This window comes from Ipomoea nil, unplaced genomic scaffold (assembly GCF_001879475.1).
Source record: "Ipomoea nil cultivar Tokyo-kokei standard unplaced genomic scaffold, Asagao_1.1 scaffold3050, whole genome shotgun sequence".
Lineage (NCBI taxonomy): Eukaryota > Viridiplantae > Streptophyta > Magnoliopsida > Solanales > Convolvulaceae > Ipomoea > Ipomoea nil.
This window is the reverse complement of record NW_017619478.1, coordinates 666,639-738,727: the sequence shown is the minus strand read 5'-3', so window position 1 is coordinate 738,727 and position 72,089 is coordinate 666,639. Positions and strand designations below refer to the sequence as shown.

General features: G+C 39.2%; 3 protein-coding genes across 4 annotated transcripts; 1 reads left to right on the top strand and 2 right to left on the bottom strand.

The window, feature by feature from the left end:
* Positions 1–22,092: 22,092 nt before the first annotated feature.
* On the bottom strand, positions 22,093–24,621 carry LOC109163922 (lysine histidine transporter 1-like). Of its 2 annotated transcripts, none has more exons than XM_019312646.1 (8): positions 24,317–24,621; positions 24,038–24,198; positions 23,569–23,955; positions 23,066–23,459; positions 22,872–22,977; positions 22,662–22,753; positions 22,480–22,548; positions 22,093–22,387 (listed from the first exon to the last, which is right to left on the bottom strand). In XM_019312646.1, the coding sequence occupies exons 1-8, from the start codon at positions 24,317–24,319 to the stop codon at positions 22,289–22,291; spliced, it is 1,311 nt and encodes a 436-aa protein (XP_019168191.1). In that variant the 5' UTR covers positions 24,320–24,621; the 3' UTR covers positions 22,093–22,288. The 2 variants fall into 2 exon arrangements, with proteins under 2 accessions (XP_019168191.1, XP_019168192.1); XM_019312647.1 differs by having other exon boundaries at positions 24,038–24,195.
* Positions 24,622–42,670: 18,049 nt separating this feature from the next.
* LOC109163912 lies at positions 42,671–47,797 on the top strand. The gene is made up of 2 exons (XM_019312634.1): positions 42,671–43,055; positions 47,481–47,797. Exons 1-2 carry the CDS (start codon positions 42,671–42,673, stop codon positions 47,795–47,797), a joined length of 702 nt encoding a protein of 233 aa, XP_019168179.1.
* A 10,981-nt stretch (positions 47,798–58,778) lies between these two features.
* On the bottom strand, positions 58,779–60,694 carry LOC109163902 (glyceraldehyde-3-phosphate dehydrogenase, cytosolic). The gene is made up of 6 exons (XM_019312622.1): positions 60,581–60,694; positions 60,395–60,495; positions 60,074–60,189; positions 59,892–59,991; positions 59,121–59,814; positions 58,779–59,070 (listed from the first exon to the last, which is right to left on the bottom strand). Exons 1-5 carry the CDS (start codon positions 60,606–60,608, stop codon positions 59,146–59,148), a joined length of 1,014 nt encoding a protein of 337 aa, XP_019168167.1. The 5' UTR covers positions 60,609–60,694; the 3' UTR covers positions 58,779–59,070; positions 59,121–59,145.
* Between the last annotated feature and the right edge of the window lie 11,395 nt (positions 60,695–72,089).

Here is a 72,089-nt window from a genome sequence, read left to right as displayed (position 1 = left end):
GAAAAGTCTTCTTTACCCTTACTAAAGTGGAAAAGTGTAAGGAGACATGGGAACAATTCTTTAAGCCTAGAGTACAACCCATTGACTTGGATTGACTAGTCAATTTCTAGTCCTCCGACTATTGAATTTTCAGGATTTTAGGAATAGATTATCAATTAAGATAGGATTAATTATCTAATTAATCCTTAAATAGAATTTGGATTTACGAGGTGTCACACGAGGTGGTACTTATTATTTCAACCGTTTGAGATCACTTATGTACCACAGAAGTCCATTAAGGGGCAAGCCTTAGCGGATTTCCTAGCTGATCATCCAATTCCTGCCGAATGGAAGCTGTCCAATGACCTACCTGATAAGGATGTGCTTGTGGTTGAAGTTTTACCTCCATGGAAGATGTACTTTGATGGAGCGACACACAAAGAGGGGGCAGGCGCTGGAGTTGTCTTTGTTACGCCTGAAGGGGAAGTGCTTCCTTATTCATTTACCTTGACGGAACGCTGCTCGAACAATGTTGCCGAGTATCAAGCACTCATTTTGGGACTTGAAATTGCAGCTGATATGAAGCAACTAAGGGTTAATATATATGGGGACTCCAAACTGATTGTCAACCAAGTACTTGGGGTTTATGAAGTAAAAAAGCCAGTGTTGATTCCATACAACAGTTATGCAAAGATGCTCCTGCATTGGCTAGGAGATTCTACGATTGAACACATCCCGAGGAAACAGAATAAGCAAGCTGATGCCCTAGCTGCTTTAGCTCCAACTGTATCCCATCCTGTAGATGAGGCTCGGTTGCGCGTGTGCCAAAAATGGGTGATCCCTCCAACCTTCGAAGACGATGGCTCTCTTGACGACATTGTTGAACTCCCGACTGCTTCTGTCTATGAGGTAGATAAAGAGTATTAGAGGCAATCATTGATTGACTACCTTGTTGATAGGAAGTTACCTCAAGACCTTCGTAGGAGGGTAGATATAAGGCGTCGAGCTCCTCGCTTCATATATTTCAAAGATGCGCTATATCGGCGCTCGTTTGATGGTGTGTTTCTTCGATGTTTGGGCGAAGAAGAAGCTTTACAAGCGATGGAGGAGGCTCACCCTCTGGAGTGTGCGGTGCTCATCAATCTGGTCCTAAGTTACATTTTCACATCAAAAGGATGGGTTACTACTGGCCTACGATGGTGAAGGATTGCATAGACTATGCCCGTAGATGTCAAGCATGTCAATTCCATGCGAACTTTATCCATCAACCTCCTGAACCTCTACATCTGGAAGTAGCATCGTGGCCATTTGATGCATGGGGGCTCGATGTGGTTGGTCCTATTACACCCAAGTCAAGAGCAGGGGGCTCGATGTGGTTAGCAGCCACCGATTATTTCTCAAAGTGGGCTGAAGCAGTGGCTTTAAAGGAAGTGAAGAAGGAAAATGTTGAAGACTTCATCCGAGTTCACATTACCTATCGCTTTGGCATCCCTCGGTATATCCTAACTGACAACAGGAAACCATTCGATAATAAATTGATGGATAAAATCTGCAAACTTTTTGAGTTCGACCAAAGAAATTCATCAGCTTATTATGCAGCTGCAAATGGACTTGCCGAGGCTTTTAACAAAACTCTATGCAACCTACTAAAAAAGGTGGTGTCGAAGTCAAAACGTGATTGGCAAAAGAGGATGGAAGAAGCACTGTGGGCATACAAAACTACGTACCGTACACCAACACAAAGCACTCCATACTCATTGGTATATGGGGTTGAAGTAGTTTTGCCTCTTGAACGCTAAATACCTTCTCTAAGGTTAGCTATCCAAGAAGGCCTTACAGACGAGGACAATGTAAAGTTGTGATTGGCAGAGTTAGAAGCTCTCGACGAGAAGAGGTTACAGGCTCAACAAAGTTTAGAATGCTATCAAGCTCGAATTTCTAGAGCTTTCAACAAAAGGGGTGAGGATTCGCTCATTTCAGGTTGGTGACAAGGTATTGGCGGTTCGTAGACCTATCATCATCACAAGGAAAACTGGGCATAAGTTCACTCCAAAATGGGATGGACCCTATGTGGTACAAGAAGCATATTCAGGAGGAGCTTACAAGTTAATTGATGAAAATGGTGTGCGAGTTAGCCCTATTAATGGGAAATTCTTAAAGATCTATCACCCGTAAGCACACAGGACTACATGATGAATGATTTCCACCAAAAATGCAGCACGTGGTTAAACTGCTAATGCATCTCGCTTGTCTATGGGTGGGCCCAAGTCATAGACGTTCCTGACCCGCACGAGCTTAAACTGTGTACGGTAAACTCCTGGCTCGCATGAGTTTAAACTGTGAACGACCCTACCTATTCAATGGTCCTTTGAACTACATTTGACTTGATCTCCTTTGCAGGAGTACGTAGGCAGCTTAGAAACACTTCCTCTTCTAAGTCCAGTCATAACTAAAATAAACCCCTTTGTGTCCCCTTTGTGTCACGTTTGTTCAAAACAATATAGATGTATTGGAGTTTAATCCTATCTGTTCATGTTGTAATTAAGAGTAAATTCTTTGTTAGATTTCTATTTAAAGTGACTCATTTGGGTTTAGACTTAGTTGCTTTTGTTCATGTTCAAGTTCAATTACTTTCTTCCAAGTGCACTTTTTGCACTTGTAATCGAGAAAATTGTTTGCAAGTATTGTAGAAAGAAAAAAAAAAAGGAAGAAAAAAGAAGAGAATTTGAGTCATATTCAAGCCTTGTTTCCAAGTACACTCATACAAATTAGCCGAAATACAAAAAAAAAAAAAAAAAAAAAAAAAAAAAAGGTAAACAAATGGAAAATCGAAGAGCTAAGCAAAAAAAAAAAAAAAAAAAATCTAAAGTATTCTAAAGCTCATGAGATCTTCCTTGTACACTTCGAGCTCTCTTTTGATTAAAGTAGGCTTTTCTTCATGGGGCAGTCTTTAATACGTTCAACTTCCTCCTCGGTGGTGGTCACAGCCTTTTGCGATGCGTTATGTTGTTCTTGAGCCTTCATCACACGGTCTTGGAGTTCCGGGTTCTTGGCCTGAATCTCCTTCAACTCTTCCTGTGCATCCTTTATTGTTTTCTCCAAGAGGGTTTTTCGATCGACAGCATCTTTGAGGGCTTTCTATTTGTCAAGAAGAAGCGCTTCGGTTTGAGAATGCTTCTGTTGAGCTTCTTTAAGGACACCTTGCGTTAGATCTAGCTTCGCGACTTGGGTTTTAACGGGTAGTGCATTTGAGAGCTGGGACCGCGCCTGATCGTAATCTTTGGCTTTGTTAAAGAACTCGGCCACTCGTTGCTTCAATGTCGATAGGTCAACTCTGTGCCATCTCATTTCTTGGAGTTGTCTCTCAACGCTTCTTTGGAAAGAAGAAATTCTTTCAACTGGAATCTCATTAAGCTTCCTGCAGATATTACTCCAAAGTCCTGTAATAAAAGCCGTGTATTGTGATATAAACGACTCCTCGCTGGAAAAGATAGAGGCTTGGGACGGTTCTGGTTGCGCCTCTTGAGGAGTTGTGTTTAAGGGCGGCGTCGATTGGTGGGATACTACCTCGATGTCAAGGGTATTAGAGCATCCGCTACTTTGTCCCATCGAAGATTGGTGATTTGATGACTGGGCATCATTGCTAACATGTGGCTCGACAAGATCCTGTAAGAAGTGGTGCATGAACGTTAACAAAGGCCAAAGTTCAACGATATACGAAACGGGAAAAGTTTGGGGAGGTATCTTAACCTGGCTCAATGGTCTCCCTCTGGGCCGTTTCCAACAGCGATCTCGATCATCATCTCTAGAAACATCCTCGTCCGAGCTTCACTGCCTCGCTTGCTCGTCCCTCTTCCTTCGAACTGCATGTCCTGAGGCTCTATCCCAAGATGACATGTCCTCTTGTGCAGCTATGTCTTTGAAACGATTCTCAACAAGGTTTGCACTCACATCGATCAACCAGGCCTTGTACTCGTCCGAAAAATGCTTCTTTGGAGCAGCCGGGCTCATGGGAAATGTCGCCCTGGATTGGGAGTTGATATTATCATATTGGCGATGAAGTCGGAATCCTTCGGTGAGTGAAACATAGCGGACATCCTTCGCTAACAGGCCGGGGGCATATGCTTGATAGAATCCAAATTGACGGCTGAAGCGATGGCGCATATAAGGCTCAACTTGGCATCGAGATCCTCGGCGCAAAATGAGGAAGCTGGGGCGCAAACATATGAAGTACTCAAAGTCTTCCTTACTCCCTCTACGGTTGTCGTAAAAGATAAAATCTCTATCATTCTTGCGGGAGTTGCAGAGCCAAGAAACGTCCATTTTGAATATCTTCTTACGGGTATCCATCTCTTTGTAATGCCTTGCACCGCCTTCTCCAGAATTAGTGACCATCTTTGGGTTTGCTAACGTGAGGCTAGGGGTCTTAAAGTGGGTTTGGTAGCAAGCTGTTAGCCAACCGTACACATAATGGATTGGGAAAGGATCTCCTATTTGACCTGGAGAGTGGGATTCTGAGATTGAGTTTAAACCAGAATAGATACTTGCAAGTATTGAAGCCGCAAGACATATCTTATCTCCTCTAGCCATCGTGCATGCTATCTTGAAAGTCTCGGGGCGAATAGTTCTCGTTGGTGTGCCTGGTAGAACAAAAACGCAAAGCCAACAAGATAAGAACGCGGCTAAGTAAGCTTCCTTTTCGAAATGCCGGGAGATGCCTAGTTCAAGAAAGGGCGTCCTGCTCACATCTGACCACCTGATAGAGGTGTCAAGTACTTCGCTTGGGTTGTGGGTAGACTTTGGCCAAGATTTCCTGTCCTTTTAAGTTGGATGTGGAGGAGCTGGATGTGTTTGCGGTTTTCTGAACCAGAAGTCAATCCATCGCGATGCTTGAACGTAAGGGGTGTCACCCTCTTGCTGGTTTAAGCGATAAAAAGCCTCGAACAAGCTTGCGCAACACTTGTTTGAGCCTTTGTTTAAGTCCGAGACACTCGGGATGTGTTCGTCATAAACGCCGCCGAACAATGATATCCTCACGGTCCCCCAAGAGTGTACAATGATAGTCTCCCTAGAGTCCCCCAAGAGTGTTGGTTCCTGCGCACCATGCTTCGCAAAGGGCTTTGACGATGCTGATGTTACGGTCATATGTGAACAATGACGCGTACACAACATCATATATCACACCATCCTTTAAAGTCTCGCAGGAGAAGTTAAGTATGTCTTCAGCCCACTCCCAATATCCTTTTAGAAAAGTGAATTCACTCTCTAAATCTACGTCTTGGCCCCACGAGACCTCAGCATCAAGTATACGATGCCCCAGTGTGGGAAGGGCGTCTTTAGAGGGTTGGTGCTGCATTCTTGGAAGCAAGGTCCACACCTTGGATGGCGGATATTCGTACTCGGGGGTCCAGTTGCTCTCATGATACGACACCGTGAGCTTTGGCGGGTCACGTGTTACTATGGGTGGGTTAACCGCCAATGTGACTGTATGGTCGCTCCTTCTGCTCGATATCAACATGACCTCTTGCCCGTTAAGTCGTTGATCTTGAAAGTACACCATCTTGAACGTGTCAAAGTTGAGAAGTCGCTGCAAGGGAAAAAAAATTATAATAATGATATATATATATATATATATATATATATATATATATATATATACATATATATATATATAGGGTTGAGTTCAAATGAGGACAACAATATATAGACGACTGTGAGGATAAATAATGGGCACAGAACAAATTAATACCAGGCACACAACTTAATACATAATGGCACACAAGAATAAATGTAAACATCAGGTTTCGAACCCAGGCTCTATAAATTAACAAATCTAGCACGCAACATACAAACTGTGGCACACGACTACATTCGGCCATGCACACAACATACCGCATAATGGCACACACTACATCAGTCCTCACAGTCCTCTATAATATACTTGTCCTCATATATATATATATATATATATATATATATATATATATATATATATATATATATATATATATATATATGCCATTATGCGGTATGTCGTGTGCATGGCCGAATGTATTCGTGTGCCACAGTTTGTATGTCGCGTGCTAGATTTGTTAATTTATAGAGCCTGGGTTCGAAACCTGATGTTTACATTTATTCTTGTGTGCCATTATGTATTAAGTTGTGTGCCTGGTATTAATTTGTTCTGTGCCCATTATTTGTCCTCACAGTCCTCTATATATTGTTGTCCTCATTTGAACTCAACCCTATATATATATATATATATATATATATATATATATATATATATATATATATATATATATATATATATATATATATATATATATATATATATATATGGCATATGCATAACATATAACTAAATCATATACATATATTACATACATATGTACATATACACTCACATCACTAGACGTAGATTATATATATTATGTACAAAAAAAAAATGAAAAACAAAGAAAGAAAAAAAAAAGCAACAAAAAAAAATGAAATAGAAGGGAAAAGAAGCAACAATATGGTATACGTATATAATATATATAAATGTATGTGATAGGCAAAAGTAAAAATGCGCGGTTTCTCTCTCGGTCGTGTGCCGGGCGGTTATTCCCGTCGCAATGACGGGCGATTTCTCTACGCCACTCTTGTGGGGATGGGCGGTTTGTTTACTCGTGGGGTGGTGGTGGGCAGTTTCCTCTTTCTCGTAATAGGGTGGCAAGCCTTGCCTCCCCGTATAAAGATGACGGCCGGCGGTGCCCTCCATCATAACAGTTTCTGGAAATCTTTTGTGTATTGTTGCGGTGTTTGCACGATGTCGAGTACGTCCCAGTCGATCATGGAGAGATGTGCGACGCTAACCCTTGCTGAGGAGGAGGAGGAGGTGGAAGGGCTGGTGTTCGGGGCGCATGAGGTGGCAGAGGAGGTAGTAAGTCTGAAGTTTGCGGCGGTTGGTCGTCTCTTGACGGACAAGCCGATCAAATTTCTGATTGTTCGGGACACGATGGCGGGCGTATGACGGCCTGGCAAGGGGGTCACGATCAAGGATCTTCAACACAATTTATTCCTGTTCCAGTTTTACCACGAATTTGATCTGAAGCGAGTGGTGGAGGATGGCCCTTGGTCGTTTGAGCAGAACCTTCTTCTGGTGAAGCGGCTTGAAGAGTAACAGTCACCCCTCGACGTCGTCCTATCGCATGTTGAATTCTGGGTGCAGGTTCATAACCTCCAACCGGGGTTTATGGCAGTGCGGGTGGCAGAAGTGATTGGCAATTATGTTGGCCGATTTATTATGGCTGATTAGAAAAATTTTGAGGGTCCCTGGAAGAGCTTCATGAGAGTTCGGGTAGAGGTGGATGTGACGAAGCCGTTGAAGCGTAAAATGAAACTGAAAAAACAGGGCGGCGATTGGTTTTGGGTGGAATTCAAGTACGAGTGCCCACATTTTTCTTCCTGTGTGGAATGTTGGGTCATTCTGAACGTTTCTGTGCAAAGAATTTCGAGGAAGGTGGTGTGATGTAGAGCCGTCGAAACGGTCCGCGGGACGGGACGGGCCAAAACACACCAAAGCTCGTCCTCGTAGCGGGACGGGCGAAAAAGCCCGCCTCTTAGCGGGCTTGGAATGTGGCCGCCGCGCCCCGCCATGCCAAAGCCCGATGGCGGGGCGGGCTAGCCCGCCAATCAAATTTTTTTGTTGTGTTAATTTTTATTTTTTAAAAAAATAAATCACTATACAATATACTTTTAAAAAAAATCATTGTACAGACGTACAGTACACTAACACAGTAACACTACTTAGTATTGTATTCCTATAAATCTATAATCATATAAGTTATAACATACTAACACAATTATACAAACCAAAATAACATGTATTAAATACTAAATATATATACAAAATATATATGTATTAGCAGGTCGCGGGCTAAACCCGTGACCCGCATGACCCGCCCCGCCTGGACCCGTGACCCAGGCGGGACGGGCTAAAAAGCCCGCCTCCTGGCGGATCAAAATTTGAAGAACCCGTCCCCTACCTACGGCGGTACGGGACAGGTCGACCCGACGGGTAAAACCCATTTTTGACGGCTCTAGTGTGATGGAGGAGAAGCCGTATGGGGCGTGGCTCCGGGCGGCTGGTCGGAGGACGTTGGCGTCGGCAGGGCAGCGTTGGTTGGTGGCGGAGGCGGGGGCGCATGGGGAAAGAGGTGGTACGGGGAAAGCGGAGTGGGTGCAGAACGTGGGGCAAGTGGGCGCAAGTTGCGGGGGAGTGGTTATGCAAACATGCGAAAATAACGGAGACGTGTGTATGTCGACCGAGAAGGATGGCCACGTGCATGGTAGTGTTGACGTACGTATTCCGGATGTGGAGGGGGATAATGGAGTGACTATTGTGGAGCAAAAACGTCGTAGGGTGGAGGACGTGGCTAGTAGTGGGGTTCAGGTGGTGGGGGTGTCTGGTGGGGATCCAAAAAACGTGATTTTGGCGGGTACTTCTTTGCAGGCTCACTAGGAACAATGAGTTGCTTAGCATGGAATTGTCGGGGGCTTGGCAACCCAGCGACAATTCAGGTCTTGTTGGATATTATCCAACGTAAGAGGCCACAAATTGTGTTTCTTAGTGAAACGATGTGTGATGTACATAAACTGGAAAGCGTGAAGAGGCAACTGGGGTGTGTAGGGTGTCTGGGGGTAAGTTGTGAGGGGCGGAGTGGGAGGTTAGCGTTGTTGTGGAAGGACGGGGTGGAGGTAGACATTTTGGGTTACTCATTTTGGGGTACTATGGTCACCCAGATCGTAGCCGGCGGAGGGAGTCATTGGGTGTTGTTGAGGTACCTTGCTAATCTCTATGCTATGCCATGGGTGATTATGGGGGATTTTAACGACCTTTTGCGAGCGAAGGAGAAGAGAGGGAGAGCGCCACATCCACCTTGGCTGTTGAGGGGTTTTAAGGAGGCTGTGTATGATTGTGGACTGGAAGACCTGGGGTTTGACGGGTATCAATTCACGTGGGAGAGAGGGCGGGGACGTTGGCTTGGGTAGAGGAGAAGTTGGTTAGGATTTTGGTAAATGACGCTTGGTTGGAGTTGTACAAGGGAGCGAAGGCGTGTTCGATGGAAGGAGCGACCAGTGATCATCTTCCACTGCTCTTGACTCCGGTGAGGGCAGTTAGAAGGTGGGGGTGAGGTGGCTTTAAATTCGAGAATGCTTAGATAAGAGAGACTGAGTACAGAGAGGTGATAGGGAGAAGTTGGGATAGTGGGACAGGGAATGGAATTTTACCAAATATTGAGAAGGGTGGGAGGGATTTGATGAGGTGGGGTAAAGGGCGAGTGAGGGATTTTGGGAGGAGGCTTGAACAGTGTAGGCAGAGGATGGAATTATTACGTTCATGTCGGGATAGGCATAGTTAATGGGAATTGGGGGAGGTGCAAAAAGATTATCTCCGTATTCTGGAACAGCAGAATGCGTTCTGGAAACAGAGGGCTAAGGAGTTTTGGTACAAAGGTGGCGACATGAACACCAAATTCTTTCACAATTCCGTGAAGAGTCGTAGGCGACGTAATCAGGTGAAGAAGTTGCGTGATGACGACGAGAACTGGGTGACTGGTACATCAGAGTTGGGAGCAAACATGGTGGACTATTTCGAAAATCTGTTCACATCTAGTCAGGGGGATATGCAACCAATTCTGGACTGTGTAACCGGACATGTCACTGAGGTTCAGAACATGTTGTTGACGCGTCCAGTGCTGGCGAAGGAGGAATGGGAGGCGGTCAAGAGCATGCACCCGGACAAATCACCGGGGCCTGACGGGATGGGTCCAGGCTTCTACCAAAGCTTCTGGGACATCGTGGGTGGGGACGACGTTGCGCTATGTAGTCAGTTTATGGAGACAGGGTGCTGCCGCAAGGGAATAATCAAACCAGTATCGTTTTAATCCTGAAGAAGGAGAGGCCGGAGAGCATGAAGGACCTGCGACCAATATCGTTATGCAATGTACTCTTCAAAATCATTTCAAAGGTATTGGCAAATCGCTTAAAGCCTTTAGTGCATGAGTTAATTTCTACAAATCAGAGTGCACTTTTACCAGGTCGGTTGATCACGGACAACGTGATGGTGGCATTCGAGACCCATAATTTTATGAAGAGGAAGAGACGGTGGGGGGGGGGGGGGGGGGGGGGAGGGTTTTGCTGCGCTCAAACTCGATATGAGTAAGGCATACGATAGGGTAGAATGGGACTTTTTGGAACAGATGGTATGTGTATATATATATATATATATATATATATATATATATATATATATATATATGTGTGTGTGTGTGTGTGTGTGTGTGTGTGTGTGTGTGTGTGTGTGTGTGTGTGTGTGTGTGTGTGTGTGTGTGTGTGTGTGTGTGTGGGGCATATGCATAACATAAAACTAAATCATATACATATATTACATACATATGTACATATACACTCACATCAGTAGACGTAGATTATATATATTATGTACAAAAAAAAACGAAAAAAAAAGAAAATAAAAAAAGCAACAACAAAAAAAAAAAAAACGAAATAGAAGGGAAAAGAGGCAACAATATAGTATACGTATATAATATATATAAATGTATGTGATAGGCATAATAATGTTAAAGGCAAGTGAGATGGAGTGGTGGCACAATGTTGTAGAATGAAGATCTGAAAAGTGACAAGTGGGTCCCTTGAAGCAATGTATAATCCTATTCCCAATAAATGTTGTTGTGCTTCTGTACTATCACGTGAAGAAGCATAAATAAGTAGTCTCTATAGTTCTCAAAAAAAAAGTAGTCTCTGCAAAGCTCAAATCCTCTTCCATAATGTTCAGAGCACGGTTTTTTTTCTCTCTCTTCATTCCTTCTTCTTCGTCGGATATAGCAACCAGGCGACCTCTGGACTCCAAGCTTTCAGTGGCGGTTTCCAGCGAGGGGCTGAGTAGTGTCCGGCGGCGGCGGTCTGAATAGCGTCTATGAACGGAGCTTTCCCTAAGTCGCGGTGGTGACCCCAGCAGTGTTGGTAGCGAAGAACGTCGGCGGTTCCATTGACGAAAAAACGGATTCCAGTTCACCTGCGGCGACAAAAATGGGTAAACTTCGACACCAGAAATTTGTGACTTCCGGTGGCATCCACGGTGGGTTGAGAGATCCAACAGCGACCCCTGGACTCCGGCGATAGCCTCCGGCAGCTCTGTTCTCCGTCGAGAGGCTGAGCAGCGTCGTCCTTGAGCAGTATTCTCCAGAAACAGCAGCGGCCTCCAGCGAATATCTCCTGCACCAACAACAATACAGAAACAGAGCAGCAACGAACTTCCGGCGACTTTGACGAAGAACAGTCTCCGGAGCGATAATCTTCTAGCGGCGGCCTCCAGCGAGAGCAGCAACGAACTTCCGACGACTTTGACAAGAACGGTCTGCGGAGCGGTAATCTTCCAGCGGCGGCCTCGGGCGAGAGCAGCAACGAACCGCCAGCAGCATTCAAAAAAAAAACAAAAACCAAAAAAAAAAAAAAAACAATCTCCGGCGAGCATCCACAGTTCAGCGCCAATCTTCCGGGAGCAGCGACCTTGACGGTGAAAATCCGACGACCTTTGGTGAAGAGCTTTGTCATCACTGTGATTCGAGCACTAAGAGTAGAAACCCACGGTCTGGCGGTACCAGCGGTACCGCGCTCCGGTGGTTGTTCTACTCGCTTGGCAACTTTCACATTGCTAGTTGTTCCACGGGTTTGGCAAGAAGTTCAGCCTCATAGTGGCATCAGTGATATAGACTCCGGCGGGCAATTCCGGCGACCCTCAACAGATGAAAACTCCGGCAAACAGTCAAAAAAAATCAAAAGATGGTTGGTTGGGGCTTCTTTTCCACGTTGCCATATCGCTTCCGCTCTTCCTAAAGCTACTCCTGCAAATAAAAATGCATATAGGAGGATGAAAACAAAAGTTACCTTGTTGAAGGGAAACCCGTTGCTCTGATTTGCTCTTCTTTGTCCGTGGTTGAAAAGCTAATGGATTGAGGCATTATTTATAATGTACTGAGGGAAGCGTTAGAGTCGAATTACACTCCTAATTTTATCGTGATTGAACGAGGTTGTTAGATAGTTGATTTGAGAATCCCGCTGAAATTACGTATAAGATGAGTTTAAGTCCGAGTCGGCTGTATCCTTGCAGGGAGAATAGTTTGATTGTTGTTGGGCTTCGAATTGGCCTAATTTTAGTTGGAGTCGGTCTGACTTCAACACGCAACGCAACTTAGCGTTCATCATCTTAAAATGATTAGCCTTTGGGCTTTGAAATATCCAGTGTGCATGCGATAACATGCAGAGATGTCAAATGGGTTAACTTGAGTTAAATATTCAACATGGAAAACAAAAAACTTCATATGTTTAGGCCCATGTAATTGCACTACTCTAACTTCACCGTAAAATGATTTTGGGCTCATGATGTTAAGAGACACTTCAATGGATTTAAAGGACCGTTTGTTGAATTCCGAGACTTCTCCGCTCTGAGCGCATCAGAGGGCATGTCACGACAAGTTTCGAGGGGGCAATCTGTGGACACATAAAATTTGAACCCGACAAGTGACCAGGACTATGTGGTCCAATGGTACCCGGGTTGGACTTCCATTTGGAAGATTATGAGTTCAAGCCTCAGTGGAGGCGTTATAGGTTCTTTGTGTTTCAGTAGGTTGAGAAAGTATATGAACAAATACTACAATGTAATAGAGCCAGTAACTTTCAAAAAAAAAAAAAAAAAACCCGACAAGTGGACTTATAAAAATCAGAGTTTTTTCCCAAAATGGTCCCTCGACTATTGCTCATTCTCAATTTTGCATTTCGACTTTTAATTGCACCCAATATGGTCCCTTGACTTTTAAAAACTACCCCAAATTAGTCCTCCGTTAGGTTTTCTGTCAACTGAGTGTTAAGTGCGAGGGTATTTTCGTCCATTCACTGCCTATTACAAATGATCTTCGTTGTTCATCGTTCCTTTTGTCTTCCAATCAGAAATTAACCCCAAACGTAAAGTTATCGTCGTGCTTATCCAATCGGACTACCGGAGATTCTCTGAGTTCTTGACTCTAAACAGTATTCTTAGACGCGAATTCTCAACTCGGAAGCTCCGATTGACTGCAATTAAAGCTTCGTCGATCGATGCTCGGTCGGTTGCTGGCGGTTCGTTCAGAGACAGAGGGGGAGTGTGAGAGCCCAACTTCGTAGAGTTCATTACTTAGGAGAGAGTGGAAGTGTTGGCTATGTTAGCCTTGGCTTTGGCTTTATGTAACGCCGACCGTGTCGTAATGTCGGTGGTGATCGTTCCGTTATCGGCCTCTCATGGCTGGCGTCAATCGTTGGTTGGCCTTGTTCAGTACTTATCATTTTCACTTTGGGGACTTGATATATTATTTCCGTATTTGTAATTGGAGTTGTCACTACTGTTATAAAAATTTCTGACCATTAATTTAGGACCGAAATCAAATGCCTTACTTATGTCTGATTGCAGAGGTTGATTGCATGGGGAATCGGAGTCCACCGTTGGAGTCAGAGATGCTAGAGTTGACCCATCGACGATGGCAGGCGGAGACGTCACAAAACCAAGGCTCCATACTCTCGGGTTCAGACTGCTCTTGGCCAAGGTTCATCATCTGACTCTATGGTGCAAGGTTAGTCCTTTATTCCTCAACATTCTGGGATAGTTTATAGCAGATTGGAGACTCCACATACTGGTAATGCGAGATTGTCCTCTCATGGTGTTGCTAATCGGCCGGTTCATGCGAACTTGGCTGGTCATAGCTCCCATAATCCTCTTTGAGTACCTTTACCGATGTTTTCCAATGCCGGAGTCCCGGGTTTGATTTCTGCTCGTGTTCACGAAGGCTTGCCGCCTCTAATTGTTGGTAATGTGGCGGTTTCTCAGTGCAAACTTCTATTGTTCACCAAGGCTTACCGCCTCTAATTGTTGGTAATTTGGCGTTGGATGGAGGTGTTAGTAGTGTGAGTATAGTTGCTCCCCGTACCACTATCTCTCGGCCAAGGCCAAATCTTGATGTTTCAACCGTGGCTGATGTTAATGTTTTTGATTAAATGAGAAGGGATTTTAATTCTATTTCATCGAATGCTAACAGTGGGAGTAGAGGTGTTGTGAATCCATCTTTGCTCCCTACTGATAGCATTCGACTCCCTATCATTAGTGCCACTGAAGTTTCTGATTCGGCGGCCATGCTAAGTGTTGGGTCTCAAGTCCAAAATATTCAATCTCTTGATCTAACATTTGGTAACAATATGGGTTTGTATGTTCAAGAAACTAATTCTGATTCTAATATTGAGACTCTGAATGTGTCCACTGTCAATCCTAATGAAAGTGGACATACACTCAATAATAGAACTGGTTTTGGTTTACAAAATGATCTAATTGCTGCAAATGTTCCTAATCTTTTGGCCAATTCTGTGTTTAATTCTAGTGTTGGTGCAGCTCGTGAGAATGCCAATGTTTTAGGATGATTAACTACTGTGTTATTTCATCTAATGGTATTAGTCAGTCTTCTTTCTCGGCTATATCTGCTTTGCCTAACACTAGAATTAATCCCAGGTTACCTAATTTGTTTGCAAGTGTTGGCAGTGTGACACCTCTTGGTGGGGTCGTGGCTTCGTCTGGTGTTCCTGCATCGTCTGGAGAACAAAAACCCTCAAAACACAACGAAATGACCGAAATACCCCTAAATTTAACGCCTAGTTGACAGAAAACCTAACGGAGGACCAATTTGGGGTAGTTTTTAAAAGTCAAGGGACCACATTGGGTGCAATTGAAAGTTGAAATGCAAAATTGAGAATGAGTTATAGTCGAGGGACCATTTTGGGAAAAAACTCTAAAAATCATTATTGGGCCAATGGTGAAATTGTTATTGGGCCAATGTTGAAATTGTTATTGGGACAATTTAATTAATTGGATCATAGAAATTTGATTGATTTAATTAGTCTAATTAAATTTGGTTTGAGCTATTGAATCAATTAATTAATTGGTCCAAGCTCATTTCATATTTGAATTTGAATTATAGTTATAATTTAAATATAATATAATTTTATTATATTTGAATTAGATAATTATAATTTAATTTGAATTTGAATTAGATGATAGAATAATGAACCTAGACTTGATTTTGGCCAATGTTCATTTTCTTAAATAAATAAATAATTAATTAATTAATTAAAAAGGGGAGTTGGTTGAGAGATTTTGGTTAGGCCTATAGCTATAAATAGGGCCTTCATTTTCATCCCAAAACACAACTTGAAGACTTGAGGAGTTGAGAGCATTTGAAGAGCTTGAAGGCATTGAAGAACGCTTGAAGAGCTTGAAGGAATCTTTTGAATATTTTGCAGGCAATTTGAATCCATTACAGGTACTTTGGAGCTTTGCAGAAATTGATTGTCTCGAAAATCTTGAAGCTAAGTCTTTTGAAGGCATTTGAGGATCTTAAGGCGACATGAATTCATTGCATGTGTTTTGAAACTTTGCAGGGTTGATTGTTTCTAAATTCTTGACGTTCATTGCTGAAAGTCACGCCACTTGAATCTCGGAAGCTACGCCGTTTGAATCCCAGAGGCACGTGCCAATTGAATTCTAGAGGCATTTCAGTAGATAACGTTAGTGAAGAATCAGGGGACTATACAGAGATTTTGTACCGCACATTGAATTATACACACGCTGTACATGGAATTTTGTGAATATATACGAAGTTTTCTTTTTGTGTTTACGAGAAATATATATATATATATATATATATATATATATATATATATATATATATATATATATATATATATATATATATAGCGCTCAAATGCGGCAGTGGCTTTATGTGCGGCTATATAAGCATCGTCCATTTTGCTTAATCTAACGGCAGCGGCTAATTTCTGAAGATTTAAAGATTTAAGTGCGTCCTGATAAGTGGGGGGTGTTATGGTAATTGTAGTGGTCATTTATATCGGTCGCTTATCAGAATACACCAACAGTGTTAACAAAAGACACCAATAGTGTTAGGAAAAAGCACCACAATGAAATGCACAAATACACCAAAAACACACAACACACCCAAAAAAATGCATCACATAACTCACCACCCCAATGGTGTATTTCTGAACACTGTGTGATGCTTTTATTCATACCTAATGGTGCGTTCTGGTGATGCGTATCTAATTTGTGCATGTTTTTTTGGTGTGCATTTTCTAACATGGATGGTGTATATTTGTATAACTATTAGTGCACCCGCACTGACTTCATGGGAAGGCGCGGGCACACCTGAACTTGGCACCAACACGAAACCTCAAATACGCCACAGTAAGGTTAATAATGCACCAATAACGAACATAAAACACACAACACTATGATTTGATATATTCAGGTGCCCAATGACGACTTTAACCTTGCAATTCGCGTAGTGTGAGAACGTGCGCGAAAATATCGGAAAAGCCTGGATGAATGTGATTCGTTAGATTTATCTAATCTAATGGCATACAATTAACCGCACCGCCGCTGTAAACACAAAATAGTAAACTTTGTATATATTCACAAAATTCCGTGTACAGCGTGTGTATAATTCAATGCAGGTACAAAATCTCTGTCTAGTCCTCTGATTCTTCACTGACGTTATCTATGGAAGTGCCTCCGGGATTCAAATAGCGTAGCCTCCGGGATTTAAGTGGCGCGTGCCTCCGGGATTTAAGTGGCGTAGCTTCCGGGATCTAAGTGGCGTGACTTCCAACAACGAGCGTCAAGAATTTAGAAGTAATCAGCCCTGCAATGGATTCAAATTGCCTGCAAAATCAACAAAAATGCGTTCAAGTCTTCAAGCGTTCTTCAATGCCGTTATCTATTGAAGTGCCTCCAGGATTCAAATAGCGTAGCCTCCGGGATTTAAACGGCGTAGCTTCCAGGATTCAAACGGCGTGATCTTCAACAGCAAACGTCAAGCTTCGAAGCAATAAACTCTGCAAAACATCAAATTAAAGCTCCTGCAATGGCTTCAAGTTGCCTTCAAAAGGCTCCAAGATCTTCAAAGTACCTATAAAAAGGCTTCAAGTTGCTTCAAGATCTTTAAAACCTGCAAAAAATGCCTTCAATGCCTTTAATTCTTCCAGATCTTCAAATGCCTTCAAAAGAGCTCTCAAATCTTCAAGCCTTCAAGTTGTCAAGCGTTCTTCAATGTCTTCAAGCTCTCAAGTCTTCAAGTTGTTCTCAATGTATTTAAGGTGTGATTTGAAGAATGGAATTGAGGCTCTATTTATAGTGAAGTTTGTAACTAAAATCCCTCAACAAACTCCACTAATATTTATTTAATTAAATTAATTAATTATCTACTAAAATGAACCTTGCCAAAATCAAGTCTAGGTTCATTATTCTATCATCTAATTCAAATTCAAATTAAATTATAATTATCTAATTCAAATATAATAAAATTATATTATATTTAAATTATAATTATAATTATAATTCAATTATGAAATGGGCTTGGACCAATTAATTAATTAATTCAATAGCCCAAATCAAATTTACTTGGACTAATGATCAACCCTAAAATTGGGCTCGATAATGATTTAATCGGTCCACTTGTCGGCTTCAAATTTTCTGTGTCTACAAATTGCCCCCTCGAGACTTTCTTGGACATGCCACTTGAGAGCATACACTGCTTGAAAGTATGTAGTGCATGGAAGTCTCGAAACTATAAGGCCATTTCAACTCGTGCCAAGGAGCCTTGTGGGATATGAGGCAGTTTCAACTCGTGCCGGTGAGCCTTGAAGTAATATGAGGCAGTTTCAACTCGTGCCGGGGAGTCTTGAATATGATGCGTTTTCAATTCACATTGAGGAAGCTTGAAGAATATTTCCTCCATCACATATTGTGGTATAATGTGTTGAGGCACATTCTTCTCTAGCATATGGGCTGATTAGAGGAATTTTCATCTTCACTCCTTGGTTCGTTGGAGTAATATGGAACCACTTCGGCACGTAATCCGCCAATGTGACTGGAACTCGTGCTTTTATATGGTGGCTGCAAGTCCTCCCATCTATAGGGCCCTTTACCATTTTCTTCTTAACCCACCTTTTCATAGCTTGCTTAGGCGGTCGTGTTGCAGCACAAACGTGGTGTTGCTTAGCATGCTTAATACCAAGTCGAGTACCATACTCGGGTTTGGTATCATAAGACTTGATGTTAAGAGGAAATATACACTTGTGTTGTTTTCTATTTCCCTTCACATTGTTCTTCTCAATGAGTAGCGAAGTAGATTTACCGCATGAGATGGAAACTTGATTAGCGCTTGCTGTGGCATCTGCAAGTTCAATTCTCCCATCTCGAGCTAACTTCATTACTTTATCCTTAAAGACAAAGCAATTTTCAATTGGATGTCCGACAAGCCTATGAAACTTGCAATAACTCGGATGATCCACCATTGATGCCTCGTGTGGTCGCCTCATTTCTGGAAAATGAACGAGATTGTGTTTCAATAGCTCATCAAACATATGTGGGACATCAAAATCCAAGAATGGATACTTCTTGTTTTGTCTTTCCCTGAAAGAAAGCCTTCTACTACCCCGTAATGATCTAGAAGCACCCTTAGACTCATTAGTAGCTTCAGTGAATATCCTAGCTGGTTGAATATTCACATGCATAGCGTCCATGCTTTCATATTTCTTAAAGGCCTTGCCGCCATTTTCAACGTCATCATGACTCTTGCCCCCATTGTAGAAGCTTTGAATGGGTATGTTTTGTTCACCATTAGCTGTTATGCTTAACTCCATATCGTGGGCACGACTAGATAATTCCTCAAAAGTCTTAGGCTTGAGCCCTTGGAGGATGTAGGAGAGCTCGAAGTGCATGCCTTGGATGCACATTTCAATCGCGGAGCTCTGTGATATCTTTTCCTTGCAACTCAAGCATAACTCCCTCCATCTTTCAATGTAAGAAGTCGAGCTTTCACCATTCCTTTGGCGAGTGGTGGTGAGTTCTAAGAAGCTGACGGTTCTTCTTGTGCTGTAGAAGCGGGTAAAGAACTCGCGCTCCATGTCATGCCAGCTATCAATGCAGCTAGGCTCCAAGTCGGTGTACCAATTGAAGGCAGTACCCATCAAAGAGCGGACGAACTGCTTGACAAGAAGATCTCCATATGTCCCAGCGTCGTTGCATGTTTCCACGAAGTGGGCGATGTGTTGTCTTGGATTGCCTTTCCCATCGAATTGTTGAAATGCTGGAGGTTGATATCCAATGGACATCTTCAAATCCTCTATCCTTTGGGTGTAAGGCTTGGTGTAAGTGTATGAAGGTTTTTCCCCCTCGAGTTTTCCTTTGATAGCTCCCATGATGAACTCGTCAAGCCGATCTACTGGTACCATGCCCCCTGTGACTGGAATGCTCCTGTCCGAACTTGGTATGTGCGAAGTTGATTCCTCGTGCACTGTAGTTCGCCCAATGAAAGTTGGTGAGTGCGAGACATCTTCTCCTTGAACCTCAGGTTGTTTTCCAAGAGCCCCGCTAGTTTCACCATTCCTTGTGCTCTCGACCTTTTCAGCTAAGTCGTTGATTCTCTTTTCTTGGTTTTGAAGGAGGGTGGTGATCCCTTCAAGCGCCTTAGTGATGCTTGCAAGCTGGTCCTCTATAGTTGTCGCGCTTGTTGTCATAGCCGGCATACCTGTATAGATGCGTGACCATTCTGGCGCGACCTTCCACGTGTTAGACGACGGCGATGTCGGTGACGAGCCTCCGGTGTTAGCGTTTCCTTTTGGGGATGTTGGACTCCCGCTACCAGCAACTCCTTTCAGAGATGTTGGATTCCCGCTATCGGCTGCTTCTTTCAGAGATGTTGGACTCTCGCTACCAGTTGCTCCTTTTGGGGTAGTCGACTTCTCGCTATTAGCCGCTCCTTCTGAGGTAGATGACTTCTCGCTATTCGCCGCTTCTTTCGAAGATGTCAGCATCCTGCTGCTAGCTGCTCCTTTCGAAGAAGCCTGCCTCCGGCTATCTGTTGCTCCTTTCAAAGATGGTGGACCTGCAACATAAATAGACTTCCTCGGGACGGTAGGGGCCGTTTCGAGTCTTTGAATCATACGTCGAACAATTGACTCAGGCTCCGGCGGTCGCATTCCTAAGCTCCTTGCACGGCTCCTGGTTAATGGTGTTTCGGTCTCTCGGTTAGCTTCAAAACCAGTTATTGACGAAGACTTGGAACTAGCGGCTTGGGCATAAGACTTCTTGAACATTGAGCTTCTTGACGCCATTCCGGTTGCTAGTAAAGTTGTTTGCTAATGTAGATCGATAGTGAAGAGATGAGAGGCAGAGCGGTCCCATTGGGTGTGCCAAAATCTGTAAACACAAAATAGTAAACTTTGTATATATTCACAAAATTCCGTGTACAGTGTGTGTATAATTCAATGCAAGTACAAAATCTCTGTCTAGTCCTCTGATTCTTCACTGACGTTATCTATGGAAGTGCCTCCGGGATTCAAATAGCGTAGCCTCCGGGATTTAAGTGGCGCGTGCCTCCGGGATTTAAGTGGCGTAGCTTCCGGGATCTAAGTGGCGTGACTTCCAACAACGAGCGTCAAGAATTTAGAAGTAATCAGCCCTGCAATGGATTCAAATTGCCTGCAAAATCAACAAAAATGCGTTCAAGTCTTCAAGCGTTCTTCAATGCCGTTATCTATTGAAGTGCCTCCAGGATTCAAATAGCGTAGCCTCCGGGATTTAAACGGCGTAGCTTCCAGGATTCAAACGGCGTGATCTTCAACAGCAAACGTCAAGCTCCGAAGCAATAAACTCTGCAAAACATCAAATTAAAGCTCCTGCAATGGCTTCAAGTTGCCTTCAAAAGGCTCCAAGATCTTCAAAGTACCTATAAAAAGGCTTCAAGTTGCTTCAAGATCTTTAAAACCTGCAAAAAATGCCTTCAATGCCTTTAATTCTTCCAGATCTTCAAATGCCTTCAAAAGAGCTCTCAAATCTTCAAGCCTTCAAGTTGTCAAGCGTTCTTCAATGTCTTCAAGCTCTCAAGTCTTCAAGTTGTTCTCAATGTATTTAAGGTGTGATTTGAAGAATGGAATTGAGGCTCTATTTATAGTGAAGTTTGTAACTAAAATCCCTCAACAAACTCCACTAATATTTATTTAATTAAATTAATTAATTATCTACTAAAATGAACCTTGCCAAAATCAAGTCTAGGTTCATTATTCTATCATCTAATTCAAATTCAAATTAAATTATAATTATCTAATTCAAATATAATAAAATTATATTATATTTAAATTATAATTATAATTATAATTCAATTATGAAATGGGCTTGGACCAATTAATTAATTAATTCAATAGCCCAAATCAAATTTACTTGGACTAATGATCAACCCTAAAATTGGGCTCGATAATGATTTAATCGGTCCACTTGTCGACTTCAAATTTTCTGTGTCTACAGCCGCACCTAAGTACACTGCTGCACTTGAACCTTCCTCTCTCTCTCTCTTCTCTCTCTCTCTCTCTCTCTCTCTCTCTCTATATATATATATATATATATATATATATATATATATATATATATAGAGCAATATGAAACTAAATTTGGAATTGTCATCAAAGACAAGATACCTTTGGTGAAATTAACTTTTTTTCTTAATACTTTTTTTTTTTTTTTTTGAAAATTTTTTTCTTAATACTATTGTAACTAAGTTTTTATGATAAAAAAATCGACATTTGGAGGCACGCAACATGCATATGCCTAGATGGCTAGATGTGCTTGTTAGACGCTTCAAAGCGATTGCAGTTGGTGACACTGAACTACTTTTTGGACCATTGCTAGAGCAACTGTCTCTCAAAGAGATCGTTGGCATGGCAATAGCCTTTCATTTTTTTTAATTATTAATTAAATTAAAAATTGTAACAAAATTTATAACGATTTTTTTCTTTCTAATTTATTCTTCCAATGAAAAAAGATTGAACCCCAACCCTAACTTATTTATTTATTTATTTTTGTATATTTGATGGGCTTACTTAAATTATAAATGATAATAAATAAAAAGAATATAAAAAATAGTTGATGTGTAAGCCCATCAACAATTGAAGTTGCTCTAACATAATAATAAGTATATGGAAAACAAACAGATAAATATTCATAGGAATACACACACACATATATATATATATATGGGATTAAAACACCAATACTGAATGCAATAGTCCTTACAACATTAAAAGGAAAAAAAAAAAAAAAAACAGACAATGAAAATATAGTATGAAAACAATAGGAATTGAAGGTGTGAGGTTGTATTTAGGAGAAGAATTTGTAGGTCTTGGCTTGTAATACAATTGCTCTTAGTGCTCCAATAGGGGCTAAAATCATCAAAGCTACTCCAAGTATAATGCACACCTGAAACAACGTACAACTAACCATGTAAACAAACAAAAAGTAGATATGAGATGATGTAAACCAAAAACACATGATTTAATAAGCTGCCATACCCAGTTACAGCACCAAGAAAGACTAAATTTCTTCGGTTTGTAAATAGCAAGCCACATAATGCACGGGAGCTGCAAAACGGGACATCATCACACTCAATTCATCTGCAATTTCATCATATATATATATATATATATATATATATATATATATATATATATAGAGTGAGTATAGTGTTGCTTACAAAGTATGTAGTTGGGGCGAAAGCGAATCCTCCAAAGAATCCAAGAAGCCCTCCAAAGAAAGGGATGCAAATGGCAATAAACATGGTGAGAGCTGCAATTAATATAATAGTACTTAATTGTGATTCAAAGTTAAGTTGCAGATAGAACATCATAGTATGTATGTATGTCTGATGGATGGGATGGTATAGTTTAAGGTTTGAATTCCTTACCCACATAAGTGACCCTAACGATGGAGCGTAGGTACCAAGTAGGTTTGAACATGAGTTTTTTGACAAGAACAGTCTCCATCATGTCAAAAACAGGCATGGCAAAGATCTGCACAAACACAAACCATATATCGTCTTAGCTTCTTATTGTGCAAATTAAAAGTAGAGATCGAAAATGAAATTAGTATTTGGATGACCTGATAGCTGCCAATGACATGAACAACTACAAACATGTTAGCCATGACTACGAGCCAAGTTGGTTTTTCGAGGGATATGAGAATGTTGTCCTCCACCTTGTTCCCGAACATCCAGTACCCTATGAGAGCCACTGGAAAATAACACACAGCAACAACAATGTAAGCAACAATAACTCCCTTCCACATTGGCCCTTTCGATGGCTTCTCAGGCGTTGAAGGAATCGTTGCCTGGATCTCCAGCACTACATTGTGTCCGGCATACGCAAACGCCACGTCCCCCAATGCACTGAAGAAGTTGAAAACCATGCCTGTTCTGCTTGGATCTTTGGGGCCATAATCAACATCTGCTTGCACACCTTTGCTCAAAGTAGCCCCCCAAGCAATAGTGGAGTAACTACATATATATATATAGTCACATACATGATCTGAGAGGATTATATATATATATATATAATATAATATAATATAATATAATGTTTCTGATTGATTACATCCATACATACCTTAATGACATTATAGCTGCTGCCAAAGACACACCAGAAATGGAGTTGAAGTTGGGGAGATGGGCAAGCCCAAAATGGACAGATCCAAAGATGATAATGAAGTAAGTGAGTTTGATATCTTTGCAGCTGTGTTTACATACCAAATCATGCACTTTCTTCAGCGATTTTCCGCCTGTCACCATGTACACTATGTCCACCCCAACTTCCACCACCAGCTGCTGAGGCACCACAATCCACAGCCCCAGCTTCTCACCAAACGCGTGTTGCCCCAACTCATGATACCTGTCGAAACGCTTCCCGGGCACCATTTCGTGCATCTCAACCATTTGCCATAGAGTGTATAGTGTTATAATCCATGATATGATCAACACACTCACTCCTGGCCCCCTGAAACGATAGATCGATCATGTTCAAATTAATTAATTAATTAGCTAATAATCTAACTCAACTCCGATCCGATCAACTTTACCATCCAAGGTGTGACATGGCATAAGGGAGACTAAGGACACCAGCTCCAACCATGGCAGTCACATTGTGGAAAGAAGAATACCACCATTTTGCTTTCCTTGATGAAGTAATTGGAAGCCATTCATCAACATTCTTTGCCTTCTTTGATCTTTCATCAACCTGCTTAGCTTGCACAAATTAATATATAAATCAATCAATCATTACTAATTAAACATGCATAAACAAACATTATTAAACTGCAGAAGATGAGATCAGATCAGAACAAGTACTACATACGTACCATGATTGGAATTTGGAGGAGTTCTTCACAGACCTCACACACACAGGACTGCCTCCAAACCAACCTCCACTCTCAGATAAATAATGAAGAAGCAACCAACCTTTGGTACTAGCAGGATGGCCGGATGCAATGAATCTCATGAATCAATGTTGGAATCTTTGGATATCAATAAGAAGATCCCTTTTTTGGCAACTTCTTTTTGCTGTTATGATAATTGCTACAATTTTGCTATTATCATTAATATTTGCTATCATTTTGTTAATTGCTAATTTGCTATCATACTCAACAACAGCTGTTAGCAAATGTGATTGCTCAAAATATGGCCTAATTAAATAATGGCCCATTTGGTAGCACCGTATTTATTTTCTTTACTTTTTTTTTTTTTTGGGGGGGGGGGGGGGGCGGGGGGGGGGGGTTATGAAAGCATTACTTTTTATTGATTTGTTATATATGGGAAGGATAAATAATGAATTTGTTTTTTAATCCTAGTTTATCAATTCTCATCCTACCTCCATCGAAATGTGAAATGAGTTTTTTTTTTATTATTATTATTAGGATGAGGACCACCCTAAAAAAGAATACTCTAACTGTATTGACGGTAAAAAAAAATTAACAATGCACCAAAAACCTTATTCCCAAATCGAGTTTTGTCTGGCCATGTATCTAAATACATTCGTTTTTTTGAATAATGAAATGTAAAAATTTAAAATATTAATGATATTAGGATTTTATTAAACCCTATGCACCAAATATACACCACTAATAATTGAAAAAACAATAAATCTATACCATTACTAAGGGCTTAAAAGAGACTATAAAGCTGTCATTTCTCCAAAAATAATAATAAATAATTAAAACGTATAATCTTTTTGAATCTTTTTTCTTTCTTTTACTTTTAATGTATTTTATTGGCTAAAGTGTAGACTGTGTCTAACCATTTTATGGTTTGTATGTGCGGTGAATAGAGGTGTATTGCGTTCTTCTACCTAAAATGAAGGTTCACATGCTGCACATGCACTTTCATTAAAATTATTTCCCAAATAACCATTGTTGGTTCACTACTTAACAAAAAAGTCACCTCCTCTGTCTGAGTATATAAAATGTTGAACCTAAAAGGTACTGCTTAGAAGTTACCTCTTTTGATGGTGAAGCTCTCATGTGGTAAAGTAGCATAAGAAGGTAAATCAAACTATAAAGTTGTTATTTCTTCAAAAATAATATAGGGCAATAAATAATCAAAACGGATAATCTTTTTGAATCTTTTTTCTTTCCTTTTATTTTTTAATGCATTTTATTCGCCAAAATGAAGTTTTACAATCAATTACTCAAGAATATTATCTTGTCAAATCCTATAGGAGAATATGGAAGTACTAATATGGTCTTTCACAATAAAGTAATAGACAGAATTGCCATAAAACAACTTATTAGTAAAATAATAAATCACTTTGGATGGACCTTTAGAGTTGGGGTTCAGCCTTTTGGAAGAATAAATCACTTCGGATATCCTGGATCAAGTCAAGGGAGCTAGGACATGAGCACCATGTTAAAAAATTAAGTCACAACGAAACGTCGATGTTTTTAATTGGGTGAGAAAATGCAATTAATACAATTTTGTTGGGTCGCCGGGGAATGGGAACACCTAGGATGGATGATTCCACCGTAACTCACAATAATACAAAATACAATCCTACATAGTAAGTGTACTACCCTAATTATGCAATGAGAATCCTATGGCATTTTGGCGGTTACAGTAGCTTTCAAAGAATCAAAGTTGGTTTTACATTAAACTAGTATTTTCACCCGTGCAATATCCGGAATGAATTTGTTAAAATATTTTAAAAATATTTGGATCGATATATAATAATATAAATTATTATATCGAATATTATATAATGCAGTTGATGAATTGAGTTGATCGATTGTATTTTCTAATGTTATCATTGCTTGAATTTGATCAAATAATTGTGCAAAATTAATAGTTAATGTGTAGATGTGCGCATTAAGTGCTGAAACTTTAGATATTTTAAATATCAGTGTTCAGTGAATTATATATGGGGATCATATTTAATTTTTAGTGAATTATTAATATTCATTACCTTTTCCAATTGGTCTAATTTGTTTTTCATTCCTTAAGCAAAATCTTCCTTACACATTCTATACATAATTTTACATCTTTATATATGCGTATTGTAATGAGGTCCTATAATTTTGAATAAAGATGTGCTACAAAATCAGTCATAATTAATTTCTTTTGAATCATTCATACGTATTGCAAGAACATTTCCATGTTTAATTACACAATTTTCCTTATAAATTGTGGATACTACACGATTCTATTCAATTTTTCATTTGTAAATATATATCTTTACACAACTATATTTCCAGTAACATATATACACACATTTTTTTTTAATATTTCCACTGACTTTACATTTTATAAAATATATAACTGAAATTAATATTTTTTCCATCTCGGCTGAACTTTTTTTTTTTTTTTTGACATACTCGGCTAAACCTTATAATTAAACAATCCTTATATTCTTAGTATAAAATAACATTTGGTATAAAATTATTAATTTCCATATCGATAAATATTCTTTCCATCTCGGCTAAACCTTATATTTCCATCTCGTATTGCAAAACATTTTCCATCTTTAATTACAAAATTTTCCTTATAAATTTTGGATACTAAATGATTGTATTTCATTTTTCACTTTTTAAAATATATATCTTTACATAACTATATTTCAGTAACATATATATATAGATTTTTTTTTTTTTTATATTTCCAGTAACTTTATATTTTATAAAATATATAACCGAGATTAATATTCTTTCTATATACTATTATACTAAGTCAGTTTGGAAGTATTTTTCATTTTCAGTCAATTATTAATAGTCATTTCCTATTTCAAATGGCCTAAATTTCGTACCATTTTTATTCTCAGTCAATTATTCTTTTTAATACATATTAATTAATTAATTAATAATAACAGTTTTTTTTATATTTCCACTAACTTTACATTTTAGAAAATATATAACCGAGATTAATATTTCTTTACATTTTATTAATATTCATTTCATTTTGTGCATTTGAGTCAGTTTCAAAACATTTTTAATTTTCAATCGATTATTAATAGTCATTTCCTATTTCAATTGGCCTAAATTCTATGCCATTTTTATTCTCAGTCAATAATTATTTTCGTAATATTCTTTTAAATAATATAATTTCACCTTTAGACATGCAGGTGTGGGTAAATGAATAAAACAAATGAATATTCAAAGGAATGTGAACCAATTAAATCTTTCAATTTAAACAAAATACATAAATTTTAAATTTTAAATTTTAAATATAAAATCTATATGCTTATTCGTGCAGTTTACTGAATATGTTTATTACCAATTATATTATAAAATACCATACATATTGGTAGGGAATATCCCGACCGACATAGCTCCACCACGACCGAGATGCCTTTGTCCATTTGCCTATGTCTTTGCAGGTAACAGGTCGGGCTCCTTGAGGAGAACCCGGTCGGTGACCGACCGGGAGTTGCCCGAGCGATGCTATGAACCCCGAGCGGTGGTCCTTAGGCGAAAGAGCTGGCTAAAGACACGTGGCGGCTTTCTACGACGACAGGCAGGGCACCCGGGAGGTGGACGCGTGGAGGCTACGTGGAGAGCATGCCGAACGGCCGGAAGTTTGTCTCCGGCGTCGCGGCTATAAATACCCACAGTAGCTACAGTGAGGGGACTTTTGGACGATCGATAGGGTGTAACTAGAGACTCCCGACCGCAGTCAGTCGGTACTCAGTGCAACCAAGTAGATTGTACTTAGGAACTCTACCTCGATTAATAAATACTTACTCGCTTTACTTGGTCTTGTGTTACCTATATTGCTTACGTGTTATTAGCAGTATCATTTTGGCGCCGTCTGTGGGGACCCGTGCAACGAGCCAACGTCTTGACGAGCACCCGGTCTCTTTTCCAACATGTATCCGTGGGCACACAACAACTTCGCCGACGACCAGGCGGATGCGGCGAGCTCCTCCGACCACTATGCTACCCAACAGCAGGGTCAGACGATGGACCTCAACCTCAATCTCTCACCGCCACATCCGTCAAATACGTACCCGGCCGCCCAGCAGCCGGTGAATTATATACAACCGGGATACCCACCACCCGGTCTGCCATACCAGCAGCAGCCGATGATGTATCCCGCCCAGTACCCGTATCCGGTTCCACCTCCACCATACGGGTTTTGGCCAGGCCAACCGATGTGCTACACTTCCCCGGTTGGCTATCCACCATATACGCCTGGCTATACAGCTCCAGCCGCCGCCCCTCCAGTACAACCAATCGCACAGGTAGAGCCGCAGCGTCAGTCCACTTCCCGGGCTCGACGCTCGGCTCATTCGCGGTTGGGGTCGGGGGGTGCTGATGCGATGGGGGCACCAGTTCAGGCCGTTCAAGCGGAGGACCCCGAGGAGGTTGCCCGAGCGGTAGCTTTCGACCGTCTCCGACCAGAGATGCGCCAGCGTCTGGGACCCCAGGACCCGAACCCCAGGCAAGAGGACGAACAAATGCAGGAAGCTAGCCACGAGGCTTCATCCGGGTACAGCGGGTCGAGATCACATCGACGTCGACGCGCTCGGGATACAGCCCAAGCCGCCCAGAACGCCGAGCTCAACGAGACCCGAGGATTGCTCTACAATCTCCAGGCCGAAGTTGCGCAGCTCAGGAGTGCATATCCTACAGCACCCTCGGCCGACCGATCGACCCTCCACCAGACGCCTTTCACAGCAGCGGTAATGGCTCAGCCTTACCCGCTCGACTTAAAGGTCTCGGGAGAGAAGAGCTACGACGGTCGGGCAGATCCTGAGGCTCACGTGAACGATTTTTTCAGCAACATGATGTTGAAGGGCGTTTCAGACGCCGTGATGTGCAGGGCCTTCTACTCAACCCTCACCGGTCGGGCAGCAGAGTGGTTCCGCACCTTGCCCCCGGGGTCGATCGACAAATTTGAGACCCTGGCGATCAAGTTTGTACGGAAGTTCATTACTTCCAAAGTGGTGAGGAAGTCTTACATGTACCTCGAGAAGGCCAAGCAGCTCGAAGGGGAAAGCTTGACCGACTTCCTCATCAAGTGGAAAGCAGCGGTCGGGGAGGTCGAACCCATGGATGATGCGACCGCCACCCACATGCTCCATATCTCCCTTCGGGCGGGGTACCTGTACCAGGATTTTATCCTCCACCCCCCGACCACGTATGAGGAGGCCCTCCGAAGGGTCACGGATTACGCCAATGCTGGTGAGGCGAATGCCGTGAAACGTTCACAAGAGGTCGGTTCTTCGTCCCGTAAACCGGCCGGCCGGGCGGAACATCAATCGGGACACGATCGTCCCCGATCCCGCACCAGGCCTGGGGAGTTTACGGCCTTAAACCGATCTGCAGCGGAGGCCATGCAGTATGCTCAATCTTGCAACCTCATCAAACTCCCCCATCCCGATCGAGACGGCCCTGATAAGAGTAAGCACTGTGCTTACCACCGATGCGCCGGGCATGATACAGAGGAGTGCACCCACCTGCGCCAATTGTTGGAAGATTTGCTCAATTTGGGAAAATTGGACAAGTGCGTGGGGAAGAGAGAAGAAAGCAAGAGGAATACCGATCGGAGGGATCACAGGCGATCTCATCACCGCTCCGATCGGTCGGGTCAGGACCGAAGAGACGATCGAAGGGACGATCGTCATGAAGACCGACGGGACCCTGATCCCCCGACCAGCAGTCGCCCGGTCGGCAAGCCCACCATCCATGTCATATTTGGTGGCTTAGAAGACGCTTCCCAGCCGAGGACGAATTGCCCGGTTGCGATCGTGGATTCCCGAGAGACCGGGAAAAGACAAAAGACGGAGCCCATAACCTTCACCTTAGAGGACCAACCTAGCAGCAGTGACCACGGCATGGAGGCGCTCGTGGTCACAATCGACGTCAAGGGAACGGACGTCCAGAGGGTTATGGTGGACACGGGTAGCAGTGTGAACGTCCTGTACTTGGACGTGTTCGAGAAGCTTGGCCTTGACAGGAAGGAGCTGACTCCGGTCGGTGTACCACTGTCGGGATTTACCGGGGCCCTCATTTACCCCGAAGGCAAAGTCACTCTCCCGGTCGAGATCGGCACCCTCCCGAAGTCGATCAAGACAGAGCTTGAGTTCGTTGTGGTCAACCTCCATTGCGTCCACAACATCATCCTAGGCCGACCCGCCATCATGAAGATCGGTGGGATAATTTCCATGCCCCATCTCTGCATGAAATTCCCCACCCCAAGTGGGGTCGGTGTGGTCCGTGGCGATGTCCAGTCCGCCCGGAAGTGCTACACCCGAGCGGTCAACAGACGCGATTCCGGTCCGTCTTCCCGGGTGAACACTATAGCCAAAGAGGAGGCCAAAGAACGGAAGGAGCAACCCGAACCTTCCGAAGAGATAGAAGAAGTTCCCCTATCCGAGGACTGCCCGGATAGGAAGATTAAAATTGGCCGGGCCCTCACCCCCGAGCTCCGAGCGGAGGTTCTGAGCATACTCAGGGAGTATGCTGATATTTTTGCGTGGGGACCCGAGGACATGCCCGGGATCGATCGATCGGTCATTTGCCATAAGCTAGCCGTCGATCCCGCAGCGAGGCCGGTCGTGCAGAAGACACGACACCTATCTTCCGATCGCCGCGAGTTTGTCAGAGAGGAGGTCAAGAAAATGGCGGCGATCGAGCACATCCGCCCGGTTATCTACCCCGAGTGGGTGGCAAACATTGTTCTAGTTCCAAAGCCCCCAGCTTGGAGGATGTGCATAGACTTCACGGACCTCAACAAGGCCTGTCCGCTCGACCCTTATCCTCTACCGAGCATTCACCAAATGGTCGACGAGACGGCCGGGGCCGAGTTGATGAGCTTCATGGATGCCTTCAAGGGATATCACCAAATAATGATGCACCATGAAGACGAGAGCAAGACAGCCTTCGTAACCCCGGACGGGCTGTATTGTTACCGAGTGATGCCGTTTGGCCTCCGGAATGCAGGAGCGACCTATCAGAGAATGGTCAATATGCTCTTCGCCGATCTATTGGGCCGAACAATGGAGGCTTACATTGACGATATGCTGGTCAAGAGTCGGGACCGGTCCGACCATACTCGGGACCTCCGGGAGTGCTTCCAGATCATGAGGAAGTACCAGTTGCGGCTGAACCCGACCAAATGTACATTCGCGGTTCAGACCGGCAAGTTCCTCGGCTACATGATGACCAAGAGAGGAATTGAGCCCAACCCGGCCAAAGTTAAAGCGATTCTGGACATGCAACCACCTTCTACCGTTCGGGAGGTCCAGCAATTGACCGGTCGGTTGGCGGCCCTTAGCCGGTTCCTCTCCAAGTTAGCCGAGCGTGCTCTACCTTTCTTCAAGGTATTGCGAAAAGTTAATGGGTTCGTCTGGGACGAAGAGTGCCGAGCAGCTTTTGACGAGTTGAAGGAGTACCTCATGTCACCTATTGTGCTCTCAAAGCCCGAGCTCGGGGAAGAGCTAGACGTGTACCTCGCCGTCTCCGATCGTGCAGTAAGCGCAGTATTGTGCCGAACCGATCCGGAAGGGGTCCAGCGACCGGTGTACTATGTAAGCCACGCGCTACATGGTCCCGAGCTCCGGTACTCCCGGTTAGAGAAGGTCGTCTACGCCCTCTATACCGCCGCGAAGAAGTTGGCTCCCTACTTCCAGGGTCGAGCGATTCGCGTGTTGACCGATCAGCCGATCGGACCAGTCCTTCGCACCGCCTCTTCATCCGGTCGCCTAGTCAAATGGGCGTTAATGCTGACCCAGTACGCGATCGAATACCGACCGAGACCAGCAATCAAAGGTCAGGCTCTGGCAGATTTCTTGGTCGAGTGCACCGCCCGGGATACCCGACCCCCCGAGGTTGAGGATCCCGAGGCCGAGTGGTGGTCGCTAGCTACTGACGGGTCAAGTAGCAAAAAAGGAGCGGGCGGAGGAGTAGTGGTCACGAGCCCAGAAGGTTTCAAGGTGTATTTCGCTCTGATGTATCAGTTCCACCCGACCAACAACGAAGCCGAGTATGAAGCATTTGTGAATGGCTTGCAATGCGCTCGGGACTTGGGGGCTGAATACATCCGAGCCCAAACCGATTCTGCGCTCGTGGTCGGGCAAGTTCTCGGAGATTATGAGGTCAACGGAGAACGTCTACAACTATACCGAGACCTCGCCATGGAGAAGCTTGCACAGTTCCGGGGGTACATCGTCCGACATATACCCCGATTGGATAACGCCGATGCGGATATCTTGTCCAAATTGGCCCAAGATGCCCCGGAACACATGTCGAAGATAGCCCGGATCTTGGTGATCCCCAAACACAGTATCCATCGCTTGCCGGTCAATCCAATCCAACCGGTGGAAGATAGCTGGATCACCGATCTGAAGGAATATCTCGAGCACGGTCGACTCCCAGACGACCCGCAGCGTGCTCGAAAAGCTAAGCTGAGAGCCCCAAGGTTCCAAGTCGTGAACGATCGTCTGTATCGACGATCGTATGGAGGACCTCTCATGCGATGCCTAACCGCGTTCGAGGCGGATTTAGTAATGAAGGAGCTTCACTCGGGAATCTGCTCCTCACATCAGGGAGGTCGATCCCTGGCCCGTCGTATCATGCTGATCGGGTACTACTGGCCGTCCCTCCAGCTAGACTGTGAGAAGCTAGCTCGGGAATGTGAGACGTGCCAACTGTACGCCCGGATGCCTGGACGACCGGCAACCTTCTACCAGCCAGTCACGACCGCCATTCCTTTCGCTAGGTGGGGGGTAGACATCTTGGGCCCCTTTCCTCAGCTGTCCGGTAGGAGAAGGTTCGTGATCGTCGCCGTGGATTACTTCTCTAAATGGATAGAAGCCGAGCCCTTAGCCACGATCACATCTCAGCAGTGTGCTCGGTTCCTTTGGCGCAATGTCGTTTCCCGTTTTGGCGTGCCCGTACATCTCATCAGCGATAACGGTCGCCAATTTGTGAGCCAACATTTCCAGAATTTCCTGGCCACGATCGGGACGACTCATGTCCGGTCGTCTGTCGCTTACCCGCGGGGAAATGGACAGGTGGAAAATGCTAACCGGACGATACTGGAAGGTCTGAAGAAGAAGTTACACTCGGCCGGTCGTAGTTGGGCCGATGAGTTGCCATATGTCTTATGGACTTATCGGACGACCCCGAGAGAAGCTACTTTGGAGACCCCTTTCGCCCTGGTTTACGGTGCCGAAGCCCGACTACCGATCGAGGCTTGGATCCCGACCGATCGAGAGAGAACCTACAACGCGGAGGACAATGAACACGCCATGGCTGTGGACCTCGATGCGGTCGAAGAAAAAAGGGAGCTAGCCGCTCGGCGTATGGCCGAATACCAGAAGCGCGTCAAGAGCTCGAAGGACGTTCGGGTCAACCCTCGTTATTTTCAAGGGATGCCAGTCAACCTTTAGAAGGGGGAAAGCTAGCTCAGAACTGGGAAGGGCCGTACATCATCAACGCTGTCATCCGGCCGGGAACATACCGACTAGAGACAACGACGGGTCGGTTAATAGAGGGGACTTGGAATTCCGAGCACCTCGTTCTTTTTAGGCATTAGCCTATTTTTTGTATTTTTAGACGAAGTGGGGGCTGGACCTGCGAGTTAGTCCCGGTCGTCATTTCTATGTAAATTTTATGGTTGTAAAGTTAATTCAACCGCCTGCGAGCGGGAAAGTTCAATGTATATACGATCAATGATTGCTCGACCGTTTGTATGCGGCGGCACGATCGGTTATTTTAATTCATCAGCAGGTCAGTTCAACGTTCAATCGATCGGGCGAAGTCTGCCGACCGGTCAAAACGCGCTCCACATAGGCGGACACTCGAGTCACGCCACCGATCGGGGAAGCCAGGAGCTCTCAGCATTATTCCCCGATCCATCCAACTTCTGTCCACTATTGCACCCACTCGTGCCTTGTGCGCGCAATAGTGAGGGGCTGGGATAAGGAAGTATAGAAGGCCCGTCGCTCGGTTACATTCCGACCAAGTATAGAAGGCCCGTCGCTCGGTTACATTCCGACCGTAGAGGCTTGAAAATTTTTTCGGCAAAGGCCTGGAGATCGGGTAAACCTGATCGGCGGGCCAGTTTGGAAGTCGAAATATCGAACGCACGATCGGGCCACAAGGTCGTAAGGTCGGGCGTTGAGTGGATCGAGTATCGCGAGCCCGGGCCTAAAGGCCAAGTGGTCGAGTGATTGAGGTCAGTATGTGCGAGGTCGGGCCGCAAGGCCGCGAGGTCGAGAGTTAAGGGTCAACGCTTGCGCGGTTAAAAACAAAAGTGCGAAAAGAAAGAACGAGCGACGCAGGATGGAACCAAAAAATAAATTTCATTAACGACCAAAAGGTGCCCGGTACAAATCGGGACCGGGCTCCCGACTAAGGTCTCAAAAAGAAGGAAAGAAGCCTAAATCTACTTCTTCGCCTCCTGAGCACCGGAGGTCGCCTCTTTCCCGCTCGGGGCAACCGCCGACGAAGCCCCAGGCTCGGTTACCTTGGCTTTCGGGGTCGGAGTAAAGGGGGAGGGACCGGGATCTGCCACGTCCGGGGGTAAGGCCGACAAGACCAGTTGGAGATCATCGGCGTCGAGGGCCTCCTCCAACCGCTTGCGGATGCGTTCAAGCATTTTCTGCTTCCCGGCCGTAAAGGCCCACTTCCCGAACGAGACGATCAACTCGTTCCCGACCTCGTCTCCTCGGGCTGCTGTTAGGAAGGCCGTGCCCAGCTCCTTGTCCTTGAAGGCCGCCCGCACCAGCTCGCTCGGGTTCTCGAGCTGAGCCTTCAGCTCCCGTGCCTCCCCAATCGCCCGGCTGGCGACCTTCTCGGCCAGCACCCGCTCCTCATCGCCCTTCTTCAGGGCCTTCTGTGTCTTCTCTAGCTCGGCCTGGAGTTCCTTGATCTCCTTTAGACGACGAGCAGCCGTCTTCTTGTGGTGATCGGCCTCCTCGGCCAGCAAAGCTTGACCCTGAAGAAGTTGGGTCGCCCGGGAGATCTGCAACACAAAGAAGATAATCAAAGTTAGCCCGATCAACGATATTTGGGCAAAGAAAGATTAAAAGTTGGGACTTACCTCAGCAAGATCGTAGCCGATCCGCTCAGCAACCTGGGTCGGGGTCATCTTCCCCAGGTCCGTTCGGGCTGGCGCGGCATTGCCGATCCGTGCCAGCACGGATGAAGGCCCCCTCTCCCGCCCGGCCGAAGGGGTCGGGCTGTGCTGTTCGCGGCGGCGCTTCAGGCTGCCCGCCTCGGTCGCGCCCTGGTCGGCAACCTTTTCCTTTCCCCGGGCGACCTCCACCCGAGTGACCAGGACGTCCGGCTGCTCCACGATGAAGCCCTCGCCCGTCGTCACGGTCGAGGCGCTCAGAGGTCGGGCAGATGGGATCTCCTTCTCCCCGGCCGCCTTGGTCTTGGCCTTCTTCTTCCCGCCGAGCGAGATCTTGACGGGTGGGGGAAGGGCGGCGTCTTCGTCACCAAACTCGGCCATAGCTGCAAAACAAGAGCAGAGTTAGTTTGTTCAAAAATAAAGCTAGGTCGGGAAGAACAGCTCGAGCTAAACCTTTCTTCTTTCGTTTCAAAGGCTTGGCGACCGTCACGCCCATCGGAACGGGCAGATACTTCTCCGGCAGCTCGTACGTGGGGGGCGGGAGCATGGCAGCTGCGAGACTTTCAGCCGTCCGGTAGATTGTGTATTCGTGCACCTCGCTCGAGATCCGGCTGACCGCGTCCCTCAGCGCCTGCGTCTCGGCCGGTACCACTTGTTTCCGGAAATGTGTGCTCCAGACGCGATCGACCGGGAAGATCCAGGGCTCATACTTGAGGGAGAAAATCCTGTTTTTCCACCCCTTGTTGTTCCCGGGCAAGCCTCTGATCGAGCACATATCCGTTCGGGACTGCAGCATCGGGAACCCCCCCCCCCCGTAGCGGCCCGGGAGAACCTTGATCTGGTAGATGAAGTTAAACAACTCCATCGTGCACTCGGCCCCGTGCCGAGCGCATATCTGGGGGAAGCAGGCCAAGATCCGATGTGCGTTCGGGCAGATCTGGGCCGGGACGACTCGGTAATAGGCCAAGAAGGCGTTTAGGAGGGGGGGGGTGAAGGGAATGGCGATCGGGGCTGTCAGGGAGTCATAGTGCATCCCGATCCACTTGCCCCGATGCCTGTCAATTACATTTCCCAGCTGCCGGCTCGTGTCGAATTCTGCCCGACCCCTGAGTATTTCAGCAATCCGAGCCGCCTCGCCTTTGGACAGCAGGCTCATTTCTTGCTCGACGCTCTCGCTGTTCAGGAACTCGAGCTCGACGGCTGGTCTGGCCGGCCCGGCCGGGTCTTCTTCGGTCTGCTCGGGGGTATTTTCTCGATCGCCCCCTCGAGGAGCAGCTTCCGGGTGGTCCCCAACCACCCGGGTAGGCGTTTCCCTAACGCCCTCGGTTGGAGAACCCCGCCCGCTTGACGTGGCTCTCTCTTCTTCTTCCTCGCTGGAGCTCCCCGATCCGCTCGAACTCGAGCTTGACGATCCTGAGGAGCTCGATGCATTGTCTCGCTCGGCGGCTTGCTCGGGGGCTGGCGTCGCTCGGGGACTAGCGTCCGGGGTGTAGGACATTATGTCCACCTCCCCGTCGCTGATGCGCTCGACCTCCTCGTCGTAATCAGCAATCGAGGCGTTTTGTCTGTCGGAGTCCGTCATATCGATCTACCTAAAGGTCGGTCGGAGTTAGTAAGGACTTGAGACGTCCGGGACAGTTAGTTGCCCTAGCAGTTCTACCTATAAATAAGAGCCTAAAGTAAAGAGGGGGGTTGAGGGCTTACCGATTGAGAGAAGATTGAAGTTCGGAGCTTGAAAGTTGGAGTTTGCTTGCTCGATTGCTTTGCTAAGCCGCTCTGCTCGGGACTCTCTGAAGGTACCGACTGATGCGAAAGAGTGAGGAAAGTTCAAATGAGGGCCTCAAGGGCCTATTTATAGGAGGACATTTAGGCGGGAAATGGGCCAACTGGCCTGACACGACCCGCGCTGAATCCGAGACGACAGATGGGATCGCCAAGGCCGGCAGAGGCCGACACGTGGCGTAGAATGGAATGACAGCTGGCAGGTCGGCCTGGTGGCTGACGGTTGGGCTTCTTCATCCCGTCCCGTTTTTTCCCGACTGATCAAAAAGGCCCGGGCTGGGGGGCTCTTGGTAGGGAATATCCCGACCGACATAGCTCCACCACGACCGAGATGCCTTTGTCCATTTGCCTATGTCTTTGCAGGTAACAGGTCGGGCTCCTTGAGGAGAACCCGGTCGGTGACCGACCGGGAGTTGCCCGAGCGATGCTATGAACCCCGAGCGGTGGTCCTTAGGCGAAAGAGCTGGCTAAAGACACGTGGCGGCTTTCTACGACGACAGGCAGGGCACCCGGGAGGAGGACGCGTGGAGGCTACGTGGAGAGCATGCCGAACGGCCGGAAGTTTGTCTCCGGCGTCGCGGCTATAAATACCCACAGTAGCTACAGTGAGGGGACTTTTGGACGATCGATAGGGTGTAACTAGAGACTCCCGACCGCAGTCAGTCGGTACTCAGTGCAACCAAGTAGATTGTACTTAGGAACTCTACCTCGATTAATAAATACTTACTCGCTTTACTTGGTCTTGTGTTACCTATATTGCTTACGTGTTATTAGCAGTATCACATATTATTACCAATTATGCTATTATGTTATTACATAATTAATATTTTTTGTACATGGTATTACCAAATAGAATATTTAATTAATTGACTACAAAAATTTGACTATTTGAGCCGAAACATGATATAGGAAGATTTTGTTTATATATATATATATATATATATATATATATATATATATATATATATATATATATATATATATATATATATATATATAAAAGGTATTATTTTTATAATTAAGTTATATTAATATTATTAAATAGAAATTATTTAAAATATATAGATCCACATTAAGAAAAATCTTATTAATTTCGGATATTAAAACTATATATTTATATTAAAGGTGAAATTATAAATAATTAAGTTTCAATAAATTTAGTTATTTCCTAAATTATATATGCATGGTTAGTAATGAATATCTTCTATAATAGATTATGCTTATATAAGGTTTACCCGTATTAAGTATTAACCATCACCATATTAGATTAATATATAATTATTTTAATATAATATATAATTAAATCTAAACATATGGTTAATATTTATTCAATATTATTATGAAAGTATTACAATTATAAATTTACAATTATAGCTTTGTATATGAAAAACATAGAAACTTAAATAGTTTAAATCAAAATTATTAAAAAACAATGTGTCTACAGTACACAATAAATTATACTTGATTTAATAATTAATTATTAATATAATTGTCTAATATAAATTTACAATTATTAATAATTATTTGTGGTAATTATTAGGCATTAAAAAAAAAGAATAAGAAAAACAGAAGAGGAAATAATATATAGATTTCATACGATATCTTACATAAAGCAAATTGATATAAAATTTAATCTAGAATTATAGTAGGAATAGAAAAAGTAGGAAAGAATATATTATATTAGGAATTGTATTACCATATTTTAATGTACAATTGTTGTACACATAAGAATTTTATTTTTATTAATAGTATAGAAAAAATTAATTTCATTAGATAGATTTTAAATAAATGTTACCATAATTATATGTAGTAATTTGTCATATATAAATTTCTTACTTTAATAATATTAATCATATGATAATTTATTCTATTAATAAAAAAAAAATTCCCCCTGCATAACACAAAGAGAATAATAAAAAAAAACACCATCACATACTCAATACTTAAAACACAACCCTAGGAAATCAAGTTTAGGTCAATAAAAGCAAAAAACACTAACAGGGCGTTTGGTTGGAGGGATTTTAAATTCCCTTCCCACTTAATTCCCACCTAATTCCAAAGGCCATTAAATTCCGTAGTTTGGTTGGAGGGAATTGCAATTCCCCCATTTTCATGGAATTAAAATCCCATGTCCCCCCCGGTATTTTAATTCCTGGGAAAAAAAGATAGTGATGAGTCAAAATTACCTCTTCCTTTTTTAACCTAAAATTAATGTCTAACAACAATAATGGACATTTTTGACTTTATACTACTTATTCCCTTTAAATTTCCATGTATACCAAACATTGGAATTGAAATTTCCAGTAATTCTATTTCTGTCAACCAAACACTGGAATTTAAATTACCACTTTATTCCCAGTAATTCAACTCCCATGGAATTACAATTCCTTTCCCACATAATTCCCCCCCTCCAACCAAACGCCCTGTAAATGGTACTTTCAAGTTTGCACGTATAAAGATATTTTAATCTATTTGCCTTCAATTCTTTCTCAGAATAAGAAGAAGTATCTTCATTACATGAAGAGGAACCACTTTCCAACACCTTCTTCTGAATCTTGCCATCGGTTTTTTTTTTTTTTTTTTTTTTTTTTTGTTCTCTATAACTTGTTTTAAAGCCGAATCTTTTTTTAGTTTTTTTTTTTTTTTTTTTTTTTTTTTTTTTTTTTTTTTTTTTTTTTTTTTTTGCGCTAGCCTTCTCGACCGCAGCTTTTGCTTCTCACTTAACTACAAAGTCACCAAAAAATAGTGAACTCAGGTAGTATCCCCTACTAACTCCGTAACCATTGCATCGCACAAATAACAAAAACCATGCCTGGAAATAAAATATATAAACAATATTACAAAATTATTGTTTTAAAAAAAGCAATAATACAAAAAAAAAATACATATAATACAAAATTTTTAAAAAACAATAATTAAAAACAAAACAATAGTTAAAAACTATGGAAGAAGACAAAAATAATACGAAAAAAATACTTTTCTAAAAAAATTGAACCTTTTTGCATCGGCTTAGTCAGAGCAACTACAATTGGTCTGGAGTGGCATCGACCCGGACAAATCCATAATAAAGAATGTAAATGAAAAAATAATGTTAGGAACCTTGTATTAGGATTTTGATAATACCAATGTATTGTAGAAAAGTAGACCCCTACCTTTTAGCTTCTTCGATCGCTGCTTTCGTCCTAGACGAGAGTTGCCATAACTCCCATGTAATTCGTGTTAAGCTAGACAAACACACGAAAATGAGTTATGACTAGTGATAGGGTCTCCAAAACGAATGAAGACACAAGGCATGATGAACAACAACGAAAGTCAAGCAGGAGTTGTCAACTATCACGAAATGACAGTTTTGTTAAAGACGATTCTTACCAAGCATTACTTCTCCTCAACAACGAGAAGAATGTTTTGTCTATCTGATTTGACAACATCCTAGGACAATAAGGACCTCATCTTATGGGACACATTAATCAAGGAGCATTAAATGAAGGTGTACCATCTCCTGAAGCTAGAGGACAAAGCCCTAATGCTTTCCATACCTTCAACGGCTACATGGTACAACCTCATTAATGGAGCATTTAATGCATGAGGCTCCCCGGTCCTTGTCCACTGGTTAAAAGGTTTGAAAATCTCATCTCCCTCCAACGGATGAATTTTCATCACCTATATAAACCCACCTTCATCAACTAAGAAGGTGCTGGTTTTTTTCACTCGACTCATTCACTTGCAAAAGCTCTTGAACGCTCTCAAATCTCTAACAGCTTTTGTGAACCAGTATTAAGGTGTTAAGTTACTTGAAGAAAGTCAGTTATCATTTTCTTTATTTCTTACACCTTAAAGAAGTCTTGCCATTTGTTCGAAGCAATCATCTCTCACTGTCAAGACTTCATCACATTGGAGAAATCAAGAAACCATTTTCTACCAACCTCAACTCTGAAGAAGAAGTTGATTGAGGCGGAGTAAACTCGAGAAGTTGAAAAACCTACGAAGGCTATCCAGCTTAGTGATCAAGGAGGTCTTTGTGTAATTGTACTAAAGAGTGATAGTGCAATCCTTCCATCAGTTGTGGAAGAAGAGTGGAGTAGGCAACGTTAGCCGAACCACTATAAAATCTCTTGTCCCTTCTATCTCTTTACTTACACTTTTTATCTCTGCATTCATATCATCCTTATTATCACTCATACCAAAAGTTTTCCTCATATCGTAAACTCGTGCAAAGCAATTAAACGAATCTAAATTTTCCGCTGCGCCAAAACACCGAAAGGTGACTTTGAGGGCATTTCACGAAGAGAGTCTATTCACCCCCCCCCCCCCTCCCCAGACTCTCGCTACATTCTATCGGGACCAACAAGTGGTATCAGAGCCAATACCTTGATCGGTAAAGGCTTTGCATTTACTGCCTGGTAGATCCCTTATCAAAAATCTCTTGAAAATCTTGCATATTTTCTTTGCACGCTCTTTATCTTTAAAAATGGAAAAGGATCATGCACATCGCTCTAAGCAACTTTCCTTTAGTCTTGCTAAATTTGATGACTGGAAGTTAAGAATGCAGGCTCTCCTATGCTCTATTCATGATGAAATGTGGGACGTCATAACAACCGGACCAATCATGGTCATGATGGCGAATGCAAAAGCAGCCGCATAGGGAGCAGGAGCTGCACAAATGATACCAAAGCCGAAAGAGCAGTATACCACGGACGAAAGAACGAGGGCAAATCTGGACAATGTGGCAAGAAATATTCTCTACAACTCTCTGGATGATTCCTTGTTTCCCAGAGTCCGAAAGTGCCAAAATGCCATGGAAGTGTGGAATGTCCTAATGAATTTGGGAGAAGGAGACGAGCAAGAAAAGGACAATAAACTGACAATGGCTATGAAAAAATTTGAAGATTTCAAAATGCTGCCAAATGAAACAATCATGGAGATGGAACTCAGATTCACCAGATTTATGGGCGATTTGTCAGATCTCGGGAAAGAGCTAACTGAAAAGGAGATGAATCTGAAGATTCTTCGTGGGTTACCAAAATCATGGGAAATGAAGGTTATTGCAATGAGGGATAATTAAGACATGAAAACAACAAGCACGACCAAGATTTTTAGTGATCTCAAAGCATATGAGTTCGAACATGAACCGAAAGATCCCGAAGAATCAGAAACAAGAAACATTGCTCTTATGGCAAATCAATCAGCATCAACATCCAACAGGTCGAAATCTAACTCTTGTGATTTTTTTATCTGATGAACAATATGCACTATTTGTCTGGAAAATGGAAAGGTTCATGAGAAAGAACAACTTTCAAGACTCACAACGATCGAGCCACCGAAAGAAGCACAAGAATTTCCCTCAAACCTCAAAAACCGAAACCATGGACTCGCAGCTATTGTGCTATAATTGCCGAAAGCCAGGACACTTCAAGGGGAACTGTCCTCATCCTATAGTGAGCAAGCATCAAGATAACAACACTACCACAAGTCCCTCAAAAGAGACTGGAGAAAGATATAAAAGGAGCGACAAGCCCGAATCATCAAACTCCAGAAATGAAGGAAGAAGGAAGGCGATGGTAGTAAACGAAACTTCTGACACAATTGCAACCGAAAGTAGCTCCTCAAGTTCGAGCTCAGAAGACGAAAACACTGATGAGGAGAAAGGATTGCTGTGCCTATTCAGCCAGGTGTCAGACGAACTGTGCCTCATGGCAGATGAAGATGAGGTAAACTCTCACTCATTGTCTTGTTATTCAGCTGAGTCAAGTTCTATGGGAAGTCAAACCTCCAATCAATCTGTTACCGAAATGATGAGGAGGTTCAAGGTGATAAATAGCACTTACTCCAAACTTAAAGAGGAGAACTCTCGGCTCATGATTAGCTATAATGAACTAAAGCAAGTTTGAATTAAGAACGATATGCTAGTCATTGCTAAGGAGCAACTTGAGAAAAATGTTCTCGCTCTAAAGGAGCAATGCACAGCAAAAGAGAAGAGAGAGCAAGAACTACTTGAAGTCTTGGATAAATTCAATAACTCATCCAAATTAATGGATAGAATGATGAATGAATCTAGACTGCCCGGGGAAAGAACTGGAATTGGTTTTGACCCCAGCTCCTCTTCACAAGTCGAATTGAACAAATCCACGAATGCATATTCACACGAAAGCTTCGAGGCTGCATTTGTTCAAGGATCCACCCAGGTGTCTGAGCCTATGATGGTATTTAACAATGTCGAAACACCACAAACAACAAGCCAACCGAAAGGAAAGGCTGTACAACGTGTTGTGGAATCTGGAAAAGAGAAATTCGTTAATGGCAATCCTAGACAAATTTATGTCAGAAGGAATGGACCAAATGGCAATAGACAAGATCTACATCATAAAAGAGGTCAGCCTAACAGGAATACTCAATCCAAGAAAAAGACGAAAGTTAACCAGAGGTAATATCGTCCGAAACTCACACGAAAGAATCCTACTCAAGGAATTTCAAATAACGGACAAATCAGACAACCCGAAAGATCCTTCAAAAGATCTGGGTATGGCAATGGATGGACTGGGCCATCAGAAGAAGATTGGTTTGATTACCCAGAACCTCTCTCTAGAGCAGAGTTTGAAAAGACTCATCTGCGTAAACAAACTAATCATCTAAAGCATTATGAAAATCCTCCTCAGGAATATCTTCGTAAAAGATATAATGCTAAAGTCTTTGCCAGCATTCATTATGATTATCGTACATCTAATGGATATAAAGGACCAAGGATGAGTCGTGGACACTCTAGGTTGATGTGGGTTCCAAAGTTGACTGCTAACCCTCAAGGACCCGAAACTAAATGGGTACCTAAAAACACATAATCTTTGATGCAGGAAAAACAAGTCATATGGTATGTTGATAGTGGATGCCTAAGACATATGACTGGTGACAAAACAATGTTGAGCAATTTTATGGAAGTAGATGGACCCAAAGTTATCTTTGGAGGAGAAACAGTGGCAAAACTCGTGGAAAAGGGGACATCATCAAAAGGGGAATAACAATACAAGATGTCTCTTATGTTGAAGGACTGAAGTTCAATCTCCTAAGCACAAGTCAATTCTGTGACAAAGGATACAATGTAGAATTCTCCAAAGACGAATGTAAAATCGTGAACACGAAGGATGGCAAGACAGCCTTAACGGGTCAACGAAAGAAGAACATGTATGTAATTTCCTTAAATTCTTCTAACGCTAATGTCTGTCTTGTGGCCAAAAGTAATGCAGATCTCAATCAAGAATGGCATAACAAACTAAGTCATCTGAACTTGAAGACTATAAACAAGCTTGCCAAAAGAAATCTCGTGAGAGGACTACCCGAAGTGTCGTACACGAAAGATAAAATTTGTGAAGCATGTCAAAAAGGAAAGCAATTCAAGTCATCTTTTAAGTCAAAAGATGTGGATGCAAACTCTCGATCTCTAAGCCTTCTACATATGGATCTCTTTGGACCTGTAGATCCAGCAAGTCTAAGTGGGCGAAAGTATACTCTTGTTATAGTAGACGACTACACAAGATATACATGGGTGCTTTTCTTGAAAAAGAAGAATGAAACAAAAACAGTTCTTCCAAATCTTTTAAGACAACTTCAAACAGAAAAGGAGGTCAAAATAATTCGAATAAGATCTGATCAGGGAACTGAATTTGTCAACAAAGTTATAAAGGGATTCTATGCGCAAAATGGAATCTTCCATCAACTCTCGGTAGCACGAACTCCTCAGCAAAATGGAGTGGCCGAAAGGAGAAACAGAACCTTGAAAGAAGTTGCACGAACGATGATCTCACACTCAGGTCTACCAAAGAGATTTTGGGCCGAAGCCATAAACACGACATGCTATACACAAAATAGATCCTTGATCAACAAGACACCATATGAGCTATGGAAAGGTAAAACTCCTAGTATTGGTTATTTTCATGTCTTTGGTTGCAGGTGCTTCATACATAACAACGGAAAGAATCATCTAAGGCCTTTTGACGAAAGAGCTGATGAAGGACTATTCATGGGATATTCTTCAGTAAGTAAAGCATTCAGAGTTCTAAACAAACGAACAATGGTAATTGAGGAATCCATTCATGTCAAATTTGATGAACAATCTGAGAGAAATCCATCTGGATGTAAAACATCAATCAATTCTAGTCAAAGCCCTCAGCAACCTGTTGATGAAGACATCTCAGACGAAGAAGATATACTTTTGACTTACAAGAAATATCAGCTAAGATTTCAGAACCCGAACCTGTGTCTCAAGAAAAGGCTGGAACTCAACAGAATGATCCTACAAGCACTGCAACATCTGAACCAATGATATACATTGATCTACCATATATTCCTGAAATGGATGTTCAAAATCAACAAGATGCATTTGAACCAGACCTTCGGTGGTTAAGAGATCATCCATCAAATCAGGTTATTGGTAAGGTCCAAGAAGGTGTGAGAACAAGAGCCTCATTGCACGAAAGTATGATGGCATGCTTCTTGTCACAAATGGAACCGAAATCCATAGAAGAAGCCCTAAGTGACCCTGACTGGGTAATAGCCATGCAAGAAGAACTCCATCAGTTTGAACGAAATGAGGTATGGGAACTTGTACCGAGACTATCTCATCAGAACGTCATTGGAACAAAATGGGTGTTCAGAAACAAAATGAGTGAAGATGGGCTCATTGTTAGGAACAAAGCTCGTCTTATTGCTAAGGGGTATTGCCAAGAAGAAGGAATTGATTTTGATGAAACCTTCGCCCCTGTAGCTAGATTGGAGGCTATACGTATATTCCTGGCATTTGCAGCCTATAAGAATTTCAAAGTCTATCAAATGGATGTCAAGAGTGCCTTCTTAAATGGACTTCTTGAAGAAGAAGTGTATGTTGAACAACCACCTGGTTTTGCAATCAATAATGAGCTTGAAAAGGTCTATCATCTCAAAAAGGCTCTTTATGGTTTAAAGCAAGCTCCACGAGCTTGGTATGCCACTCTTTCATACTTTCTTATCAACTGTGGCTTCACGAAAGGAGTGGTTGACAAAACACTCTTTTGTATAAAAGATAATGATCATATTCTATTAGTCCAAATCTACGTTGATGACATTATCTTCGGAAGCACGAATCCAATTTTGTGTGAAAATTTCTCCAATCTTATGAAAGGTAAATTTGAGATGAGCATGATGGGAGAACTAAACTATTTTCTGGGATTACAAGTCAAACAATGCCCAGATGGAATATTCATCAATCAAGCCAAATATACCAAAGACCTAATCCAAAAATTTGGCATTGATGGAAAAAGTTCGGTCAAAATTCCTATGAGCACATCCTTGAGAATGGATGTTGATAAAGAAGGAAAAGATGTTGATCAGAAAAACTTTCGAGGCATAATTGGTTCTCTTTTATACCTAACGGCAAGCAGACTTGACATTTCGTTTGCTGTTGGGGTATGTGCTCGATTTCAAGCTAAGCCGAAAGAAAGTCATCTAAGTGCAACTAAAAAGATATTAAGATATCTTAAGGGAACGCAAAGTGTCAGACTCTGGTATCCGAAAGAAGGATCATTTGATCTAATTGGGTACTCAGATGCAGACTTCGCAGGATGTCAAATTGATCGAAAAAGTACCTTAGGAACCTGCCAGTTCCTAGGAGGAAGAATTGTATCATGGTTTAGCAAGAAGCAACACTCTATTGCTACAAGTACGGCTGGAGCCGAATACATAGCAGCCGGAAGCTGTTGTGCTCAAATTTTATGGATGAGACATCAATTGAAGGATTATGGTATAAATGCACGAGAAATGAGCATTAAATGCGACAACACGAGTGCAATCGCCATTACACATAATCCTGTCTTACACTCTTGGACTAAGCATATTGACATCAAATATCATTTCATTCGTGATCATGTCGAGAAGAAAGACATATCTCTTGAGTACGTTAATACGGATGATCAACTTGCAGATATACTCACAAAACCATTAAGTGAAGCAAGATTCTCCTCTCTAAGGAATGAAATCAAAATGATTGAAATGACATAAAGCCAAGAGAATCAAATCTGCAAAGATTCTTGCTATCGATATTCAAAAGATTTGATCCATCCTCACACGCAAGGATCTTTATAAATGAGGTACACGACGTGGTTAAGTTTTCATATCTAACAAAAACTCTAGTGTTTGTCTTTGAATGTGCAGATATGAGTACAGGAAGCGAAAGAACAATCACTGAGGCATTAGAAGGGAAAAGCGAAATTCTCAATGATCCACTTGTAACCGAGCAAGAGTTTAATCAATTTCTTGAACATTCTCAACACATACAGAGTCTTCTCCGTGACACAACTACAAATGAGTCAAGAGAGTCATTTCACTCTATTGGCAACCCTATAGGGTATGTCAAGGAAGATAGTGTACTGGAACGAAATGGCAGTCTTAACTCCTCATCCTCAAGCACTTCTACTAAGATGGCATCTCCTCTCAAATCCACCGCAAGCAGCAAGAAAAAGAAGGCCTAAATAACTTTGTTAGGCCACGGTGATAAGTTGTGATGTTATCATGATTATGATCTTTTAATATATGACTTTATCTTTCAATATCTTTTCGATATGGTGTCAGTATCTAAAAGATTTTATTAAGTTTCACACGATAACGTCTGCCTATAAATTGGTTTCCCTTTTTCATGAACCTTACTCATTCTCAACCCTTAGAAAAAGGAAAAAACTTGCAGGAATGGACAAAGGGAAAGGAAAGATCGATGAAGCTGAGAGAAGAGCTACTCGTCTAGCTCATCATCTGCGAGAAGCCAGCAAGCTACCAAATGCCACCATCATTAAGCTGGAAGAAGATGGGGAAAGGATCAACGTAACCTACTCCATGTCTAACTCCGCAACCCGAAAGGAGAAGGAAACTCTTGACAATCTGGTCAATGAATCCAGGGCTAAGAAAGCATACTGCCTAGAACAAGCCAAACGGCTTGCTAACGAGAGAATAATGATGATGAAAAGCTCTAACAAGCATTCAACATCTACACCTACTTCTCACTGACATCCTTTTCCTGAAGTTCCCCTACATAGTGATAAATCTTATGAAGATTTTACTATGGTTCACTCTCGGTCCTCAACTCTTTCACCCGAACCCACTCTCTCACTTGAAGAGCTGGATGAATATGCAAAGAAGGCAAATCTGTCTGATGTGACTGAAGAGATGACTCGTCTGGAACTTCACGTGCTCTATCGTTTTCTCTAATTTGTCGTGTGCTGTACTCTCGTGACTTGGAACTTCCTTTCTCTCTTCTTTATGATCTAATAAAAGTGTTATCTTTCGTACTCAGAATGAATGCAATTCTTGACTATGTTTAACTTTGTCAGCTTCTTGTCTAAAGTTACAGGAAAACTCTTCACTCAAACATAATCCGGTCAAAAAGGGGCCATAAATCATTATGAGTTATCTGACATTTAAGCTTATTGGAGTTGGAGCATGCTTAATAAAGAGTCGAATATTAACAGTCAAAGTCTTGCCTGGAATTGATAACTCCTTGAAGATTTTTATGAGCATTAATTGCTACGTTGAAAAATATGTGTAACAGACACATAAACATTATGGATCTCTTGCTATAAAAGGAGGTGAACTCTTCACTTCATCTTTATCTTTCTCTTCCTCACCATGGCTCCAAAGAAACCTTTCACTAGAGGTGACTCTCACAAACTAAGAGAGGTTGCTAGACGTATCCGGGAGGAACAAGGTGACCTTTATCCTGGTAACAGTCTACAAGCACCAGTAGACATCCTCTCTGATTCCGACTCATCTCTTCAATATGATGAGATGGCTGCCTATATTGTTGAAAGTGAAGAAAGGCTTTCAAAAGACCCTACTCAAGCCACCCCTGAGGATCCCAGCAAATTTTATGATCGAGATTATATGGCCTTTCTGAAACAAGAGGATGAAAAAGAGGTATATGCTAAGGGGGAAGAACCTGAATCCTCATCCGGTTCAAACTACCCACGAATCGGGAAGTGGTACAAGCAGATGTGGGGAAATCTGAAAAAGGCGAAAGCTGAGTCGCCTGAAGTCAAGAAAAACGAGAGAAAGAAAAATTGATCCCTGGGATTCTGTATCTTATCTTATGTATTTTCTTCTCTCGGTATTATGTATAATAAAACTTCGTTGGCTCTGCTTTTCTTTAAAGATATTGAGCGAGACTTTACTTGTCTCATTTGTCATATGTTTAAAATCTCGGATCAAGGACAATCTTCTTGGAAATGACTATATTCCCTAAGGCGTGCCTTGGTAAAGTCATTCGGACACATCTTTTGAGATGCCCAACCCTCTATTTAATGGACTTTCTCCCTTTACAATGAACTCATTCTTTACATTCCTCAAGCTCATGGATAAAGGGAAGGAAATGGCCCTCACATCCGAGAGCTTATCTGTGTCTGAAAAAATGTCTCACCATGATTTCGGAAACTCAGCTGAGAAAGGTTCACCTTCTGGGAAGGAACCAGACATCTCAGAGTTCTACTCTCTTGTTCAACTCACACCACTTCTGAAACACGAAGAAAGATATCGTGCATTGTACGCTGGTGCTAAAGCCAAAGTCTTGGCTGAACTGGATGACATGGAGAGACGAGGTCTCTCTAGAGAAACACTGGGAGCAGATCACGAGACACTCATCGCTGAAGTATTTGCTCATGAGATCCGAAAGAAGGAGTATTTTGAGTATGCACGAAAGAAGAAGGGTAGCATTGAGTAAAGGCAAGCTTGCCTACTAATGCATGAGAGATTATAATCGTTTCTGTTACGTTTGTTCTGTGTAATAAATCTCTTGGGAAAAGCACCTTTGTTGTTGTAAAAAGGATTTGTTTGACTTTATTTGTCTTACAAATCTTACGTTGTGATAATCTTATCTATCTTCAGGTTTGGAATCGTGCCTAAGACGCTTCATCCTTAACTTTTAATCCAAACAGTTTAGATAAATCATAATGGGGATCATGTGGCCGAGAAAAATGGTCCACTATCCCACTCTGTCTGGCACAGGACGTGACGTGCATTTAATGCACCCATAGGCACTCGAGTGCTTTTCTCTCACCTCGTTAAATGGTGGAATGATAAATTTTGATCTGCACACGATCTTATCACATCCCCACTATGATCAGTTACCATATTGGAGAAGAGGAACCGGTAGCACTTTTGAAATTCAAATAATCCATCTCTAAATGGGTTACCCATAACTGGTTACCCGGTGTCTGATAAAACCCTACTTAAACCTTCTTCTCATTATACCTTACCTTTTCACACAATCTCAACACTCATCCATCACTCTCCTCTGTCTCTCAATCCTTAACAATGGCGGAACACTCACAAACTTCACCTACTGATAAAGAACCAGAAACACCATCCATCCTGGAAATCCCAAGCTTTCCAACTGAAGACTTGAGGTTCATTGAATCCAGAGTACCTTTTATTGTCGGAGGTAGCATGTGGGATGCACATGGATTTCTTGAATACATTTTGGACAGAAGATTTGGCGAAAACATCATTCGACTCCTCACAGAAACTAGGCTATATAGATTCATCACTCATCTTTACACCATTTGGCACCCTATTGACGTAACTCAGATCTACATGAACGCAACCGTCTCTTCTGATTCTCTGACCATCACCTCCAGGGTTCACAATCATGAAGTGATCTTCACTTCGGAAGACATTAGAACCACATACGGTTTTCCACAGAGAGATACTCTTACGTGTCCAACCTTGCCCATTATTACCACGATCCATAAGACTTTTATGTCTCTATCAAGAACAACCAAGGTCCGGCGAAGTCAGAAATCTCATGGCCGCTAAAGAAGAAGTGGTTTCGACTAAATTATGAGTTCACAGTGGATATCTTCAACAAAGTGGTTGATCACAAAACCTCAGGAACTGATGACGTAACAAAGGAGAAATTAAAGATGCTGCATGCCTTTCTGAATGAAATCAAGGTGGATTGGTCAAAGATCATCTTCAATAATCTCGTCCATACCATCACCTACAACAGAAAGAGTCTGGGTGACGTCACCAAGAAACTAGGGTATGGATTTATGGTCAGCCATCTTCTCGTCACCAAAGGAATTTTAATGCGCCCAGGAATCCAGCCAAGACCGAAAGCATGCCATATGAAACAGAAACCTTCAGGTTATGACAAGCAGAAGGCATTGGAATTAGGGATTCCCATTGAGATGGTTAAATCCAAGAGGGAGTCAAGAACTCCTAAGGTTTCAGAGGATGATCAACCTAAACCTAAGCGACAAAGGCGAGAAAAACACTCCTCTCGGGTTAAGGCAACGAAGACAGATGTTGTTCTACCTCTTCCATCTCCTCCGAAATCTCCTCAAGAGAAGAAAGATCCTACACTCCACATTCTCCACCACCAGAAACAATCTTTGTAAAAGATTCATCCAAAGAAGACAATCTGACTCTTCCAAGACTCGGCAAAAAGGGTCACTTTCGGTCTCCTGTCAAGCCAAAGTTTTCCCCGAAGAAATTTTCTACATCGAAAGTGGTAGACACGAGAGAAGCACCTCAACAGGGGGAAGAAGTCACGAAAGAAGCACATCCTCAGGGGGAAGCTCAACCGAAAGTTGTTCTTCCTGAAAGACTTTCTGATGATCAAGACCCAGAAACTGATCTCGTTCCTTCTCAAGTCCCTCATCCACAAGAACCTGCTGATGTAGAAATGGAGGCCAGTCGCTTAAGTCTTCCACAAGAACCTGGTTCGCCAGAAAAGACGAAAGAAACTTCTGATGCATTGTTTCATTTGCCATCTCTGCCACAAGAACCTACCAATGCAGAGCTGGTTATTCTAACACAAGAACCTGCGTTGGTAGACGAGACAGCTGTTGTGCCAGTAGCAATTCCGGATATCCCGAATCTATCAGCACCTGTTCCTGAAATAATCCTTCCTCAACCTTCACCAGATAAATTGCTCAGAGAATCCATTGAAAGAGACTACCAACGAGTTTTGCAGTGGCAAAAGTGGCGCACTGCTCCCTTAAGCACGTTCATTGAAACCTTTGATGCTATGCAAGACGAAGAAGTCTTTGCACTGAAATGGATCGGCACAGATGACGTTTACAAAGCCCTTCGTCTTGAAGAGATTAGACGAGTGTTCTCTTACAAGATGACCAATCGCACTCTCGGGAAAGACAAAGCCCCAATCTGCATTGAACTTAACAAACCACCATTGGATCCAGCTTTGGAAGAAGAAATGAAGCAACTTCGTTATGCCATGCTGCTGTCAAAAATCAAAACCACATTAGAAAAGGAACACCAGAATGATCCGAACTGCAATGTTAGTGGCACGAAGGATGAGCATGGGCAAGAAATTGAAGAAGAAGAAGAAAGTGATATAAATGAAGATGAAGATGATAATGATTATGATGTTGACGATGCAGATGACGAACATGATGACAATGATGATGATGATGACAACGATGGTAATTTGGGTAATGCAGGTGTCCAAGGAGCTGATCCCGAAGACAGTGATCCAATTTTGATCGGCCCTGATTACGATACCTTTCCCCAAAGATCTCCCCTAAGAAAATTACCCTCTGACAGTGATGACCCGAAAGAAGCTTCCAATGAACATCCCGAAGATTTGTCTCGTGCCATAGTTCCACTTGTTCTACCTATGGACGAGACTCCAATCAAGCAAGAGAAAGAAAATATGCGTGAGGGCAAACTGGAAGCCTCACCAATCCTTCTCAGCTCAGCAAGTGGTGGCAAAAGGGAAGCACCACCTCAAGATGAACAAATGGACACAACGCCAACAAACATTGAAGAAGAGTCTACTGCAGAGTCCCCACGGACCATCATGAACCTCATGAGAGAAACTGTCCATTCAGCCGAAACCATCCATCTGCAATATCTTGTTCTACGGCAAAAGGACACGAAAGTATTAGATGATTTATGCAAGAAGGTAGATCTTCTGATGGCTGCCTAATCACAACCTCAGCCTCCACCTCAAGAACATCCTCAACCGACGCAGCACACTCAATCAGATCACAAGTTCTTTGAGCAAATTGCGAAGAAACTTCATGAACTTGACACCACCATGAACAAAGTTACACGGCAACAACATGAGCTCAAACATTCTCATTTCGGCCTTAAAGAGCGTGTTGACCTAGCCTGTACAAAGATCGATACCTATCAAGATAATTCATACCAACTGGGAGAATATGCACTTCAAATTCTCGGTTACGCCTAGGATATGCTGGTAGCCGTAAGCAAGCTTTCCACTGTTCCTCCTACCACTTGTGCCGATGATGCCAAAAAGGGGGAAAAGAAAGATGACGACAAGGATAAGGATGATGATCATCCAAGAAACAACACGAAAGATCAGTCTCCAGAAGCAAGACACTCGCCTTCTCGGACACCAAGAGACTCTGGCCGAAGAAACGCAAATCCATCCCATCCTCCATCAAGGTCTCGTGGTCACCATTCCTCAAAGCCAAAATACCATGGTCAATACCAATCCAGATCACTTAAGCCTCGCCAATCTTTCCGTTCTGAAGCCAAGTACATCTTCGCGGGTCTGTCCAATAGAGAACAGACGAATCTAAGGCAGAGACTTATGAAGAACAACAAAGTAACTATGAATGGTATAGGAAACTTTGTGGACTTTGTTCCCTATGAAGAAGGAAGTGGTAAACGTTTTGAGGGTTGCAATGTCCCCACCTGGCTTAAAACAAGGGATAATCATACAAGGCAAGATCACATTAGCACCCAAAACGAAAGGATCAAAAGAGAAAACAGAGAGTTGTGGAAGAAACATGATGAAGAAATCAAAAGAAGAGAGGATGAAGCAAAGGAAAGGGAAAGAATCAGGAATCTCATCGAAGATCTTTCAAGTGTAACCAAAGACTCTCCACAAAGTGTTATTCACAATGCAGCCTTCAAGGTGCACAAAGAGTCGAGAAAAAGTTATCAAGAAGGAATGAACTCGTTTGAGCTAATTTCGTGGTGGAAAGCTGGGATAGTCGAAGGAAGAAACATTTGTGAAGCCTATAACAACTACACAAGCTTAAATATCAAAGGAGAACATGAAGAGCTTGTCAAGACAAATCCAATTAAGATCTTCAGGAAAAAGATCAATGAGAAAATAGACTTCAAAAGAATGCTCAAGCAACAAAAGGAAAAAGATGACAAAGAACATGAGGAAGCTGCTCAACAGAAGTCTAAGCTCTTAGAAATGTAAGATATCTTTCGTTCTGTTTTCATCATAAAGTTTTTGTAACTTTCGCTATCTAATATGAAACTCTCATTGTCACACATCTCGTGTCACTTGTCTGAGTTATTTGTCCTTGTCTTATTTGTTAATGCTTTCATCCTAGAAAAAGGACGTGTACACTCTCACGTGAGGCTGTTTTTATAATAGAAAAATTATTTTATGAAATCATTTCCAGCCTTACAAGAAGGGTATAGGTTTTGGCATCATCAAAAAGGGGGAAATTGTTAGGAACCTTGTGTTAGGATTTTGATTATACCAATGTATTGTAGAAAAGTAGACCCCTAACTTTTAGCTTTTTCGATCGCTGCTTTCGTCCTAGACGAGAGTTGCCATAACTCCCATGTAATTCGTGTTAAGCTAGACAAACACACGAAAATGAGTTATGACTAGTGATAGGGCCTCCAAAACGAATGAAGACACAAGGCATGATGAACAACAACGAAAGTCAAGCAGGAGTTGTCAACTATCATGAAAGGACAGTTTTGTTAAAGACGATTCATACCAAGCATTACTTCTCCTCAACAACGAGAAGAATGTTTTGTCTGTCTGATTTGACAACATCCTAAGACAATAAGGACCTCATCTTATGGGACACATTAATCAAGGAGCATTAAATGAAGGTGTACCATCTCCTGGAGCTAAAGGACAAAACCCTAATGCTTTCCATACCTTCAACGGCTACATGGTACAACCTCATTAATGGAGCATTTAATGCATGAGGCTCCCCGGTCCTTGTCCACTGGTTAAAATGTTCGAAAATCTCATCTCCCTCCAACGGATGAATTTTCATCACCTATATAAACCCACCTTCATCAACTAAGAAGGTGTTGGTTCTTTTCACTTGACTCATTCACTTGCAAAAGCTCTTGAACGCTCTCAAATCTCTAACAGCTTTTGTGAACCAGTATTAAGGTGTTAAGTTACTTGAAGAAAGTCAGTTATCATTTTCTTACACCTTAAAGAAGTCTTGCCATTTGTTCGAAGCAATCATCTCTCACTGTCAAGACTTCATCACGTTGGAGAAATCAAGAAACCATTTTCTACCAACCTCAACTCTGAAGAAGAAGTTGATTGAGGCGGAGTAAACTCGAGAAGTTGAAAAATCTACGATGGCTGTCCGGCTTAGTGATCAAGGAGGTCTTTGTGTAATTGTACTAAAGAGTGATAGTGCAATCCTTCCATCAGTTGTGGAAGAAGAGTGGAGTAGGCAACGTTAGCCGAACCACTATAAAATCTCTTGTCCCTTCTATCTCTTTACTTACACTTTTTATCTCTGCATTCATATCATCCTTATTATCACACATACCGAAAGTTTTCCTCATATCGTAAACTCGTGCAAAGCAATTAAACGAATCTAACTTTTCCGTTGCGCCAAAACACCGAAAGGTGACTTTGAGGGCATTTCACGAAGAGAGTCTATTCACCCCCCCCCCCCCCCCCCCTCTAGACTCTCGCTACATTCTATCGGGACCAACAAATAATAACTTTTTTTCACAGAGATAGAAATAGCTAGAAGAGAAATTGTACCTTTAATGTATTGAAATATGCATATTAGTTTGAGCAGCTATTGAACCACAATGATTAAATCGGTGATGAGAGAGTCACCTGCAAGGGAAAAGAGTGATGCAATGTAAAATGAAGACTTTAATTTTTTTAGTCATCAACTCATTGTATTTATAGGTGAAAAATATGAGAATTATAAATTTGTAAGATTTTTTAAAAGGAAATTGTATTTATTTATTTAAGGTATTGCCATAATTAATTTATTATATTGATATTCCTAATCAAGTCAATATATTAATATTCCTAATTAATTAATAATATTGATATTACTAAATTATTCTAAGTTTGAGCGGGAAAATGAAATAGGAAGATTTTGTTTATATATATATATATATATATATATATATATATATATATATATATATATATATATATATATATATATATATTAACACTTGAATATTAATATAAATGAAATATATTGAGGCGTTTACTAACAGGAAATTTTCAAGAATTTTCGAAAATTGAAAATTGAAAACAAGCTGAGGTGTTTACTATGCTTTTTTCTCATTTTCAAAACTGAGAATTATTCTCTTTTTGCAAGAGTTTAGAGATACAATGAAAATGTGTTTTCAAAATTGAAAACTAACGGGTGAACAGTACCCAGTACTATCGAATCCTGGCAGACTCTTTTTCTTCTTTCTTCCTTTTGTTCTTTCTTCTAAATACATTATTATTGTAAATGCAATATGGCGTCTATTTAGCAAAAATACAGAAACAAATATGGTGTCTATTTTTGTAAATCCAAAACAAATTACTACATTTTCAAGATTTTAGATGGGCAAATTATTGTCCACACAATGTTATGTGAATCATAACAAAAAGTACATTTTTAATATATTAAATGTCATTACTTTTGTACTGAATGTACATTATACAATATAATGTACACTCAGAACAAAAATAATGTACATTTCCTTAATACAATGTACATTATTTTAATACTGAATGTACATTATGTTTGTACTGAATGTACATTATTTTACAGTAGACAAAATATGGTCCACACAACTTGTATGGATCATGGTCCACACAATAATGATTGGGTAACCTTCCAGTAAATATATGTTCTCACTTCTCTCATGCCAATGATCGTGGGAGGCCTATTAATTTCAATTATTTAACTTGGCGTAATTTAGTACTTCTTGAGTATATTCTTTTTCTCAATTGAATATGTTATTACTACGTTATTGAAGGTGATTACCTAAATGCACCCGATTTTTTGGCAAATGTACTATGAACAAATTATAATCATTGATGGTGTACTCAATTTTATTTGCAATGTTTTGTAATCACACTTCGTCACGAAACAACTTATTTTAAATTATTGCAATCAATGTTTTGTAATGACCTTTTAATTTGTCACGAAATAACTTATAAATATATGTATCTAGTACATATTTAATTTAGTAAGTGGAGAATGGATTTCGAAAATAAGTACAGGTAAACAAGTTTTCAATTTCAGTTTTCAAAAACAGAGAATTGAAAACAGAGAATTTTCAAAAACAGAGAATAGAAAACAGAGAACAATTGGGCCCTATATTTCCAGTAATTTATTAATATTCAAGTGTTAATATAGATTTCATTTGTATTTTTTAATCAAGTATTAATATTCATTTCATTTTTTGCATTTAAGTCAGTTTCGAAGCATTTTTAATTTTCAGTAAATTATTTGTATTCTTCAAAAAAAAATAGATTTCATTTGTATTTTTTAATCAAGTATTAATATTCATTTCATTTTTTGCATTTAAGTCAGTTTCGAAGCATTTTTAATTTTCAGTAAATTATTTATAGTCATTTTCTATTTCAATTAGCTTAAATTTCGTGCCGTTTTTATAGTAATAATTATTTTTGTAATATTCTTTTAAATACTATAATTTCACCTATGAACAGTGGATATAAACGAATAAAACAAATGAATAGTCAAAGTAATGTAAAACCATTAAATCTTTCGATTTAAACAAAAGACATTAATTTAAAATTTTAAATATAAAATCTATACTCTAACAAAAAAATTCATACTCTAAAAACAAAAAATATGGTTTTTAAAAGAATTTAATTACAGAAAATCAAGTTTAGGTCAATAAAAGCAAAAAACACTAAATGGTACTTTCAAGCATGCACATACAGAGATATTTTAATCTACTTACATTCAATTCTTTCTCAGAATCAGAAGAAGTATCTTCATTAGGTGACGAGAAACCGATTTCAACCACCTTCTTTGCACAAATACCAAAAACCATGCCTAGAAATAAAATGATTTTTATGCTAATTAAATGATTTGACAAATATAATAAGTTTTTATCATAATTAAATACTTAAGACCAATATAATAAGTTTTTACCAAAATTAAATAATTTGACTAATACAATAAATTTGGACAAGAAAATGATAAAAACAAAATCCTACTTTTAATTATATATAGATATAGATTAGTATGAAGTATCCATGCACTCCAAGCAATTCTTTAGCTCTAAATTCTGAATTTTGATTTGGTATATACATATGTATAATACATGGCAGGTTAATTGTGGATGATGATGGCTCATAACATTCATCTATGACCCATTGTTAGTTTGAAATTCAAAGTGAAAGTTGAGATCTGTAAGCTACCACTTCCCTAACTATTATTTGAAATATATAGTTGGGGATATGATGTTGCCATTCATCATCAATGAGATAAGATTAAAACTCAGAAGAAGCATAACATACATGATGAGATGAGTAAGAAAGACGCCTAGTTTGATTCAGCAATCAATTAAATCAAATAACATTAAAGTGAAGATGGAAACAATATATAGAATCCGTAAACAATACTAACTAAACTCAGCAGACACAACCAAAGCAAATTAAAGGTGGTTTCAACATGTCTGAAACCCACCGTAGTGTCTGTTATTGGCCCTAGATATATATCCTACTCACTCAACTCAAACTCAAGCTGATGAAGCTGAGATGATGATATATATATATATATATATATATATATATATATATATATATATATATATATATATAGTCAAGAGTCTGATGACTTCAGGCAGAAGATGCCATATGGCGAATCAAATCAACAACGCGGTTACTGTATCCCCATTCGTTGTCATACCAAGAGATAAACTTGATAAAGTTTCCATTCAAAGCAATACCAGCCTTGGCGTCAAAAATGCTTGAGCTGCTGTCACCCACGAAATCAGTTGACACTACATCATCCTCAGTGTACCCAAGAATGCCCTTCATACTACCCTCTGATTCCTCCTTGATAGCCTTTTTAATATCATCATAGGAGGCAGCTTTCTCAATCCTTGCAGTAAGGTCAACAACTGAGACATCAGCAGTTGGAACACGGAAAGCCATGCCGGTGAGCTTTCCATTTAGTGCAGGCAAAACTTTGCCAACAGCCTTAGCTGCACCAGTGCTGCTAGGAATGATGTTAAATGAAGCAGCTCTTCCGCCTCTCCAGTCCTTCATTGATGGACCATCAACAGTCTTTTGGGTTGCAGTCATAGCATGGACAGTGGTCATAAGACCCTCAACAATACCAAACTTATCATTAATAACCTTTGCCAAGGGAGCAAGGCAGTTGGTGGTGCAACTAGCATTTGAAACAATATCAACATCTTTCTTGTACTCTAGATGGTTCACTCCCATAACAAACATCGGAGCATCCTTACTCGGGGCAGAAATCACAACCTTCTTTGCACCTCCCTAGTAATATCATCAACATAAGATCATTTAATTTTTTCATACATATAATAATAGAAGATCACAAACCACCTACATACCTTCAAGTGGGCAGCAGCTTTATCTTGATCAGTGAACACTCCAGTAGATTCAACAACATACTCTGCTCCAGTCTCACCCCATGGAATCTCTTCTGGATTCCTATCCATTGCAACAAATAAATGTAATTAAGAAGAGAGAAGAAAATAAAGACGGGATTATTTGGTTTAATTTAGTAATGTACCTCTTGTCAAACACTGCAACATGGCGGTCACCAAAGAGAAGAGTTTTAGCATCTTTTACTTTGAGTTCATTTTTGGTCCATTGCCCATGAACAGTATCATACTTAAACATGTAGGTCTGCACGCACATTCACATACAACAACCAAACCAAAACGAAACTGATTATATATTCAAATCAAAATTCAATGTAATGTAATTATTCATGAGGAAATCAGATGAAATAAAGCAAATTACAATTTCATATATCTACCAAACAATCGAAATTCCAACAAAACACATCTGATCTATGCATGCATGCAGCGAATTCAAATAAAAACAATACCATGTAGTCGGTGGTGATGAAGGGATCATTGACGGCAACGAGCTCAATATCGTCACTGAGGAGTGCGACCCTGGCCACCAAGCGCCCGATCCTTCCAAAGCCTGTACATATATAATCATTATATTATATTCATCTTCAAAACAACAGATAGAATCAAAAACAAAACACAAAAAGAAGCAGAAATACCGTTGATTCCGATCTTGACCTTGGCCATGATTATGAATTCTCGCGAATGGAATGGAATGGAATCGAATTGAATTGAATCGAGTGAGAGTTTGTGATGAAGATGGAGGAGTAGTAGGGTTGGATATAAAAAGGGAGAGGCAGGTGCCAGGAGGTGGTGGGACTTGGAGAGATCCCTCCGAAAAGTGCGGTCTGTCAGTTGCGTCGATCAGCTTAAAAGCAGCGGGACCACAACTTCTACTCTAACTCTATCAATCAATGAATGCAAGAAATGGTCAAATACATCCAACTAAAATTATATACCCTATAATTATTTTATTGAATAAGTTATAATAATTGTTCTATGCTATCTATAAAATCCCCCATTTTAATTTCTTACACAAAACAGTGTTATACTATTAAGATTTAAAAATATTGTTCTATATTATTACCTATACTATCTATATCTAGCTATATTCTATATTCTATACTATATGTAAAACAAAATCCTCTATTTTAACTTCCTGCCCAACACTCCTATACTATTACTAGTTTTTTACGCGCGATTGAGATTATACCTAATGTTTTTTTTTTTTTTAAATAAGTACTTTAAAGTATATCAAGGCAAGATTATAATGGAATTGTTCATGCAGATAATTGAATGTTAAATTTGTGTATTTAAATATGCAATTCTAAGTTTACAAATGCAAAATAATATAGTCAAGATTGATTATAATTGTCAATAAAATAATTGTATAGGTATGGTTGAAACCAAATGCGGGACATAAAGGAGAGCAAATAAAAATTAGGGCATAAAATATTAAATATTAAATATATACTAATATTGAAGACCTAACTGGTGATTGTCAAACAAAGACATTGCGAGATATTTCCCACTTCAATTTGTTGTGTGATTTAAATACTCCTTTTGTCAATAAATCCCCCAAGTAGTTAATATGATTTTGGCTTAATTATATTTTTTAAAACAAATCCCCCAAGTAGTTAAAACAATAAATCCCCCAAGTAGTTATTATTATTATTATTATTATTATTATTATTATTATTATTATTATTATTATTATTATTATTATTATTATTATCTATACTATATATAATAACAAAATCCTAAAATTTTAATTCCCGCCCAATTCCTAAAAAATCTCTCTTCCTGATAAAATATATTGATTTCTACTTTCCCATTCGTACAATAATTCAGCGTTAAATTCTATTCTAATATTATAAAATAGTGTAATACAATTCTAATCTATATATATATATATATATATATATATATATATATATATATATATATATATATATTAACAAAATCCTAAAATTTGAACTTCCCGCCCAATTCCTAAAAAATCTCTCTTCCTGATAAAATATACTGATTTCTACTTTCCCATTCGTACAATAATTTTGCGTTAAAATTCTATTCTAATATTATAAAATAGTGTAATACAATTCCTATTCTAATCTATACTTCTATACTATATATAATAACAAAATCTTAAAAGTTTAATTCCCGTCCAATTCCTAAAAAATCTCTCTTCCTGATAAAATATATTGATTTCTACTTTCCCATTCGTACAATAATTCTGCGTTAAAAATTCTATTCTAATATTATAAAATAGTGTAATACAATCTAAATTATATATAAAAACAAAATCCTGAAATTTTAACTTCCTCCCAATTCATAAAAAATCTCTCTTCCTAATAAAATATATTGATTTCTACATTCCCATTCGTACAATAATTCTGAGTTAAAAATTCTATTCTTATATTATAAAATAGTGTAATACAATCTATCTATATCTATATCTATATCTATACTATATATAAAAACAAAATCCTTAAATTTTAACTTGCCGCCCAATTCCTAAAAAATCTCTCTTCCTAATAAAATATATTGATTTCTACTTTCCCATTCGTACAATAATTCTGCGTTAAAAATTCTATTCTAATATTATAAAATAGTGTAATACAATCTATACTATATATAAAAACAAAATCTTGAAATTTTGACTTCCCGCCCAATTCCTAAAAAATCTCTTTTCCTTATAAAATATATTGATTTCTACTTTCTCATTCGTACAATAATTCTGCGTTAAAAATTCTATTATAATATTATAAAATAGTGTAATACAATCTATCTATACTATATATATAAAAATAAAATCCTGAAATTTTAACTTCCCGCCTAATTCCTAAAAAATCTCTCTTCCTTATAAAATATATTGATTTCTACTTTCCCATTCGTACAATAATTCTGCGTTAAAAATTCTATTCTAATATTATAAAATAGTGTAATACAATCTATCTATCTATCTATACTTCTATACTATATATAAAAACAAAATCCTGAAATTTTAACTTGCCGCCCAATTCCTAGAAAATCCCTCTTCCTAATAAAATATATTGATTTCTACAATAATTCTGGGTTAAAATTTTATTGTAATATTATAAAATTGTGTAATACTATTTCTATTCTAATCTATATCTATTTTATATATCAGTGTTGCAAAAATCGTGTCGCTGGCCGCGCCGAGGTAGGCCGGAATCGGCCACCTCGCTGGCTGAACCGGCCTTTAATTTTTTTTTTTTTTTTTAAGTTGTAAAGTGTCAAAAGTTCGGCAAGGCATAACTTTTGACTCTGTTATCCGTTTTGGACAAATGTTTTTTTAAAATCGCGTATTGTTTCGAGATCTATCCACCGCAAACTGCCGTAGGTGGTTTGGCCCACCAATTTCTAAAAAAAATACTTTATTAAAGAGTTTTTAAGAAAAAACTATGAGAACCTTATGTTTTATTAATGAATTTTTAAAATTTTTAATTAAACAATTGTCCCGTGAATTATTTAATAATCTTTCTTTATAATTGGTCAACTTATTTAATTATTGTAAATTTGGGAATAATTAATGATGGTTATAGAAATCTTAGAAGTATATAGAATTGAACAATATTTAATTATTGTTATATTATTATTGTGACTCACGAAATACAAGAGTTAATGTCATTTTTGGTCCTAGACTTATTGCGGCATTGACACTTTTCATCCTCCATAATAAAAATTGACACTTAGTAGCCACTGTTATTGATCGTTTGACAGTTTTGATCCTCCGTCAATGACGCCGTTTGTTGACCGTGAATTAGAAGGGTTTTTCTGTCTTTTTATGTTCTAATCCTTGTATTTCTCCATCCATTGGTCACTGCTACATCCATTTCTTCAAACTGAGGTTATCCGCTTCAGTCCTTTCTAACATTAAGAAACCATCTTCACCCAACTAACAATCACGAATTTTACATTTGACATCAATCTCAAGATAATGGAAACAAGTGCAGTTGGAATAGAAAGGGCGTTAGTCCATGCCAGTGGAAATTTTGTCGAGCATACAACATAACTAGCAAAGTCAGGAATATCACCCAACCCCTCCCTTAACCTTTCTGCATCAACTATAATAGGTATGCCCATACTCTTTGCCTCCTGCACTACAATCAAAGCAGTCTCATGCAGCCTTCCATCTAAGTAGACAATATTTACTCCAAGCGCTAAAGACAATTTTGATTTGGGTATGTAAACCCTCAGATATCATGGGTGGATATCCTGGAGTGAAAATGCACGTGCGAGTTTTTGTTTTTTTGGTTGTCAACAATGACATATGTGAATGGTGAGTTTCCTCCTTTGGACACCACCATAAAAGATGTATCAACACCATCCCTTTCAAGCTCATCAAGTATTCTTTCGCCATGCGAGTCATCAGCAACCTTAGATATGATCATTGGATTAAGACCAAGACGAATTTTATCATCCGGGTTTTATCAAAGCATTGCCAGTGGTACCACCTCCTTGAACCTCAAAGCTGGTGCTCCGAATTTTATCATCCGGGTTGGGGAATGAAGCTACAGCAGCCAGGAAGTCAACACCGGCCATTCCAACACCTCAGATAATGCGATTTTTAGGGAGTGGCGGATTCCACATTTTCAGCTTGAAACTTCAATGAATTTCAGTTAGAATAACAGAGTTTTTGAGGTTGTGCACCAAGTAGTTGTGGTCAGAGAGAGAGAGAGAGAGAGAGAGAGAGAGATGGGAAGGATATTTGTGGTCAATATGGAAGGGAGGACTTACAGGTGCAAATTCTACATCACGCCATCTACCACTACAACTGCTATTTACCATAGGAGGGTTCGCCGACCTGCTGCCCTCTCTGCTTCGCCGGAACCAAAAACCACCGGTGAAGGCCCCAACCTCGCCGGATCTGTTGCTGCACCGCCAGATCTGCCTTACTGGTCCGTCGCCGGAAGGAGTTACTGCCTCGTATGCTCGCCGCCGTACCCACAACTGCCGGAGAAGAACCTCGCTGCTACTCACTACCGACGGTTACTACTTAGCAGCCAAGTCTCGCCATCTCGCCTCACAGGAGTCACAGCAGCGCTGGTCTAAACAAGATTAGAAGAATAAGACATAAAAAGACAGAAAAACCCTTCTAATTCACGGTCAGCAAACGGCTTCATTGACAGAGGATCAAAACTGTCCAACGACCAATAACAGTGTCTACTAAGTGGCAATTTTTATTATGGAGGATGAAAAGTGTCAATGCCTCAATAAGTCTAGGACCAAAAATGGCATTAACTCCGGAATACAATACAAGAATATTTAATTATGGTTATATTATTATTGTGCCTCACGACCATTATATACTAACAGTACTTGAAAAGAAACTAATAATAATAATAATAATAATAATAATAATAATAATAATAATAATAATAATAATAATAATAATAATATAATAATAATAATAATAATAATAATAATATAATAATAATCATATAAGTGGTAATAATAATATCTAAAAGTAATTAAGTGTTAATAATAATAGTAAGAATATTAATGTAAGAGTTGTAACATAGAATAAATTGTAATAATTAATAACTATAGTCTAGGATTAAATTTGGAATTGTCAGGAAAGATAAACGACCTCGGCTGAAATTAACTCTTAAATAATTATATATCGATTTAAATATTCTTAATATATTACAACAATTTCATTCCGTGCATCGCACGGATGAAAATACTAGTATTATAAAATAGTGTAATACAATTCATATTCTAATATATATCTATACTATATATAATAACAAAATCATAAAATTTTAATTCCCGCCCAATTCCTAAAAAATCTATCTCCCTGATAAAATATATTGATTTCTACTTTCCCATTCGTACAATAATTCTGCGTTAAAATTCTATTCTAATATTATTATAAAATAGTGTAATACAATACCTATTCTAATCTATACTATATATAATAACAAAATCCTAAAATTTTAATTCCCGCCCAATTCCTAAAAAAGCTCTCTTCCTGATAAAATATATTGATTTCTACTTTCCTATTCGTACAATAATTCTGCGTTAAAATTCTATTCTAATATTATAAAATAGTGTAATGCAATTCCTATTCTAATCTATACTATATATAATAACAAAATCCTAAAATTTTAGTTTCCGCCCAATTCCTAAAAAATCTCTCTTCCTGATAAAATATATTGATTTCTACTTTCCCATTCGTACAATAATTCAGCGTTAAATTCTATTCTAATATTATAAAATAGTGTAATACAATTCTAATCTATACTATATATAATAACAAAATTTTAAAATTTTAACTTCCCGCCCAATTTCTAAAAAATCTCTCTTCCTGATAAAATATATTGATTTCTACTTTCCCATTCATACAATAATTCTGCGTTAAAATTCAATTCTAATATTATAAAATAGTGTAATGCAATTCCTATTCTAATCTATATACTATATATAATAACAAAATCCTAAAATTTTAATTCCCGCCCAATTCCTAAAAAATCTCTCTTCCTGATAAAATATATTGATTTCTACTTTCCCATTCGTACAATAATTATGCGTTAAAATTCTATTCTAATATTATAAAATAGTGTAATACAATTCCTATTCTAATCTATATGTAATAACAAAATCTTAAAATTCTAACTTCCCGCCCAATTCCTAAAAAATCTCTCTTCCTGATAAAATATATTGATTTCTACTTTCTCATTCGTACAATAATTCTGCATTAAAATTCTATTCTAATATTATAAAATAGTGTAATACAATTCCTATTCTAATCTATACTATATATAATAACAAAATCCTAAAAGTTCGACAAGGCATAACTTTTGACTCGGTTATCCGTTTTAGACAAATGTTTTTTTAAAATTGCGTATTTTTTTGAGATCTTTCCACCGCAAACTACCGTAGGTGATTTGGCCCACCAATTTCTAAAAAAAAATGCTTTATTAAATAGTTTTTAAGAAATAACTATGACAACCGTATGTTTTATTAATGAATTTTTAAAATTTTTAATTAAAAAATTGTCCATTGCATTATTTAATAATCTTTCTTTATAATTGGTCTAATTATTTAATTATGATAAATTAGGGAACAATTAATGATGGTAATAGAAATCCTAGAAGAATATAGAATTGAAGAATATTTAATTATTCTTATATTATTATTGTGACTCACAGAATATAATACAAGAATATTTAATTATGGTTATATTATTATTGTGCATCACGCCCTCACAACCATTATATACTAACAGAACTTGAAAAGAAACTAAGAATAATAATAATATAATAATAATATAAGTTGTAATAATAATATCTAAAAGTAATTATGTGTTAATAATAATAGTAAGAATATTAACGTAAGAATTATAACATAGAATAAATCGTAATAATTAATAACTATAGTCTAGGATTAAATTTGGAATTGTCTGGAAAGATAAGCGACCTCTGGTGAAATTAACTTTTAAATAATTATATATCGATTTAAATATTTTTAATATATTACAACAATTCCATTCCGTGCATCGCACGGGTGAAAATACTAGTTATTATTAAAACAATTATTATTATTATAAATCCTTCCAGTAGTTAATATGATTGGCTTTATTAATTATATATATTTTTTTAATTTTTCATGGTATTAATAAAATACTTGGTAAATAAATATATAGCATTATTTTGTATTATAACTTTGATACTTAATTAAAAATAGTGCACAAAAATGATAATAGACAATGTAATGAATATAATCAATTGATGAATTTGAATGTAAAGAAATTTTACATTGGAGAAATATAAAGACAATATAACTAATAAAATTATTTCTCTTAATTAATTTATTGATAATGAATAATTTTTTTTTTAATAAAGACATTGTAGGGACAATGTAGTGAATATAATCAATTAATGAATTTAAATGTAAAGAATTTTTATATTGGAGAAAAATAAATACAATATAATTAATTAAATTATTTCTCTTATTTAATTTATTGATAATGAATAATTTTTTTTGAATAAAGACATTGTAGACAGATAATTCTAAATTAAAGAAATGCATATGTATTATTTTTTGTTGTAGCTACTATATTATTATTTAATTTAATAAGAGTAAAATAAAGTACTAATTATGTCAACTTTGATTGGGATGAGGTTCGAACCTAAGACCTTTCTTATTGAAATCAATGAGTAAGTTAACGGTGAACTAACAGAAATTAACGGAAAAGATAATATTTAACAGAAAAGTTAACGGATAATCATATTCATTAAGGATAAATTAGGAAATCTTAAAGAAAAATTAAAATTTGATCAATCTGAGCCATTCGTTTGATTAAAAAATTTGACCGCCATTTTTTCTACCCATTATAGACCTAACTTTCCTGCTCAAACTAATATGAATATTAATTTTTTTTTTTTGAAAATAATATGAATATTAATTAGTTGGTAAAAAAATTAATAAAGCTTAATTGATAACAACATTTTATATGAAAATTAATTAATATTTAATGAATTGTTACTAAAAATTAAAGTCAATATATATACTTAAAAATGGAAAATGGTTACCAAATTCTAAGAATAATTAAACCATTATACTTGTGAGAATAATGGAAACAAATTATGCATAATAAATGAAAAATTTCCTTGAAAATTCTGTGTAATTATTATTATTATTATTATTATTATTATTATTATTATTATTATTATTATTATTATGTAATAATAAAATAAAATTTATAATAATACTAATAATAATAACAATAACAATAATAATAAATGAATAATAATAATAATAATAATATAATAATAATAATAATAATAAAATTTATAATAATACTAATAATAATAACAATAACAATAATAATAATAAATGAACAATAATAATAATAATAATAATAATAATAATAATAATAATAATAATAATAATAATAATACAAAGCAAAATAATATATAAAATAAAATTAAAAAAATAAATGAAACTGATGTGGAATCAACTTTGATCCCACATCGTTACTGAATGAAGAGGAGCTCAAAGAGCTCCTCTATATAAGAGGAGCATTGCTCCCTTAATGATTTGCTTGTCCATCACTACTGGGCAAGCATTGATAGCCTAAAAGGCTCCTTAATTTAAAGAGCCTTTAATGGCTTTAGTTATAAGTTTTTTTTTTAATAAATATATATATATATATATATATATATATATATATATATATATATATATATAATACAAGGGTATTTTGGGAAAATGTTATTCTTTTACCAAAATGACAAATTGAAATGTTGCAAAATGTAGTATTTCAGCGGCTTGAAACAAATCGTTGCTCCAAACTGTTGAGAACCAAACGACTTTTTTTGACATTTTATCTCTGATAAAATGTTTGGTAAAATTAGATTTTACTATTAGCGGTTAGTGTAAAAAGACATATAAGGAGATTAATAATAATAATAATAATAATAATAATAATAATAATAATAATAATAATAATAATAATAATAATAATAATTATTATTATTATTATTATTATTATTATTATTATTATTATTGTTATTATTGTGCCATAATAACAACAAAACAAAATAATAATAAGAATAAGAATAATAATAATGAGATCTTGTTAATATATAAAATAATTTTTTTTAAAAAAAAAAAAAACAAAAAAAAAAACGTAATTGATGTGGAATCAACTTTGATCCCAATTTCCTAGTTATTGAATAAAGAGGAGCTTAAAGAGCTCCTTTATATAAGAGAATATTGCCCCCTTAATGATTTACGAAATGATTTGCTTGCCCATCAATGCTCGACAAGCATTGATAGCCTAAAAGGCTCTTTCAAAAGAGCCTTTAATGATTTCAGTTATACATTTTTTTATTTTTCTAAAATGTAATACAATGGAATTTTGGGAAAAAGGTTATTCTTTTCCCAAAACGCCAAATTGAAATGCTGCAAAATGTAGCATTTCAGTTTTCAGCGGTTTGGAACAAACCGTTGCTCCAAACTGCTGAAGAACCAAACGACTTTTTTGGCATTTTGTCTCCGGTGACAATGTTTAGTAAAATTAACTTTTTACTATTAGTGGTTAAATGTAAAAGGACATATAAGGACATTTATAATAATAATAATAATAATAATAATAATAATAATAATAATAATAATAATAATAATAATAATAATAATAATAATAATAATAATAATATTAATAATAATAATAATAATATTATTATTATTATTATTATTATTATTATTATGCGATAATAAAATAAAATTTATAATAATATTGATAATAACAATAATAAAAAAAGAATAATAATAATACAAAGAAAAATAATATAAAAACAAAAAAAAAAAAAAAAAAAACATTTTTTTTTAATGCTACTGGCTCCACTGAGGCTCGAACTTACAACCTTCTAAATGGAAGTCTAACCGTATCATTGGACCACATAGTACAAAACATAATTAATGTGGAATCAACTTTGATCCTACATCGTTACTGAATGAAGAGGAGCATTGCTCCCTTAATGATTTACGAAACGATTTTCCTAGGCATATTTGTGACAAAGCAGATGATGATTTATTTGATGAGGTGCAGTATTGTTTACAATTTTGATTACTTATTTGTCACTAACATTTTTTTTTTCTTTTTGTGTAATTTTATTTAGTTATTTGACATTTTCTGCCTTTTAGGACTTTCTAGATGTAGAGGTGGAAGTCTTATAGGAACTTTGGAGTGAAACAAGCAATGTGATGCAAATGATGGTGAACTTTAAGAGTTGTGAATGTTTTGAAGCTAGATTGAAATTATTAATAAAATGTTTTCATGTTGAGAGCCTAGCCATTTATGCCTTTGGGCATTAAACATTGTTCCTATGATTGCTGGTTGACATTTTACACGCATTTGTCCTAACATAATATATTGTTTCCTACTTTCATATTCGTACTACAATTCTATATTAAATTCCTATTCGTATACAATACAACAATATTAAAATTCTATTCATATTCAACAATATTATTATGTCACTACTCCAATCAATATCAATACTATTATTAAAAACAAAATCATCATTTTTAACTTCCCGCCCAAACACATCATAATAATAAGGTTAGTAGTAAAAAAAGGAAAAATAGAAAAGAATCCGTAATTTGAGAAGTCATAATGTTCTAAAATTATTTACGTATTATTTTACTATTAATTTAATGAATATGAATATAAGGAATATTTTGCAAAAAAAAAAAAAAAAAAAAAAGGAACAGAATCAGTTATTTATAATTTAGATTAAAATTACAGGTTATTATTTTAATATTAATCTAATCAACATAATGAATTTTTTGCGAAAAAATGAAAAAGAATCGGTTATTAATAATCTATATCTATACTATTATTAAAAACAAAATTAACCATCATTTTTAACTTCCCACCGGAACACTCAATAATAATAATAATAAGGTTAGCATTTAAAAAGAAAAAAATGGAAAAGAATTTGTAATTCGAGAAGTCATAATGTTTTAAAATTATTTTTACGAGTTATTTTACTGATAATCTAATGAATATGAATATATGGAAGATTTTTCAAAAAAAAAAAAAATCGGTTATTAGTAATTTAAATTAAAATTACAGGGCATAATTTTACAATTAATCTAATTAATATAAGAAAGATTTTGCAATAAAATGGAAAAGAATCTGTTATTAATAATCTATACTTCTATACTATTATTAAACAAATCATCCTTTTTAACTGCGCGCCTAAACACTTAATAATAATAAGGTTAGCAGTAAAAAAGAATAAATAGAAAAAAATATGTAATTTGAGAAGTCATAATGTTCTAAAATTATATATACGCGTCATTTTACTATTAATCTATTGAATATGAATATAAAGAAGATTTTGTAAAAAAAAAAAGGAAAAGAATCGGTTATTAATAATTTTAATTAAAATTAAAGGTTGTTATTTTACTAGTAATCCTTTTTTTTTTGAAAGTAAGGATGACCATATATTACTGAATCAAATTAGAAATAGAGTGTGGGACAGAGTCCCAATACATCGTGCTAGCATGATCAAAGGTCGCATAAGCTAGTGTGTGAGCAAGCAAATTAGATGTTCTAGGCACATAACTGACTAAACAAGTGGTAAAAGTAGATAATAAAATCTTGCAATCTGAGATAATGAAACTAGC

What these genes read in the sequence shown, in the direction of transcription:
- LOC109163902 (XM_019312622.1), bottom strand. Translation starts at nt 60,608, where the DNA reads ATGGCCAAGGTCAAGATCGGAATCAACG. An exon ending in TCATCACCACCGACTACATG is followed by an intron (nt 60,190 to 60,394) that starts GTATTGTTTTTA and finishes ATGTGCGTGCAG; the next exon opens with ACCTACATGTTTAAGTATGA. An exon ending in AAGCTGCTGCCCACTTGAAG is followed by an intron (nt 59,815 to 59,891) that starts GTATGTAGGTGG and finishes TGATATTACTAG; the next exon opens with GGAGGTGCAAAGAAGGTTGT.
- LOC109163922 (XM_019312646.1), bottom strand. An exon ending in CGTTAGGGTCACTTATGTGG is followed by an intron (nt 22,754 to 22,871) that starts GTAAGGAATTCA and finishes TATTAATTGCAG; the next exon opens with CTCTCACCATGTTTATTGCC. An exon ending in TTTCTTGGTGCTGTAACTGG is followed by an intron (nt 22,388 to 22,479) that starts GTATGGCAGCTT and finishes ACGTTGTTTCAG; the next exon opens with GTGTGCATTATACTTGGAGT.
- LOC109163912 (XM_019312634.1), top strand. Translation starts at nt 42,671, where the DNA reads ATGGACTCGCAGCTATTGTGCTATAATTGCCGAAAGCCAGGACACTTC. An exon ending in TTGTTATTCAGCTGAGTCAA is followed by an intron (nt 43,056 to 47,480) that starts GTTCTATGGGAA and finishes TTGAATGTGCAG; the next exon opens with ATATGAGTACAGGAAGCGAA.